This window comes from Thalia democratica, chromosome 2 (genome assembly GCF_965202585.1).
Source record: "Thalia democratica chromosome 2, ktThaDemo2.hap1.1, whole genome shotgun sequence".
Lineage (NCBI taxonomy): Eukaryota > Metazoa > Chordata > Thaliacea > Salpida > Salpidae > Thalia > Thalia democratica.
Window position 1 is genome coordinate 31,868,513 of NC_139166.1, and position 72,089 is coordinate 31,940,601.

A 72,089-nucleotide genomic window follows, 5' to 3' on the forward strand; every position below is an offset into this window, starting at 1 on the left:
AGTAGACCTTTTATAGAAATCTTTGCGCGCGATTTTAGTTTAAAAAATTATATTAAAAAAAAAACCTCTTTATTCACAAATCGGTATCGATATTATCTTTTATAATTGTTACTGTTCACAATACTGTATGTTAAAATTTTTTTATTGGAAAAATCTTTAATTTGCTTGTTTCTACATGACATTCTAAAAATAAAGTTACGTTGTGAGCCACATATTTTTAAGTAATGGCCGGATCTGGCCTGCGGATTGCAGTTTTTGATATAAACCTTCGTTCTTTCAAAAACTTTTTTTACTATTTATTATGGTCTATACTGAAGAAACTCTACTGATAAATAATAGTGATAACATACAAGTTGTACATACTTATACATACTTAAAACTAAACACCTTGGACTCGAGGTTGATATATTATCTGAAACCGATTTTAATGATCAAACTTCGTTTTATAAAAATAAAATTGAAAAGTACTTGTATTTATAAAATCAAAACTAGTGGCTGTTTAGGTCATAGAGATTTCCAACATTTTTTTTACAAAAAATAAGATTGGCTCTTATTTGAAAGCTTAGAGTTATACTGTAGAATACTTTTTATCAACAAAAACATTTCAATTAACGTTTGAGATATAACCAGTTTTGTAAAAAAATCCGATACAACCGTATGAAATCGAAAATTTTAAAAGCCAATTTTCTTGGAACTTCAAAAAATTCACTAGAAACCTATTCTCTCCTTAATTTTTTAAGTATTAACCTCAAATTTTCAGGAAATATTTATAGCATTAAAAGAAAAAATCTTATTGTATCAATTTGAAAAAATAAATCCAAAAGAAGAAAAAAAATCAATATTTTTTTACAATTTTTTAAGAAAACAAACAAGTTTACTCAAAATTAAAAAAAAAAAACTCCACAGTAGGGTTGTTTATTGTTAGGTTAAGATTTAAATGAAAGAGTTTGCGAAAGATTAATAAAAAACGGTAAGAAAAGATAAATTTTTAATGTAATAGTCTATTTTGCCTTTTTTGCTTCGCCCTTCCATAAAGATCCTATTGAACTCTCTGCCTTTGGTCCCTCATATCTCAAAAAATAATTTTCATTTTAAAAAACAGTAAAAATTAGCTGTAAGCTAAGTTAAAGACCTTAAAATCAAGATCAATATGTAATAAAAGTGCCTTACCCCTCCTATGCCCTTAGTTGCTCAGTTTACAGAGGTTCAATTTGGTTTATTAAATAATTTTAAGGACTTTGTATTTTAAGTATGTGCTCCTACTGGAGGCAGGCAGACTGTCTAGGAGGTAATTGTTTAAGGTCTAAGGCAGACAAACTTGTAGGTGTTGTACTACAGAGGGAATATAGAATTTTTATTCTTAAATATTAAGTTATTAGTTTTTAAAGATATCAAAAAAAAAAACTTTGTTGACAACCTGACAGAGCCGAAGCCTGGACTTTCGTGTGCCTGAGACATACTCAAGTTAACAAAAAGTTTTGACCACGTCAATTTAATCAACAGACCAAAAGCTATCGGTAGACTGATAATCAAAGTGGAATAAGCAAAACTTTGTGCTTGTATACAAACTTGGCAAAACAAACAATTGAACTTCTTTTTTGAGTAAAAACATCAAGTATACATCTGTTTGTTTTTATTCATATTATTTATTTTGTTTTAAAAAAACTACAATAATTTATGGTTCCTTCGACCATGTTTTTGAACTTTGATTTTTATTGTGTTTAATAGATTATAAATATGAACCACTATAACAGATAATTATTGTTTTAATGAAAAACTTGTAGTAAATACTGAAAACATTTATATAAATATAAATAGTGCAATTACAATATTCTGAAAATAAGATCTGTTTCACTGAGGCTCTGGAATGTCCACTACTCTGTAATGCAAACTGCTGTAACTACTAGTTGTTAAAACTGGATGACTCTGTATTGATGACACTCTGAATGTCTTACTTGTCCAACTGTAAGTCTACCTTGTTAGTTTAATACAAAGTACACTCTGATTAGCCCATTTTGCACAATCTGGTTAGTTACTTTTCAGCTGGTTTGTACAAGGTTACATGTAAAATTAAATACACACAAGAAGGGAACAACTTCAATGAGTGTAAACTATATTTTGGTTTTAAGATACCAGCTGTTTTGTATTATTATTAGATTTTTGCTAACACTTTGCAGCGTATTTAATTCATTATAATTTACCTTTTACCAAGTAAACAATTATTGAGTTATAATTTTTTTTTATAAATCTAACCAATGCCTTGAAAATTCAGAATTAGTTTATTAAACTTTACAAAAAAAGCATTAAAATCATATGCCAATTTTTTTGTTGAAATCGTGTCAAATATCATCGGACGAAACAAAAGAGTAAGTTACTGATCAATTTTTAATCGAGTTTGAAGCAAATAACTTGTTTATATGAAAAATATGAAAAAATGACAATCAAAGAAAACTAGCGCAACCTAACATTTAAAAGATATTAAGCATTAGTATAGTAGACAATTTCGTTTAGTGTTAGTTCAGTTTTCTAAAGTATTATAATTGTATAAATTTTTTAAAGACAACTGTTAAAAATACATAAACTAATTTTATTAAAAGAACTTACAGTTTTACATGTTTAGAGGAAACAGAAGAGTTAAACGTTTGATGCCATGGTACTAGCTTTATTACCCTTTGAACTATTAAAACGGTATATTTTAGGCTGATTAAAAAAAGTGTGTCAAACGATTTTAATTTCACAGTACATTTAAAGCACAAATTTATAATTGATAAGGCGTGTATTTTACCAAACTCTTGCTTTGGTTAGGTTCCATATTTTTTGAAAATAAGTTTTTTACTAGGTTTAAAAAATAAATCTGCTTCAAAAAAAAAAAGTCTTATTAAATATTTTTGATAGGTAAATTATTTCTTACACCTGCTTTTAAACGTGACTTATTTTTGAATTATCGACAGTATGAGATTCATTACCTAAGATTTTTTCCAAAGTAATACTACTCAAAAATTATATTTTAAATTTATTTTTGCAATTATTAACTTTTTAGTAGTGATGTAGACCCTAAAAAGTTGAGTTGCTGTTGTTATAAGTATTAAAGTTTTGTTTTTAAGTAAAATATTTTTATTACTTTTAAATTACTATTTATATTAATTTATACTTTTAAAATTGAGAATTATTGATTTTAAAAATGTTTTTTTTTTTTACTAAACTTAAGTATAAAAAAAATTCAAGTTAATTTTTTATCCACCTAACATTTCATTTATGTAAAAAGACTAATTAACTTAATGTGTCAACTAACTTATGGATATGCAACTAATTTGAAGTTACTCAGGTGAAAGTATATTTATTTGTACATTACATTTTTATAATAGTTTTGTATGAAAATTTAAATAAACTATATACAGCCACCTTCATCTCAAGTTCGCACTTTTTACCCAAAAAAAGTTGTGTTCAAAATGTAATCTTGAATTAAAAAAATTAAACTTAAAAAGTTCTAATTCTGAATAAGTGTTTATGAAAACATAATCTTTTATTTACAGTTTTTATTTTTAATGAAACCGAACATAAAAGAAAAGAAAACCATTTAAAAATGCTAATAAAAATGTAGTAAATTCTTAAATAATATTTACCAAAAAAGAACAGTCCAGTTTACATCTAAAATCTCATGATTAAATATAAGTTAAAAAATGTAAAAAACTTTATCAGATTTTACATAAAAAAGCAATGAATTTTACACTAACCACACTTTTAGTTAAAATACAAATTGTTTTGAAAGTAATATTCAAAAAAAATTTCTTAAACGGAAATGAAAAACAGTGAGATTTAATTTAAAGTAGTGCTTTGAATTACATGTCTAATAAAGTATCTTGCTTTTTTCGGTTTGGCATACGCTTTTTATTGATGATAAATTCTTTGAATTGTTTTTTATACACTTTTAAAGTTATAAAAAGCTAAATGCTACTTTCATAATTCTACCAACAGTAGCTTTCATTTCTGCTGAATGTATTTTTTCTTCGAAAACCAAAGACTCACTAAAAGTACTTCATTAAAAATACTAAGACATGAACATTTATAATTAGTATTAAAGATACATTGCTTTATCTTCATTTTGAGTGTTTATTTTCTGTTTTTAGGGATTTTAAATTGTTTTACGGCAATATTGTAACTAAATGTATTGAAGTTAACTATATTATATAAAAAGGATCGTGATTTCTTGAGTTCGCATTTCTCGTTATGTTCGCTCTTTTGGGTTTTGTTCAAAGTGCGAACTAAAGAGAAAGGTGACTGTATTTGTATGACTGTCTATAAAAATGATGAAACAAGTAATCAGTTAAACTTTTTTGTGTTATTGTTTTATTCACTCAGTTTCTACAGGTATTATTTGCCCATTTTACTTTTTACCCAGTTTTTATGTATTACTTAATCTAAATGTATTTATATATATAAACAGCTTTGAAAGTTACTGTGTTAATCAAGGTTAAATTGTTAATGACAATGTTGATAATAAATGAACGTGTTAGGACTACTGTCTACTCTTTTAATTTTTTTAGCTTGGTTTTTAGCCATTGGATTTTTTGTAATGCGTTTTATTTATTTTTTCTTGTATAACAGAAACATTAACTTTTAATGTTGTTAATAATTATTACTAGTAACAAAGGCTTTTAATTTTAACTGTTTATTATTTAATGTAAACGGTGTCATTTAAATTTTAGTTTTATTTAAGTTACAACTGTTTGAAATTAATTTATTAAAACGTTAGTTTTATGTTTAAAGTTTACTTACGCAAAGCCTTTAGAAAAATCAAACATATAGCTTGATTTAAGACTTTTAGAATCGATAAGTAGTTAAAAACTATAAAGCACTAAAGCGTTATTAACTATTTTTCTATATATTAGGTATAAACTTTTATAGTTATTATTAAATTGAACCTATAATATAACCTTTATTAAAGACTGGGAAAACAACATGTTATTTTTTTTCTAGTAACAATAGTTTACTCTAGTTTTAAAACTTGTGTTGAAGTAATTTTTAAGTTTGTTTACAAATTTTGATATTTACTTAGGTTTTAATGCAAAGCTTAAGTGTTAAAAGTTTATATCTAAAATAAAGTTAACTTTTTGGTCTCAGTCAAACAATTAAAAGTTACTGTGTTTTTTAGAGGTTTAAATGTTGTTTATAAAAAGATCAGTAAAGAATTTTTTAATTTACACCAGTAAAGATTTCTATAATTGTAATAATGTCGTGTTAAATTAATACTACATTTAATTATTTCATATAGTTTATGAAAAATTTATAGTAAATTGTCAAAGCTTTTTTATACTTTATTAATCTGTAAGTTTGTTTAGTAATATCCAAGGTTTAAGCGATATACTTATATAATTGACATGTTTCTTATTTTATATTGTGCTATAGGTACTTAAAGTTTTATTATTTTATTTAAGCTACGTTAGATTTTTTGTGGTGAAATTAAAGCTTTATTATAACTATGGTAATAAAATTAGCTTATCAGTAGTTTTAGAAACAAAATGTAAGTTATTCCTTAAACTTTTAAGGATTTTAAGGCTTAAACATCAATAATATAATTTCCTTTGTTTTTTAATTACTAAGCATTGTAAAGGATTCTACTAAAGAAACAATTTACTCGGAATAACATATTTTTGAAATGTGCTTTAGACTATGTATGATAAAAAAAGTAAAATACAAAGTTAAATCGTCTAACAAAAAGTGAGTTCATTATTTCTTTGCTAAGTAGTTTTCAGATTTGTTGGGTACAACATTTTTGGAGTGTTTTGTTTTTAATTTAGTTAGTATACTTAATCTAATTTAAATAAAATAGTTTGTGTTATTAGTTACTTTTTAATGCTTTTAACATACAAAGGAAAAAGCTTGAAATATAACAGAAAAAGTACAAAAAGTCAATAAAGCTATACAATCTTTTATTAGCAAGAAATAAAACAGTTAGCTTTTAGACAATGTCTATAAAAGTACAGAGTTTAATAGCATTTGTTAAATCCAAGCACTAATTAGTGGGTTTTTAAATATTGAATAAAATAAACAATAATTGTAAAAGCTTAATATCTTAAAACATTAAAAAATAATATATTTTAGCTTTTACAGTTTTATAGAATTTATCACAAGTTTGTACGCCTGAGCTTATTACAGTTTGCAAAATAAATATATACAAGAACTTTTTTGTTGTATGTTAATCTTAATTGAAATTCATTATACTTTTTTAAAAGTATATGTTTTTGTTTTCTTTTTTGTTCTTAATTTTGTAAAAGTCTTATTTTCTAGTGTTGTTATAACTCTTTAAAGCTTAAAAAGTGAAAGTTAATAGGTGGTGTGTAGCTCGATTACTGATATGTCTTTTTATACATTAGGTCGTTTAAACATATTTTTGAGCTTCGATTTCTTTATCGTGTTTAACAAACTAAGTTCTTATATTTCAGACTAAATACAAAATAGCCCACGATTTTAAACCTGTTTTACTTTGAAGGTTTATTTTGCTTTATATCTTAAAAACATAATGACGTAATAATAAATTTATTCATAAACTTATTTTTACTTATAAATAACGTTTAGTGTTAATTTTTACAGATTTTGTTTTTAATTAATTAAGTAGGGACCCTACGACTGTTTTATGAAGTTTTAGAGTGTTGTTTTTTGTACATATTTGAGAGCTTCTATTTGTTTTTGTGTATAAACTAAGATAAATTCAATGAGTCATAATATAAGTTTTGCATCCGCAAGCAGCGGAAATAACCAAGAAGAAAAAAAACAAGAAGATACAAAAACAGCTTTTGTACACCCTTCATGCGCTCGCTATAGCTCTTCTAGGTATCTTGAAGAGCCAAAGTAAGTAATCCATTTAGTTTAAAATGAACTAAAAATATTCATGTAGGAAATTATATAAAGTTTTTCAAATAACTTTTTCTTTTAAAATCTGATTTTGTTCTTGATAAAAAATAAGTAGCTATGAACTTACGTTTAAGTCTTAACAAATTTTTATTTCAACGATTAACATAATACTTCTAAACAATATAAAAATTATGAAGTTAGTTCTGTGTTATTTAACGTGAAAAATAAAGTCAGAATATTATTAACAAAAGGTTTGAACTTGATGGTAAATTTGACTATGGAGATTATGGAAAAGGTAAAAAAGCCCCAGGAAACCGTCATTTTATTCCCAGAAGAGCTAAATTGAAGGCTGCTGGAGGTAAACTTAAAAATATTTAGTGTCTGATTTAAGTTGAACTTTTGTTTATAATAATCAATTAAGTTATCTAAACTTCTCTTACTTATCTCTTTTATTAAACTTATATATGTTACAACTATAACCTTTATAAATAAAAAATAAGTCTTTAGTATAAGATGTAGAATTAATGGAGAAGTTGAATGAAATGCTTAAGTTATAAATAGAAAAAGCCTTTATCTTATACTATCAGTTAATACATAACCTAATAATTACAATAAAATATTTGGAGAAATTTTTTTTTTTTTTTTTCAAAACTTATTATACAAACTAAGTTTCGGTCAAAGACCTCGTCAGTGCTTCTATAAAATCTAAAATGAAATGTAACAGTCATGTAAAATAGTATTTAAACAATTAAACTTTTTTAAACTTGAGATCTTTTTATTTGTTTTCAAAAACCAAAACATATAACAAAATATTTGGAAAAACTTAATAAAAAATACACCTGTAAATAAAATATACACGTTTTACACGTTGTAGAAATGTTACTTTTAAATAATATATTTCAGAACAACTTAAACATCTGTTAATAATACGAAACATAAAAAAGATCTCAAACTTTTAGGTTTTATTTCTTTTATAAATATACCAATGAAACTCAAAAAAAAAAAATCTAGCTAAAGCACATAATACTAGACTAAACTTTTGTTAAAAAAATCTTTATTAGATAATATTTAATTTCTTTTAATCGAGCTTTATGCTCTACAGCATTATTATTAATCTCTTTTTTTTCTAGATGCTTTATTGTTTTTGCAGCTCAAAGAACACCTTGTTTTTAAATAAAGAGTATGTCTTTTTATGATAGAGACTAATTTCATGCTTATTTTGACGCAAGTTTGGTTTATCTTTTTAGCACTTTAAACTTAAATAATTAACAAAGTTTTATTTATTTTTCTTCTTTTTATTACTGGGGTTGTTTAAGGTAAGTCTATATCGTTGTACGAAAAGTGGAGATTGATGCAGTACAATTCTAATTGCATTATGAAGAAATTTCTAGATCGGCACCGCGTCAACGTCTCTGTACTTCCCCCTTGTGTCAACTATGACTTGTGGAAGTACCCAAAATGGAAAGCAATGTACGACAAGGTACGTTAAGAACTGCTTTTTTTCTCTCATGAACTTGTAAAGTAACTTAGCAATTGATCAAAAACAATCAAGTTAACTATTTTAATTTGATTAATTTATTAAAACAATTTAAGAGGAGTTACAACAATCGAATAAGATAAAGTAACAGCAGGGTTCATTTAGTTTTATACAAGTTAATCTCATTTCTATAAAAAAAAAATTACCACATAATAAAATGTAAAGAATCAAAGTTTAAAACTCAATTTAGATTCTTTAGTGTTGATGTTAGATTTGCACGAATAACCAAAACCTTAAACCTTCACCAGTTTTTCAAAGCATTAGTATCCCTATTTAAACCTATTGAACTATTAAAGATTTGAAACTGTTTAAGCCAAGTTTTTCTACCTTAATTCTTACCTAATTCTTTTACCTAATTGCTGACTAAATCTAACTCTATTGTCTCAAACTTTAAACATCACACCTAAAAACTCAAGTCTAACCCTTAAACTGTTATGTATAACATCTGACTCTTATCCCCATACCCTTAACAATTTTAATCTAACTCTTAGTTTTTATTCTAAAAAGTCTACCTTTAAATTTAAACTTAGAACCAAGTATCTATAATAATTATGATTTAAGAAAACATCCTGAACCTTTAAATCTCTCAAGAAACACTGTGCAAAAGTTACGACGCTTGCAAAAACGTCTCCCGTAAAAATGTGACGCATGCAATTCTGATTTATTCTCCCAATACAATAAATGCAAACTAAAGTTACAAAAAAAAGACTGCTTCCCAAAAAATTTATCTTCTTTGATTTAAAAAAAAAAAATTTAAATAAATTTCTTATTTCAATTATAACTTATTCTACAAAATTATGTTTATTTTCAGCTCAGACTAGTAATGTACTTTACTTAAAAGTTTGAGAATTAAGTTGTTTAAATTACTGCTTTTGTTTTCCTTTTTTCAATGAAGTTTTTTTTTATAATCATGCAAGATTACGAAGTACACATAAAGTTTTACGTATAATTTTTTTAATCTTACGAAGTTTGTTTCCAAACGTATAAAATGGATGTTAAGATCAAATGATTCAGCTAGTATCTTTTATAACTTAAAATAAAAAAAACATATGTAGGTTGACGCCTTAAACTAAATTTATTTGTTTTACAGCCATTAGACGAAGATCCGTGTCCTGATTGCGATGTTAGGTTTGTATCAACTCAAAATGGTCAATACAAACCAAAAATTGCACCAGCTAGCATCCTACAAACTAGCCGGTGGAATGTTAGAAAGTATCTGGTTTGTTTAACTTATAAAATATAAAAATACTATTTACCCTATGTCTTAACTTATTTAAAGGATAGTAGTTGCAAAAGTAAAATAAACTAAAGTATACAGGAACTTTGTTTATTGCTTACAGATAAGTTAAGTAAATTAATAAAAAAATCTAATAGCTGTTCAGGTTTGGCAAACTAGAAAATCTTTACCTAAAACCATTTTATTCCAATTAAACTATTTCTTAAAATTATTTTAAAAAATGCTTTAAATTTTCTGAAACCTTGAAACTTTGTAAATTTTACTAAATAAGTTTATAACCTAAGTAACTTTTAGAGTAAAGTATTAAACGCATACTTTAGCTTGTTGAGGTTAAAACTACTGTAATGCATGAAGTAGGTTATATTATGTAGACGTAAGCCTATAAATACTCTGAGCAAATACTAATGTGCTATATTAACAGTATGTTTAACTTCAGCGTTATCAAAAATAACAGTTAACTTTTATTATGTACCTCATTTAATAAATTTAAGTAATTTTATATACAATGATAATATGTTATAAAAATACACGTTGAAATACATGTCTAACTGAACTTTTTTCTAAAAATAGGACAGTATTATATTAATTGGATTGCCTCAGCATATTACCGTAGCTTACATAAAAGAAACATCATCTCAAGTTTTCGTGGAGTACGTTGACCCAGGTAACGTTTAAATCCAAAAATTAATACAGGTTCATGTATCAATTTGATAGCATGCCGGTTTTACTTTGTTTTATTAAATTTAAATAGCGGGACCATCAGGTGATAAGAGAGGCTGTGAAGAAGTTCAGTTGTGGATGCACACTTACATGTCCCCACTTTTGAGAAAGCCTATAAAGTTCTACCAAGCTGCAAAAGGAATCAATTTCCAGGTAAAAAGTTTAAACAGACCGATAAATTTTATATTTTTGGTATTTAAATTAAAAAAAAATCTATTACTAAGTGTATGTTTTAAAACTTACTATCATTAGGTTTTTGATAAACAAAAAGTAAAAAATATATATACCCACTTTGGTCTCATATTGTTTCAAGTCATTAAATAACTAAAATATTTGTTTAAATAAAACTAGCTAATTAGTTTAAGTTAAGTATTCACCAAAACAACACAGTTTTTAAAATATATGGTCTTTTAAAACTAAAATAAATATAACTATTTTTATAAATTAGTTATTAATACGGTTTCTTTTAATTATGTCGTGTTATATTAATCTTAAAAAATCTAGTTTAGTCTAATTCTGTTGGTGAAGTTTTAATAAATGTTATTTAATATATTTTAGTTTTCATATGCATAAACTAAAAAAAAAACTACAATTCGATATAAACTGAAACTTAGTCACTATAAAACAATTATTTGGCATCTTAAAAACTACGTTTAATGTAACCACATTTTAATCTTTACATTTAAAACTTTTAAATTATATGCAGTCAGACAAAAACGACGTGATGTGTCAAACATGGATCTGGTATTGGGTGTATTTCAGACTTGTGCGTCTTGTGTCTTGCGAAGTTGTATCACGACATATATACAGGTGTGTGTTTTATATATGTACACGTTTCAAACATCCTTAGATAAAATTAATATAGACATTTATATATTGATGCTTGTTTACTTTTGTACCATGAAATAAGAATAGGTGAATGTTAAAATCTTTTAATAGTGTTTTATCTAGTGTTTAAGCTCTAAAACAAAATTTTAATGTTTATTGGATTTAAGATAAAATTTTGATAAAATTAGTTATTTTTCTATTTAAAGAATAATAACTCCAATATTTTGAAAATTAGTAGAACTACAAAATGGTTAATAACTAAAATCGTTTAATTTTTTAACTGCAGACTTTCACATGACAAGAAAAGTTTGGAGCGCGTCCACAAGTTCAACTGCTGGCTTTCGGACCTTCACAAGCTCGGTTTCTACACCGAAGCCTCGGTTTCACAGACTCAAGTGGCCGAAGAGTCTACCCCTCGTAAGCCCAATGCCGCCATGCCTGCTGCCAGAGCTGAAAAGAAGCAAGGACGTGTCCAGGTATTAATTAAAAAAAAACAATGAGGAGTAAACATATATTCCAATTTTTAAAAACGTTTTTTTTAATAAATTACATACGAACTTTTATAAACTTATTTAGGGAGCACTTAAGAAAATAATGAAGAAAACTACGTCTGAAGCATGTTTTTCCAAGTCTCACGCCAACAGTGACTACGAAGAAAACACCGAAGACGATTCGACCACGGACACGGAGCCGATGGAGCTCGAGTCGTGCGATAGCGCCGACATGATTTCTGCTTCTAAAGGAAGCAATTTTAACGAAAATAAGCAACAACTTCGCCTGGCTGCGTCCCAGCTGAACTTTAAAATTAGCCTTGAAGACGGCAGCGATGCTATGAATGTTGAATAACCAGTCCGCGCAATAACTTCTCGTTTAGTATCCACAAATCTTTCAGTTTATTGATCGTCTAAAGGAGCCTAATGAGGGATGCGTATAATAAAAAAATTCTGTTCCATTTTTTAGCTGGTGTATGTTTGTATTTAAAGTGCTGCTAACCTGAAAGTTCCCTTTTTTTGTGTTCAGAAAACATTTAGTTAAAAAATTCAATTAGTATCAAAATGTTAAATTTTGTACTTTAATGTTTTTTTTGTTTGTGTCAAACAATTATCAGAGTACTTATTTGCAATAAAATATATTTTATGTTGCTAAAGAGAAGTTTTATAAGTAGTTTAAAGCTAAAGAACAACAAATAAAACCTAAGTTTAATTAAAGTATTATAACTTATTGAAATATACTGTAATTCAGCTCTCTAGTACTTATTTTTGTGTAAAGAATTGGAACATAAAAACGGAATATAAATAAGAAAAACTACCACAGTTAATAAAGATAAGTATCAAAAAGATTTAATGTATAGTTCTTCTTAAGTTAAAACTAATCATTTATTAATTTATTTTATGTCTTAATTTTGTTTGTTTTACTTAAAGGCGTAAATAAAGTTAATAAGTATAATGTTTAAAAATGGCTTTAGATATAACAAATAATTCAGAAAAGTATTTACATATGCAAAGTCTATACTTTTATGACGCACTTTAAGTTCAAGGTATCTAAATAGTTCATTGCGTTTTTGATAACTTTATAGTTAGTAAATAGTAACTCTTTATGTATCACCAGGTTAAATATATCCAATTTAAATTCTTACTTCAAAAACATTTGTGTATGAGTGTCATTTTTCTGGAATGAAATATATATATATATATGCTATGACTAACACTTCTAAACTATGTCTAAAATTTAAGTATAACTTTCAAGTTTCATTTTTCACAATTAAAAAGCTTCAAAGTTTTTTTTTTTAATTTTAATAAATCATTTCATTTACTCATTAAGTGTTTTAGATTTACTAAAACTAATTTTCAATAGGTCTTTAAAGCATGTTTTAGGCTTTTATGATAGATCATAAGGAATTTTTAAACAAATCTATACGAAATTGAAATAGCTCCTTTTGAATGCAGAATGTTTTATATTGCATTTGTACTAGTTCTGAAGTTATCAAAAATACTTTAATTACTGTTCTAATCGTTAGAAAAATGTCTGCTACAACTAGCTTTAATGAAACTGCTGTAATTACTGTAGTAACAGTCAACAAAAATGTGTAATGTAAAAGTCTAAAAGATATACTTAAAACGTATCAGATTTTTCGTAAATGATAATTTAAAATATATATTTTTAAAATTTCTTACACTATCAAGAAAACTTTTGTATTTATCAAAAAACAAAAAACAAATAAAACTTAATTTAAATAAGTAATCTAAACCATTCTCTGTATAATTTGCTGTAATTATTTAATTTTACAGAGCTACAGAAAATTAGTTTTTTTTTTAACCATAATTTGATTTATGTTTACAAGTAAAAATTGTTCCAAATCAAAAAAGCTAAAATACTCAACACATTAAGCACTACTTTCTTTTAGAGATTCGTATTATACTTTTTCTAAAAGTAAATATGTACTTCTATAAAAAATAACAAAACATAATTTAATAGTTCATTTTATTGGTTGGTTGAAAAACTGAAAAAGCGTCTTAAAGCAATAAAAACTGTATACTACTATTATAATAAGCTAAAAAAAGTTTAAACATACTTGGTTTTATAAAAATTAGGTTCGGATGCTTAAAAATATAGAAGTATGACCTACACATGGTTGGCTGAAAAGAGGTGTCAACAGGACTTTTTTTTTGGTAACTAGAAAATTAAATAGAATTCAAAGCTCGATAAGTATGGACTTCTTGTTTTCTAAACTGGTTTTGAGTTTATTCTGTTTCAAGTATTTTAAAAGTTATGTAAGCTTGAATGCAAACAGTTTTGGATATTTTTGTACTTAAAAATTACTCAAAATGCATTTTAGATTTTGTAAAAACTATATAATATATCTGAAATACTTATTTAAAACTCATAACTTTACTGTTTTCTCAAATATCGTATAATATCAATGGAATCAGAAATATTGTTTGGCAACAAAAAAAAAAAATATTTTTGATATGTAATTTGCTAATATTCAGCCTATAGAGCCTAAAATAAAAACCTTAGTAGGCTTCAAAGTATTGCTTGCGAAATGCTTAAAAAAATTCATTGTGTCGAATAACAGAACTCTGTGAATTTTTTTTAGGCTCTATATCATGGGTAGGTGTCAAATTTGCACGAGCGTACAAAATTCCACGAAAAAAATTTGGCACCAAGGAACAAAATTGCAAGAAGATAAAATTTCACAAAGACTTTTTTTGCACTAAGGGTCAATTTTGCACGAAGAAACTTTTGCAAGAAAAAATTTTTGCAAGGGTTTAATTTTTTTAAAATTATTTTTGTATTTTTTTTAATATTTTTTTTTTTACTTTTTCATTTATTTTATTTTTTTATTATTTTTACTATCACTGCTACCACTAAACCTTACCCTCGGTCGGTAATTTATTTTTTACTTTTAATTTTTTTATTAATTATTTTTACTTTTTTTATTCCTTATATTGATTATTTTTTGTTTTTTATTTTATTTTTACTATCACTGTTACCCCTAACCCTTACTCTCGTTCGGTAGCTTTTTATTTTTTAAAATTAATTTATTTTTGTTTATTTTTCTTGATTTTTAATAGTAGTTTTTATCTTTATTTTTACTATCACTGTTACCCCTAACCCTTACCCTCGATAAATAACTTTTTTTTTCTCCTTGTTTTTTTAATTAATTTGTCTTTTTTTTTCTGTATTTTTTTTAATAGCTCTTTCATTCTGTTTTTTTACTCTAGTGCAAAATTGATTCTCCGTGCAAAATTGTCGTCGTGAAATTTTGTGACATCGAGCAATTTTGTCCCCTCGTGCAAATTTGTCTTCGTGCAAATGTATCTTAGTGCAAAAATGACTCTTCGAGCAAATTTGTCTTCGTGCAATTTAGTCCCCTCTTTCACTTTTGACCCGTTCCCCGATATCATATGTGTTAGCCTATAAAAATCAGGTGAGGTTTACATATGGTATTTTTAGCCATATGAGTTATATTCTTAATTACCCTAAATACACCCTTGAAGCTTTAAAAATAAGATTAAACTGTTTAAAAACAAAAAACTATTGGAATTTTGATTTTTTAAACAAGTTTGAAATTTCAGCAGCCATACATGTAAATATTTTAGATACTTTTGATCAGGTTTTACTTTTGATGCAAACTTTTTTAGTATATTTTGGATACTTTTAACTTAAAAGTAAGCAAAAATTGATCGCACTTCAATTTACCTAAATCCTAAAATACTTTGATAAAAGTTTTGAAAATATTAAACTTAGTTCCTTTTAACTATATTTAACACTTTTTTAGATCTTAGTCACTACTAAATTCTATGTCCGCTAGCCTGCCAACTGTGTGCCACATCTTATAACTAAACATCATCTTTTTATTTTTAAACTCGTTTAATTTTGAAAAAGATAAGACAAGCTGTTATACAATACATGTCGGAAAATAAAACAATCAGAAAATTTACTTAAATATAAATTCAAAAAGTTAAAAACATGTTGTTATCTTTTTAATCTAAGTTTTTCCTGTTTTTCAATTAATAACTTATAAACTAAGACAAACAATTCTGATAACTAAAAATTATAATGATTAGTTGGTTTTTAATACAACATTTTACTATTTTTCCACTCTTTATCACTTAATTTAGCTGTTAATTTTTGAGAAATGAGTATCAATCAGACATTTACTGTTGTTTAAAATATTTTGTTTCCTATTTTACTAAACTACACTCAAATACTTATAAGAAAATATTCAATTCTATTTAAAGTATTTAATTTAATTTTACTAATAACTCAAAATTTAAAAACGTATGTCACAATACATATTTGTTATAACCCCTTTTTATCTGATTTAACTTAAAAAAAAGCTACTTTTTTTTTAAATATAGAATTATAGTTGAAGTTCAAGTATTTCCACGTTCATTACAAATTGATCTCTAACCTAAATACTATTTAAAATGTTTGAAAAAATAAAGGTTTAATAGCAGTGGCGTTGCTGGTATTTTTCTTAGGTGATTCAAAAATAAAAAAAAGCCGAGTTGCTCGTGCTCTAGTCGCCTCTGCTCTGCTTAGCTTTGTTCTATTTTTTGTTTACAGTAGCTTGTGGAATAATACTCAAGCCTGCACTGTTTTAGAGAACTTTCAACTTAGCTTTCTTACTGCAAGATATTGATTTTGCGGTAATTTTCAAAAAAAATTGCTTTTTTGATTTCATTTGCGGCAGGCAGCTAGGAGCTTGCGGCAGTGTAGTGAGCAAAATGGTCGTTGTCTAAATTGGAGTTTTATCAGAGATTTTAGTCTCAAAAATTAATAAAACGTTATAGATACTTAACTTTTTATTACAAAATTTTAAGGTGGTGCAATTGCGGCAGTGCAACACTCCACGCGACCCCCTGGTTAATAGTATACTATTTATTTAAAGACACAATAATATAACAAACTAAATGTAAAAGAAAAATGTGAGTTTATAGTTTAAAAAAAGTAAAGTATCAAGTATATTTGGTTTACGTATTAATGAACACATAACTAAATATCTAACGGAAGCTAAAAACTCATTAAACAAATTCTTGTCTGGTAGATTGAGAGAAACGTTTCCTTTTCGAGTTACAAATAGTATAAAATCACGCTATACATTGTTTATAGTAAACAGCAATTAGCTGCAGTAGCAGTTTAACTTTGACGAAGTTGTTTTCCATTTATATTTAGTTATTTTTTACACTTAAAAATAGATTCGCTTTAAACTTTTATTTTATTTTTAATTCAGTGTTTTTAAAGTTAGTTGTGCTTGTAAATATAAATATAGTAAAAATTGAGCACATAACTTACAGGTTGCTTTGTTACATTAAAATTAAAACTTGTCAAGTTAATTCTATATAGAAAAATATCTTTTTTAATAGTAATATTGAATTAAATAGTAAATAAACTTAATCAGAATTAAGTTTCAATTTTTTAAATATTTTTTTTCTTAGCAGAATACTCTGTTAAAAAAGCTATCTTTGTGTTTTATATCTAATTTTATAAAGACTAAATATACTCATGAATATTTTTTGTAGTAATCTATTTAAAAGTTGTTTGAAGTATGTTTGATCTAATTTATATATTGTTTAGTATATAGTTTTTGTGAAATATGCAAATCATAGAGTCAAAAACTAATGTGAATTTATATTTGATTGTTCAAGTTTTGTTGTTTTTATATAGATGAGAATATAAAGAAGCAAATATTTTAAAACTTTTGTTTCTAAATACTGACATGTAAAATAGTTAGAACTATTTTTCATTTTAAATAAGTAACAAACCCAAAAATATTAATGATTTGTTTAGAAAATGTTTAGAAACAATGAAAAATAGATGGTTGTTACAACTATATTGTAATTTAACTTATCAAGTGTAAAAAATTTGTTTGTTTAGGATCAAAAGTTTACAAGCTGTTTGTTCAAACAGAAAGTTAGTGGTAAAAGAAAACAAAGTAATGATCAAAGTTTTATTTTGAGAGTTTAGCAAAGACTTTATCTTGATATGTAATTTATTATGTTGTTTTTAATTATAATTAATGTTTTTCTTTAAAGTTATAGTCAAGATTTAGTTTTTAATTAAATGATATTGGGTTGATGTGAAATATTAACAAATTACATTATTTGTTTACATGCTACTTAAGTTGTTACTGATGGTTATTACTTTGATAATTTAGTAAAGTCCTTTTAAAGATCATTCTAGTTGTTTTTATTATTTTTTAGTAGTTCATGTTAAAAAAATTGCTATATTGATTTGTTAATATTTCAAGAATATTCATTTGTGTATTATATATAATCAACATTTTTAATTTACCAGATAGATCTAATTTCGATGTCAATTTTAAATAGTACCTCTTTTGTTTTAGTGTGGTTTTAAATAGTTTTTAAGTTGGTTTTAAAACCTACAAACAAGTATTAAATGAAATACCTCAATAAGTCTAAACTTATTATCTAATACTTTTTTCAAAAAGCATTTTGTACTAAAATTAGTTACAGCTTATTTTATTGTTAAATTTTAGATCTTTTTAACTTTAAACAACACCATTTAATGCGAAAAAATATGTAGTATATACTCTATAAATATAAATTTTGTTAAATACTACAGCATAAGATAAAACTTAATTTTATAGCGCTTAATTTAGGTTACAAAAATGTCTAACTTTCGAGTTTTTCATCATTTCCATACATGCTTTTTTGCTAAACGTGTAACCTTAATGTACTTGAACTTAGATAAAGTTTAATACAGGTGTATTGTAACTACATAATTAAACTTAACATTTATTGTAGGTATAAAACTGAAAAATGCACATACTTTCTTTTTTAAATAATTTACGTGACTGGTCTAAAATGAAATACTTTACTTAATAAAACTAGAAAAAGAAAAGAGCTTGGAAAGACTTACGCGAAATTATTATCAAAAAAAATTAATAACACGTAGGTTTGAAAAAACATTATTGGCAACAATGTTCTGCTATACATACAAGTTTGTTTTGACTAAAGTATTTAATTAACTTTTGTCAAGCAAAACTTAGCTGTTTTTCTATGCTTATAAACTAGATAACAATAAAATATTGATAATAAACTTTTTTTAATTAAGGAAATATCATACGTAGAAAGAACTATTAAACTTTAAGTGGTTGAAAAACAAATACAAGTTGTTGTTTTTTTGGTTACTAAAGTTTTCTCAGGAGCAAAACTTGGCACTGACTTTGTAAACTTTACCAATATAAGGTTCTTCTAAAGTTTATATACCTGCACTAAGAAGTTTAAAAGAAAATTTAATGCATCATTTTGTTCATTTTAATAAGTAAAATTATCATAACAGACATAAAACAAACTTTATGTCAAACAAGTTTACATCTTTATAAGAAATTATAAAATACAACAAAGTTATAATACATTTAGGTAAAATTTTGTCACAACTAAAGTATAAACGATTTCAAACTTTATACTTGATAAAAACAAAAGTAGTTAGTTTTATAAACTTTTAGCAGTTTTTTTTTTAATATATATACCATTTTAGATTTGAAGTGTGTTTTAGTTTTTTATTAATACTGCAGTTTTGTATAATACTTTTTGTAAAAGAAAGTTATAAAGTATTCGAAAACTTAACAAATACTTTTACTTGTTATATATAATTTATAGAGTGTTTCAATCAAAAGTAAGTAGTTTTTATCGTACTTACTTGAATTTAATTTTAGTATATTTTGATATAGAAATTTAATTTCGCTAAAGTCTAAGCTAAAATAATCTTAACTTTTTTTCATCTCTCATTATATATTATTCTCTCTCTCAGTCTTTCATGTTTATAATTGAGTGTTGAGGTTTTGTTTATTAACATTTGAGGTAAACACAGCTCAGAAGCAGACACATATATAAAGTTTGAATAAACATTAAAAATTTTATAAATTTAATAGATTTATTTCCCAAAACTATAGAAAATATAAAGTGTAGTATTAGAGTTTTTTTTACATGATAAAACTAAGACAAAATTTCAAAAGTATTAAATTGTAGCGTATAACTAATAAGCTGTTTTTTTATGTGAAAAAAAAACTTTATATAGTATATTTGTACTTGCAAGCGTATTTTTAAGTAAGTTAGTAAGCTAGTAAGGTACTGTTTCTTTTAAATTAAACTTTCTTACATTTATTAAGTTTTTCCATAAGTTGTTATTTAAATTAGGTAGTTCAATTTTTTTAAAACAAATAATACATATTATACGTCTTTATTAACTTAATCTTCTGGATAAAAACATAATATAATAAAAAGTTTATTTAAATCAAATTTGTTTAAAAACCAAAATAAATTGACTCCTTTTGTGTGCAAACTTTTTTTATTGTAAAAAGAATTCTTTTCTGAGTCATAATTACGATTCTTAAAGTAGAAATTTTTAGTTTTAGAAAAGCAATAAACTTTTTTTTAAGTTTACTTAGTATTTTCATCGTTTAAAAAAATTTGTTCAGCGTTTTATTAAAAATTATTCAGCGTTAATTTGAGCTCTTTTGTTCAAAGCTATTTGCACACGTGTCATGTTGTTAGCAGGTGAAAAAACATCTCTAAAGAAACATATCAGTAAGAAACATTTTGTCAAAGAAATATAATTCGAAGCAACAATATCGCACCTCGCGTTTGCATTGTTGCATATTTTGTAGTGCCTTTTGCATGGTTCGCATGTCAGCGTTTTTGTCGCTATTTTCCGTATCAGCTTTATTGCTCTAACAACCAGTAACTTGCAGTAACATTTTTCCATGAAAAATCACGTCCCAGCTTAAACTTTCTCCCAGTTTTCGATGAAGCACAATAATAATTTTTTAAGAAAAAGTTTTGCTCGAGTATGTTTTTCTTGTGGGGAGTCAATACGTACGAAAGTGTTTCCAAGACTACACAAATACGAGAATGTGCCCACGCAAACAGTTGATATATATATAAAGATAATTTTTTATTCATCTATGGAGGTTTACCAGAGTATTTTCTCTGATTAAGATAATTTATATACTAGTTTAGGAGTTAACAATGTTTAAGGTTTATTTTACTAGTTTCTAAAAACTGTTCTAGTTTTAAAGGAGGAAATACTTTTTTTTTGTAAATAGAAAGTTGATAGCGTAAATATACAAAAAAAATGTAAGGTATCTTTTTTGAATAACACTTAAGAAAGATAAAACAAAAGCTTACCATAAAACTATGTAAAACTTAAAAAGTGTTAAGCCTCTAATCTTAAAGTGTAATCGATAAGACTTCTTTATATAACTTGTGATATTAATATAGGTGATGTATTAAGGTTGTTCAATTTGTGCAAAATGAGAATAAATAAATAATATGATCGTTATAAAACTTGATTAACAAGCTCATTATTTTTTTTTTGTCGAGTGAAACTTGTTAGCTTAAATTGTGAATTACTAAGATAAATTAAATGACCAACACGAAATTTTATATAATTCAGAATGTTAACTAATACAAAAACTGTGGCTTCAAGTTGTGTTGGCCTTAAAAACCATTTTATACAACTGAAAATTTAAAATATGAAGTTAAACTCAAAGGTAATAACCAACAAAATTTATTTTGTTTACAATTTTGTTTTTACTTGAAAAATCTGATTAAGTTAGTAAACACAGGTAGGCTAATTTTTTTTTGTAGCGTACGCACCCACTTATGGCAAGTACAAATTGAAATACAAGCTGTTACAAGCTCATATTATCATCATACTCGTTATATTAACAAGTTTGCATCTCACATGTTTTCTCAATGCATCAAACACGGCGGCCACAAAAGGTTAATTTCATAAACATTCTTTCGAAGATAATGAAGGCTGGGCTTTTGGCAACAAACCTTAACATGCAGTAGAAGGACTTGGGTGAGTAAGAAGTTCAAAACAGCTTGTAGAAAATTGAATATAAAAAAAGAGACAGAGTTCCACGAACAAAAAAAAAACACTGAGTTTAAAAACTCTAAAAGTTGTATGCTCATTTTAAAATTGTATTACTAAACCAAAATTTATTAAGTTTAAAATTTTAAAGTTTGTCGTTTTTGCTTTTAAAAAGTAATAACTATGTGTTTTTAAACTGTATTGTAATGTTAGAATAATTACTTTAAGTTTAAAAAATAATTTGAAAACGAAGTACATCATAAGTTTGTTTTATAATTCAACAAAAACAAAAGAGTTTTATTCTATTTCTTCCTTTTTTGCTTGTACATAATTATAAAAATATGTGCTAGGTTAGACCAAAATCAAGACTTTGAATATAAAATGACAAGCAGCAAGTAAAGATAAAGATAGATACATAACTATCGTTTTCTAAAAAAAATCAACACCAAACTTATAGTAAACTTTAATAGGCTGCATCATATAAGATGAATTTGAAATACTAAGTTAGTATGATTTTAATCTTTTTGTAAGTATTTAAATGAGTAAAGTTTTTCAAACTTTTGTTTTAAAAAAATAAAATGTTTCCGAACATACAAAAATAATATTAATTTGTCCCATTAATTAACTTATAGTAAGAAGTTTTCCAACGACTAATAACAATTTTGTCTAAACAAAATAGGAAGTTTCAGACGTTAAAATACGAAAGAAAGTCACTCACACAGAGCTTGTCAAACATTATCAAGCGTGGTAAAACATAAATTGACATTAAACCCAGTTGCTGTGTTAGCTAAACAAACTCAAAAGTTTTAATTAAAAATTTCTGCTTTTAGTTTTATTTTTACTTTTTTAAAATTTCCTGTCTAAAAAAAGCTTGTTTTGACAATTTTTTATTTGCTTAAGTTGTACATAATTATGAAAGTTCTCACGTGAGTTTCTAGTTTGTTCTTCAAATTTACAGTATTTAGGTACTGTATTGCAATAAAAAAGTATGTTTACAAACTTCACGAAACTTTATACAATTGTACTTTGTTTTTAGTATTTAGCAGAAGAAAATGTTTTAGAAATGAGTGTTTAGCCAAGTCATTTAGAGTTTGTATACTTAAATTACAGTGATTTTTTTTTATCACGAAAAACAAAAGAAAAAAACTTTCTATTGTATTTATTCCCAATAAGTTAAACTTATCACCTTACTACTTTTAAATAACGAAATCGCTATGAGTAAAGTTGGTTATTTTTTAGATCACTATAGTTTTGTAAAACATTGACACGTAAAATTTGTAAGGCTACAAAACTATTTAAAATCTATTTTTATTATTTGTTTTTGTGTAAACTCGAATTAAAAGACATATAACATATAAAATAGAGTAATTGTTTAAATGTTTTGTTTGTTGTTAAAACTACTACTTTTATGAATGCATTTTTCTTTAATTAAATTATATCGAGGTTTTCACAATTTTCAAATTTATTTTTTACAACTTAGTAGTTAAATTTTACTAAATACACGTTTTATTTTTTTGTAAAAGAGTTATTTCTTAAAATTAAGAATTTTGTAAACCAAAACTCACTATTAAAAAATTTATTGAAATACTAGTTTAAAGTTAAGTTTAACCATTACAGCTTTTATTACAACAATGAAAACCATTTTCATCTTATTTATTCTACCAAGCATGCTTCTTGCAATCAGTTGCTTAGCAACCAATCAATCAAAACCAGGTCAGGTTGTTAAAAATCCTCCATCATGGTACGTGCCCGAAAATCACAACTTTCCTGGAATTCCCATCGACACTTCACCGACCCCTGGCCCTAACGACATCCGACCCGAAGTTTTCAAGCGTCGCCTAGCAAACCTGTTTAATCCCGAGTTCATGTCAATTTCTAGGCCGCAAAAATTTGGGGAAGTCCTGAATTTTGGTCGCGCAGGAAAATGGCGGTCGCCATACCAGCGCGCCATGAAGCTAGTTCGCAGATTAGGGAAAATACCCCAATCGATGAAAAGAAAGCGGCAGCGAGTAGTGATGGGTTGGTACGAAAAACTGGACGGTTGTCCCGTCGAATACAGCTGGTTGGACCTGGGCCGGAGATATTGGCCGCGGTACATCAAACGGGGTCACTGTAATTCCTCAAACCGCTGTCAACTTTCTCCAGACTCCCTCAAGTGCCAACCTTCAGAACACAAAGTTCTTACACTTTTAAGGTTCACTTGCAGTAAGCGGAATAGATCTTGCAGTTGGTACAACACCAGGATACCAATTATCAAAAATTGCGCGTGTCTCTGCAAGGATAAAAACTGAGACAAAAGATGTTTTTAGTGAAGTTGGTTCACGCACAAATTTTGGAGGATCTGTAAGAGAGGAGTATCTGTTTTGATAATTAGTGGTTCTTAGAAAATTGCAAAACTAGTAAACTTTCTAAAGCAGTTTTCATTTGTTTCCTGCATGCGGGACTTTTTTAAAGATTTTTGTTGAAAAACTTATCACTTATATTTAATTTTTTAATTTAGACATTATCAAAAAAATAGGTTTTTCTTATAGTTTTAATATTGAACTTTTGTTCTATAAAACTAATTAGTTAAGGATTAAGTATTCTTTTTTTTAACTTTAATTTTGACAAAAAATAAATTTTATATAACTCGATAGTAATCATTGCAATATAAAATATACTTTATTCTCTATTGAAAATAAACTTCCGTAACTGTGCTTCGAAATTGTTTGTATAAAACTACATTTTTTAGTTATGTTTAAACAGTTATTTCAAACAAAAAAAGTAAAGCAGCTCAAGTTTAATTAAGCGGTTATAAATCAAAAAGTTCAGTTGTTTTGTAAGATTTAAAATAATCCAGCACGAGGTTCCAATATGAAATTCAATTTAGATTATATATAAGAAAATTCAATTACACCTTTACTGTTTTCTTTTTGAGACTTTGCAAAAATGTTTAGTATAAAAACAGTCTTTAGCCACTATAATAACTTTGTTATCTAATTTAATAAAAATCAAAGTATTGTTACATTCAAATTTCATTCGAATTTGTGTGAACCAATAAACACCCAGCCTTATATTAAACTCTTGCTTTTTGTGCAGCCGAAAATGTTTGCTAACAAGATAAATAATGTTTTCGTATATCGGTCTTAAAAGAGAGTATATCCCCGGCTTGTTAATCATCGTTACCTTTTAATGTGGCAGAGAAGACAGACTAATAGCTTATTATCACATTAAAACCGCCAAGAATCCGACAAAGAGAGTTCACTAAGCTACAACAAAAAAAGAGTTTTTTGGTGCAGAAATTATAAATTACAGAGAGCTTAATTTACAGTAATAAATCCCCTAACCTTCTACAAATATAGCTTAAAATAATTCGAGATTTGTTATGACTGTGAAAGTTATAACATTCTACTTAAGAGCTAAGTTATTTTGATCTTTATAATTCAGATATTTACTCTATAATTGACAAAGTGAATCAATAAAATATAAAACTTCAAACAATTTCATACAAGTAAAAATAATTTGTTTTATTAAAGCTCTTGAGCTAGCAGATAACATAACTTGATGTAATTAATCCAAGTATTAACTTCGTAAAGAGCCTTTAAGTAAATTTAGTGCTAAAAGACACTTGAGTCTTTTATGGCGAATAATAGTTAATTAGTTCGTGAAACACGTTTTTACGGGTTTTTAGTTACGGTTAAACTAATATAGAACAATTTACGAATTACCTTAAGTTTTAAATGATTACATTTCAAAATTTGCTCTAAATAGCTATGTATTATTTTTAATATTATAAAAACATTCTCTAATTTTTTTAAGAGCAGTAATTTAAAAGTATTATTTATTATTAATTTCTTTTAGTTTTTAATCGTTAAAAGTTAAGACTTTTATTTTGAAAGTTGTTTCAAGAACTTTATTAAACGTATCGATTCTGGTGTTTGTTTTCAACTACATATTTTTTGTTTTTTAACATTTATTGCAGTTCACAGCTTGTTTACTTTGTTGTAAGTAATTTGCTTACACGTCTTTTGACCTAAACATTGATACTTGGAACTTGATTTATTTAAAAAAAATTCTAATAACTCTATATTCAATAAAATTACACTATCAATAATTATTAAAAATAGCCATTAAAAAACATTTTTTTTAGATTTTGTTATATTTGTCTACCCTATTTTTAAAGATGTAAAGACTTGTGTATGTTTTCTCTTTAATTTGAAAGTGCTTAAGTTTAAAGTCAAGTAAAGGAATTTTCTAGTACGACTTGTTCAATTTTAGGAATAAAGTTTAAAGTAAGTCACAATCTTCTAAATATACCTAAACGTAAGCAGGTACGAAAATTGTTTTTTAAAGGTTATCAGATATCAATAAAATAAAACTTACCAACGGCCATAAATTTAACATTTAAAATTTTATAGCAATAATCACCAATGGCTATTGTTTACTAAAATACTTTAAAAAGCTGAATATGTTTTTTAAATTGTTTTTCAAAAAATAAAAATAATAATAACTAATTTTCGAGGCATTATGCCAAAAATGTTTTCAAACAACTTTTTCTGAATTTTTTCATACTCAGAAGTTTTTAATATTCAAAAGTAAAGTAATATTTTTCAATGCTTTAGTTTTGTGATTTCAGATACATTTTTAATTGCAAACAAACTTATTTAACTTTTCTGAAATCTTAAAAACAACGATTAATATCTACATCTAATTGTGTCGTTTAAAAACAAAGTCGAACTCTACAAAAAGGGGAAAATAACGTTATGTATTGTTTTTAAGTACTTATAATCTTATACTTTAAGCCTTAAATAAAAATCAGAATTAAGATGTTTTGTAAGTCTAGACTTACACAATCTATATTTTATATTGGCTATACGAACTAATACATTTTAAGAAAGATAATTTTAAATCTATGCAAAAAGAAAAATGATAAAACAAAATTGCATATACGTTGTTATTTATTTCATTATAGCATAATTTATAGAGTACCTTCAAAATATTATAAATTTTTGATAGTGCATTATGATTTAAACGTTGGAAAATTTTAATAAATTAATTAAGTAAATTTATGCTTTGAACTACTAAGCTTGCAAGATTTTTACACTAGACCCACTAAATTAAAAATCTAATACAATACAATCATTAATAAATATCAATGTAACAGCTAAACAGAATAACTTGAAAGCAGTATTTGATTATGTACTTAAAAGCTCAATGTATGAAATATTGTATTGCTTTTCATCTACTTTTCACGGTTAAAATTACTATTTCTGTAATTCTATTTTATTCCTACTTAAAAGAAAATAATCTTGTATTTGAGTAAAACAAGTTTTGATAAAGTATTGTTAAACTTAAAACATTTTTACTTTGTCTTCCTAAAAGTTTAATGTGCTCTAAAACTAATTTTTAACTACATAAAACATACCTAGCAGTCTTTTACAAAAATAGTTGATTTGTCGACTTACTAAGGAACGCAAAGTAAACTTTACAGCCAATCATCAATATATTGTTGCAATTTATCAAGTACAAAAATACCAGCCAACCAAAACAACTTAGCAAAAATTTCTAAAATTAATTATAACAGCGCAACTTATCATTACGCTTTGCAACTACGTTGGTTTAAACACATATAAGTTACACATCGGCATATCTCGGCTGAAATATTAACAAGTTCAAGTGCCAAACGAGGTATTTATATTAAAACAAAGGCAAGTTTTCCATTAATAGGTGTGATTTACGATATCTGAGTAAAACTATTATAGTACAACACTAAGTTTTACTTAAAATAATAATGTGATATTTTTTTAAACTACATGTTATAAGTTAAACTTAAATAAAACAATACATAACCTTGTTACTATGGTTTAAATGATCTCTGCAATATTTTTTTTTTTAAGTTTACAAAATATAAACTATTCTACTTAGGATTTTAAATATGAACTATAAGTTAGTTAAGTTTAAACTTTTATTTTGATAGATAACTACTTATCTATCAAGTTTTTGTCAGCGACTATAGTAAAAACCTATTTAATGTTTTTTGTCTAGTCTACTTTATTCTCGATCAAATATGAGACAATTATAGAATTAAAAATTCATAAAAAATGTAAAGGATTCTTTTCTAAATATATAACTTACAAATAAAATTCATTTAAAGCAAGTAAAAAAATATTAATATTAATGGATGGAATAAGTTTCACACATAAAGTGAGATTAATTGATTCTTTTTTGTTTAAAGTGTATTATACAAATTATAGTTTTTTTTAATTTTTAGTTTTAAGAAAAAATATTTTCTATAGATATTGTGCTAGTAGAATAAAATTGTATTGATGTAATAAATTAAAAAAGCGTGAAAACTTTAAAAGACTTTTACTAAAATTTATGATTATGACGCAACACAAAAAGGAAATTTGAAGTATGACTTTACTTATTGAATCTGACATTAAGATTCTTCGAAGTGATCAGCACAGCGTGATCTTCGAACTTTTCGTCACACAGTGTCCATATGACATCGAATTTGATTAGGACAAGAGACTTTTTATACGCTTGTTATGACGTCATATTGTGACCTGTGACGTACGTGTGAAAGTTGACGTGCCGTCGAAAAAAGAATTGTAAACATTCGGCAGCGCCCGCTGTATAAACAGATCACTAGGCACAATAACAAAGCTTACGTGTATATTGCTGTAAACCAATCTGAAAACAACAAAATGGTGCTGTAAGCTTATCCATTTTCTAGCAGCTAACATTATGCGTATTCAAATACGAAATTATCTTTATTTAAAGTTTAAAAACTACAATAAATTAGCTTGACTTTATAGGGGGATATTAAGTTATTTAAAAAGAGTAAAATATTCAACAACTACGCATAGTTGGCATATTTGAATAAATAGTTTGTTACGAAGATTTTTGTTAGTAACTCGAACTGAGGCGTCTAAACTTGTGGTATCCGGTTGAAAAATAACTTAAAAATATAAAATGTTACCTTGTGTGGGAAATAGAACTACAGTCACGTTTCTCGCTCGAAATTTCGCACCGTAGCTCATTTTCTTGTCAAATTAGTCAGCCAGATGGATGTGAGGTAAAAAATGTTTTTTAAACAAAGAAGAAAGCGGGCCGACAGCAACATTTCGCCCTCTTCGTATTCATGACAACCCGTCATGTGGGTCAGGGGGCGGCCTTCAACACCCGTTGGTGGGTGTACGTGCCGTGGTGCCCAGTAGGGCTGACGACTAATAGAGAAGTTGTTGTTTGTTTACGTGAGTTTGGAGGAATGGTTAGAATTTCATTAGTCGTCATCAATTTTTTTTAATTTGAATTTAAATTTTATTTTAATAAACTTTAACGCACTTTACTACGTTAGTGTTAGCAACAATGAAAAAATATAAGCTGTTTTATTTAGAATATATAGTTAAAATAAAAAAGTTGTTAAATAAGTAAAAAAGTGCATTGTTAAATTATTTTATTCTATTGTGAACTACCGTTTTATAACTATTTTTTACCTTACAGAATTGTTCCGTAAAAGGTTAAAATGAAACTAAGGGCAAAGGGGGTAAGGACATATTTTTACTTGCAATTCTATTTTAACGTATTTGTTGCTTTTTACCGTTTTTTTTTTATTAGTTTTTTTAAGTATTATTGTATAAAGTCGGAGAGTTCAACAAGTTCGTAAGGAAGGGCTAAAATAGACTTTCATGAAGTAGAGTTTTTGTTATCGATATTTTATAATTTTTAAAAGAAATCTTTGTTTCAGCTTTATTCAGATCACAAATAACAAGCGACTGATCATCAAACTTTACGTATAAAATAAAAAAAATATTTTTGTCATTTTTTTATTAAATTTTGCAAAACATCAGTTATAATTGCGAAATTTGAGTAGATTTTTTTTCTCACAGATCAAAAGAAAAATCACATCATCAGCTGTTAAATGTTTGTTTAACCTTTTTCTCCGTCAGTTTTCACCCACAACTAATTGTGACGTAATTAACGCCCGCTGACTGGTGACATTTGTGCTTTTGAAGTTGTTATTGATATCTATCGTGAGAATCAGATTGTCAGTGATGCCAATCAGGGGGATAATTAAATAGAATATCAAGTTTTAGTTTGAATCAAATTAAGAGCTACGGTCAAATTTTTTAGACTATTAACAGCTTCTATGCAAACAAAGCTATTCGTAAAGTATTATAAATATTTCAATTCTTTTATTCTTATAATACTAAAACTTGGAAAATGTTATTATAACGATTTTAGTTTTTTAACAACATTTTAAACACGTTCGAATATACTAATAGTTGTAATATTACAGTTGTGTCCTAAAAGCATACAAAATTTTAATCCTACGCTTGTGACCTAATTTTTTTTATTTGTTTGGTTATATATCTTAATTTACAATAAAATTATCCTAAAAAAAAAGAATAATCTCAAAACAACTTTTCTTCATTTTAGACAAAAAAGCCTACCTTTTTAGTCTGTATTTACTTTAATTTTTTTTACAAAAAAAAAAACCAAACTATTTATTTGTTATTGATTTATATTGTATTAATTACCACATTTTATGTGTGGATTTGTAGAAAAAAAAGAATTAATACCTGAACAACTTCAAAATAACATTTTATTGTGTGAAAATTTACATTTTTGTTATTTTTTGAGTTTAAGAGTTTGACAGTAATAATTTTAATAATTTCTCACGCTAATCAAAAATATGTTCTTATCTTGGTGGTCAAAAATTATTTGTTTTTGTAGCCGAACAATTAAAAGCTGACGACACACCGGATAAAACAGAAGCTGCTTCTTAAAACAACTTAAAAGCAAATTCGTTCTTAAAATAGCAACAAGACAAATTCTTCACGCCATTCTGATTTCCGCACTTAAAAACAAAAATCTCCCTAAAAACACTGCTTAGCAACTGCTTAGGTGATCTGCTGCTTGGCAACGGTTATAACGGCTCTTCTCTGGCAATTGGGGACCACCGGGTAAACCTCGTCTCCAATTGGTTAATCATCGACACCTTTTTGTTTGCTTACAATCACTAGAGCGTGCCTACCCCTTGTTTCCTTTCCCCAAATTTGCTTTGCTAATGGCAATAACTCGAGCTCAGAGATATATTTTGATATTTACTTGTTTTTTTTTAATAAGTTTTGCAAAATCTTCCGTATTAAGACCAGTTGTTCAAGAAGACCATAGCAAAAATTTTTTGGTGTAAGAAAATAAAAATAATACTTCTCTTTAACTGCTCTTAAAGCCATAAGACGTTTGAAGATAATTTAGGTCAATATGAAACGAATCATAAACGATTTTTTAACTTAAAATGAATTTTTTCAAAAGTTTTATGTTATACCAGTATAAGTTTTTAAAATTGTTTTAAAATGCACTTAATATAAAAAATTTTACATTAAAATTCATACATAACAGTTTAGAAACTTTGAAAACTTATTTATGTGGCATTAGATAAACTTTCCTCTATTTGATTTTTTATATTTTGTAAAAACTGTAAATTTTAAGTAAAAATGTTTAGCATAAATTAGAAAATATAAATAACTACTGTTTGAAAATAGTTTTTTTAACAGTAAGCAAAACCTTAATAACAAATAAAAAATATTTAACATAACTCAACTCGATATAAATAAAAATAGTTATACTTAAAACGAAAAACTACTTTTTATCTCAAAATAATTTGAAATTTTATAAGCAGTTTTATACCTAATAAAAAATACCATAAAATGGTTTAATAGACAAGGTTTTTATTTGTTAAAGCTGAATTTTTAAAATACTTACTTATACCTCATACCATGGTGGAGTTATTCTTTAAGCTAGCTTCTACTCAGTTTTTATAGTTCAGTGTTTTTAGCAGCTAGTTGCTATGTTGTATTTTGTTAAGATAACCTTTAATTTAGAGGTCAAATACAAGTACATTCGGCGGAAGTAAAAACAAAATCAATTTAATTTTGAAGATGTTTTAAACGCAATTTTTGCTTTTTTAACTTTGATGATGTTTTTAACGTAATTCAATCAACCTTAATCTATGCCAATTTCTATAAAAATGTAGTATCAAACTGTGTATTTCTTGTTTAAGTTTTTATAATCAAACGAAATGGATATACTAAATATTTATCACAAATAATTTTATAAGGCTTTAAATAGCTTATTATGAGCTTGCTAAAAATCTAACAAAAAAAACTTTTTCTTAATTTTAATCAATTAATAATAAAATAAAAGTAAAGTCTATTAACTTTTATACTTAAATAATCACGAAGGAAATTTACTATTCATTGTAAATTTTAAATGTATTCTAAGATTAAATTCAGAATGGCAAAACATTGTGTTAAGTAAATTGTTAAAAGTATAAGAAGGTATTATAAAAATGTAATTTTTATTGTTACCACACAAATCTACATTAAAAAAAAAGAATTAATTTAATACCCTTTGTTTAAAAACACGCCATACAACAACTAGTATACAAATAAAAAAACGTGATCTTATTTTCAGATTTTTAAACTTTTTAAGAACAATGCGAATTAATATAATGCTACGACCTCGCGACGCCTTAAAATAATAATCTCCTCGAAATAAGCTTTACGTTTTAAAACAATAAGTCAAAAAAGAGAATATTTTTCTTTGCAAGAGGTTTTACTTTAATTAGCAAAAAAAATGTTGTACAAGTTTGAAGCTAAAATTCTTTGTTTCATCGTCTTTTGTTCTTAAAAATATCTGAGCTTTTATTGACTGGTAACTTTTGATAGCTTAAAGTTTATTCTAATCTTGAGTCTTGACAAAGGATTTTCGCCCTTTAAAAGCTATCAAATTTGTTTTCATTAAATTTGATGGTTGACTAAAAAACTATATGATAGAAAGTTTTTAACAGTACAAAAACTATGTCAAACAAACCTTCAATATTAAAACACGTTAAAAAAAAACATAAAGTTGAGATTTTATACGGTCAAAAAACACCTTTATTAAAACGATAAAATATTAAAACGAATAAAATATAAGAGTTATGTATTTTATTTTGAAACAAAAGTAGAATAAAAATTTTATTTCTAAGTCAATGAAATAAAAATAAAACTGCAATTTAAAACTTTATCTTTTTGTTAGTTTCCGTAGTAGTTTATAAAAATTGAAACATTTTCATCAAAATATTCATATAGAAAATATAAAATTAAACATTGAAGTTTTAAAGATTGTCGATTTTTTATACAAAACGTTATAACATTCTAAAAAGTAGTTACTTTTTAAGATTGTTTTAGATTTTTTACTATGGCAAAAGCAGTACTGAAAAAAATAAGTAGTTAACTGTTGTCATTACAAATTATAAACTTTTGTATTTATTAATTAGGTAACTTATTTCTGTAATTTTTTTAACCAAAAAGTTTTGAAAACTTTTTAACTATTGTTTTATTTTAGATGATATTTTATTTTGAACTTTTTTAAAAATATATTTTATCTATAGTCTTCTTTATAAATACTACTTCACATAAATTTTAATTTAGAAGTATTTATTCTTAAAATTGTTGAACTATGAAGTAAAGTTTAAGTTTTATACTTTAAATATTTTTTCAATTTCTTGTAAATTTTAGAATACTTTAAATCTTGTATCTTGCACTTGAGAAACATCAATAGAAAGGTACTTAGCCAAATCCAAACGTCAATATATACTTTTAAAAATATTTTGTTCCTATCAATTATGTAAAGAAATCAAAAAAATATTTGTTTGTGATACTTTTGTTTTCTTATGAATTATGCTTTAATTTCTATAAAGAAACTGTATTTGAGCAAATTTTAAAATAACATAAATTTTTTATCGAAAATAGTTGGATAAATAAAAAAATCAAAGAATTCAAAAAAAATATTTGTTTGTGATATTTTTGTTTTCTTATGAATTACGCTTTAATTTCTATAAAGAAACTGTATTTGAGAAAATTTTAAAATAACATAAATTTTTTATCGAAAATAGTCTGATAACATTTAAAACTTTTAATCACATTGGTCACAACATACAAAAACTGCAAAAAAAAACTGTTTTTTAAAAGCAATATATATTTTATAAAAGTCAGGGTGCTTTTTGAATGACAAATCTGTAAATTTAATATTAAATCACCGTTCATGGATTACATTAGATATTGTAAATTTTGTGTTTTGTTTAAATAAATAAAACTAAAATTAATGTACTAACTTTACTTATTATTTGAGCGCTTAAATGTTTTAATTATAAAAAATGTAAGTTTTATAAGCTTAAAAAAACAAAAACTAAATATAAGTACAAAAACTTGTTGAGCTACTAGTTAGTTGTTTTTATTTACAAACTAAAAAAAAATATATTGCCATATAACTTCAAGTAATGCTTTAGACATTTATATAAAGAATATAGCCATTTATTAAAATTTTATAAAAAAATCTTGACAAGTTTTTATATAACAAACATGAGTAAAATCTCATGCTTTAGATTAAAATACCTGTGACTTAAAAATCAAATTAAAAAGATTTATAAATTTTTGTTGTAGCTACTGTTTATATTTTTCATGTATTTAGTTATGTAAATTTTAAATGAAGTGTTTTATTTAAATTAAAAATGCATAGTGTTGATGCATAAACTACTCTTTTTTTATTTAAAATGGAGTTAAACTAAAGTGTAACTTACAATCTAGATTTTAGTTTTGTTATTTTTAGTTGATAAGCAAAACTTTTTGTTTGAAGACAGTTTAAGCACTACCTTATTTTTTCTTCATTGCAATTAAAGGTAAAACGTTGTCTAAGAATCTAGGTTTACAGTCGCGCTTTCAGTGCAGTGTATAATATTTTTTTGTTTATTATTAAAGTTTTTTTATCAAAGTAATCAAAAAATAACTACTGCTGTACCATTCTCATAAACAACAAGTTAGTTAAAATAATTTTAACGAGCAGAAATCTAAAACAGTTTTTTTGGCAAGTGCTTTTAATATCTTTTTGGTTTTGTTGACAAATTTAGTTATAACTTCATAAACTTTTAAGAAAAATGTATCACAACTATTGATTATATAAATTCTTCTAAACAGAAAAAAGTATTACTAAAAAGTAAAAAAGTATGTGTGTGATGTATCTATAATAAAACGTAACACATGTTTTTTATTTAATTAAAAACTAAATACTTTAAGTAGTATTAAAACCTTTTATTTTAAATAAAGGAGAGAAAATTATAACTAAAACCATATTAACATAGACTGCATTAAAGTGATATCTAGTTTTTACATAATTTTTAAACAAATCGATTGCGTTCAACCAACAAATGCCGGCACAGTGTTATAGTAAAAAAATAGGCATTGACTTTATTACTATAACTGTGTGTTATTTTAGGCTTTTTTAGTAAGTTTTGTCTAGTTGAAAAAAAATTATTGTTTAAATTATCTTTATGTATAACAATAAATTTTTTAAGTTTTGTATTAGTGAAATTTAAAATTTTTCGATTTATTTTAAAATCTTTTTAATCTAAAAACATTTTAGTTTTGATCTTTGTGCAAAATTAGTTAAAATTCATTCAAAGTAGTAGTATTCTATTGACTATAAAACTTTATTTATTATTTAAAATATTGATATTTTTTTTATATTTTTATAAAACAACTTTCATTTACGTTTAGATAATACGACCAAAACATGAATTCTGTAGTTTAGCTTTTTATAGGTAATGCTAAAAAAATCACAACCAAATGTCATCGTGTTTTGTAAAAGATTTGTTCTTGTAGTATAGTTACATTGTTGTATTACTAATACTAGTGATATCAAAAAAAGTTACCTACCGGATCCATAAAATAAATATCCGGGCGGATTCAGATCTTAAAAACTTTAAGTTTAAGTTTAAAAATATAAAAAGAACCCAAGCTTACACATAATATTTACGTACTATGTTACCACTAGTTTAATTTTAAAAGTTTGAACAACATTTTTAACGTGTTAATAAGTAAATCCATTAGTATTGTTCAAATAATTTTTTTTAAACGAACAAAGAGTGTACGTATTATCTAGCTTTAAGCACAAGATCTCAGTTTTTTTTATGACACAAGCTACTTTTTAAAAACTAGTACTTTTTTTTTTACTTTAAACAAAAATAAATGATATTGACATCGACTTTAGTAAGTGTTTAAAAAAACAAAAAAAAAACATATAAAGTTATGTTATTAAGCTCAATTTAACATTAAAACTTTAGTGTATCAAATAAAAAATAGAACGTTAATTTTGCAACTATTTAAATTATAAAACAAGTACAGCTGAAAAAACATGTACTCGTTAAAAAAAATAAACATAGTATTAACTAAGGTAAAATCATAAAACAAACAAGAAAATACAATTGTATTAAAAGCATGTTATATTCGAATCTGCATTAAACTTTTACCACTAAAAAAATGAAATAAACAGAACATTTTAGCAAATAAATAGAATTTTAGCAAAATTTTTTAAATATAAAACGATTACAATTGCAAAAATGCATCTCTATATTCTTAAACTTCAAAAAAAACTATTCTAACTTTTTTAGTTCTGGTAGAAAAACAATAAATTTTTGCCGGTTTTTAGAAGCAATCGATTACGCTTCTGATCGTACAAGTTACCAGCTTCAGACAATGACATTTCAGAATACATAGAAGGTGGTGTTGCAGAAAGATATTATTACAAACAAGTTGTTATAAATGTTCTACTTTTAAACAGTATATAAATAGCCTACTATGGTTTGTTATTAACTAAAAAGACGATAAGGAGCTGTATACAATTTTAAACTACCCAATTTTCAAAGCAATAAAATAATACCTTAGATATAAAAACTTGAAGGAGCTAAAACAAGTAAATTAAATTTAGTGATCTACAAGATCCACAATATTAGGATCCAACTTGATTCAGACTCGAACTTAAAAGGGCAATATCCGGCCAGAGCCGGATATTTGATCCGTTAGATCGCTATGAATTAAGTACAACTATTTATTATGGTTAATAAATAACTTTTTGAAAAGCTGACTACGTTGAAACAGGAATTTTACAAATTACCGTTAATATAGCTTGATTTAAAATTTAGTGCAATTAACTTTTGCGTACTATTGATAAATGTTATGTTTTCTAAAAATAGGTAAATTTTTTTGTCAAAAGTATCTTATAGTTTTATATAGTTACATCTATCATTCGTTTTATATCCCTCCTGTTTAATTGCTATTCCCCAATTAACTTTATAGCTTTCATTTGTATATCGAAGAAATAATAACACTAACTAACTAACAAAGGAGATTTAGATTAAAACGATCAAAAATCACATAAGATTAATCTCGGTTTATATATTCAGTTATACAAATAACAAACTAGCCTTATGACTACTAGTTAGAATTTTTATAAAAACTAAATTCCTTAAACAAAAACTACAAGTTAAATTATTTATAGGTTGAATGATAAGAAGTTTTAGTTAGTTTCTGTAGAATAATTACAGCTATAATACAATAACTTAAATAGAAGAAAAAATGTCTAAACCATTACATCGTTTTAAAAACAACAATAAATTTTGTAATCTAAGTAAAACTTAAGATACTGTATTTTGATACCAAATAGTTGAAAGAAAATTAATTTTTAGTTTTTATTTCGAAACTTACGAGCCAAAAACGAAGATAGAAGTCAACTATGAAGTTAAAATGTTTATACTCTATAAAGTACTTTCTTAATCAATTTTTTTACTCTAAATTTTATAAAAAATTGTCTACTGTATTTTTCTATAAAATAACAAAGCAGCGTGCTTAATTTATTTTTTATAAGTTATATAAATTTTGAGAGTACAATACATTTGTTCTAAATACAAAACTGATAAAACTAGTGAGTATAAGAATATTTAGTTATTTGTATTCCTAATGTTTTTTTTTTTTGCAGTTATGCCTCTAATTAGGTAACTAAATTTAGTAGTATGAACTTTTGCATTGGTTTTTATTGAAAGACAAAAAAAAAAGCGCTTTAAATATTCGGTCCAAGGACTTGGTGTAAGAAAAAACATTTCGGTAATCGAGTCAGACACCACAATTATCTTTTAACGTCTTGTCCAGGGCAGGTTATTCAAATAAAATGCAAATAAGTTCATAAGCAATTAAATAGTTTTAAAAAAATCAAAAACTTAATTATATTAAAAAAAAACTTTTGAAAAAGCTGCATTGTAATGGTTAAAAAAATAAGTTTTTGATATGCAAGTTCTAAAGTTACCTCTTCTGTAATGATTTGCTACCTTTTTTTATTAATTTAGTTCAAAAAATATTTTTAAGTATTTTAATTTTTTTATCGATTCACATAAAAAAATAGAATTTTTATTTTGATTCAATTAAGTTTGTTAATAAAACTATTTATTACCAAATATTCAGAAATATTAAACAAAAAATATCCTTTCAAATTTTCTAATCACTTTGCTTTTTTTCTTGTAATTATAATTAAACAAAATAAAAACCTAATCTTTTCACATACCTATTTAATGTTGTCTTTAAGCTAACTATAATGATTAGACTTATGTTTAACTTGTATATGTATTAAACTTCTATTTTTTTAATCATAAGTTAAGGGTGGGAAACGTACGGCCCACAAACAAAAATCTGTGGCTCACCAATAAAAAGTAATTTAAGAATACAAATAGAACTCATTATGATCATGACTATTTAAAGTGTTGATTCTCTTCCTCTTTTAGTCTTTTGTAGAAAGAAGATTGCAGAAATAAAAATGATGATAATAACTTGTCGCAGTCACTTGCAAGCTACTGACACCCATCATTGCTTTATTTAATTTTTTAGGTCGGGCTTGCAGATGTCTATAAACGTTAGTGTTTTACAACCTTGGTTGCATGTGAAAACGACTAATTCGTTATTCAACAGTGACTTTTGGATTCGCTCGTCGCTTATCCACAGAACAGGGCAAGCCCAGCGGATTCGACGCTAGCTGGGAGTAAAGTACATATTTTAAAGACCAGCACGTATTAACGCTTCCTCATTAGTGATCTTCTGTTGCCATCGAAATTTATGAAAATGACGGAGACATGGAAAGTCTTCATTTTTTTTCTTGGACACTCGACAAAGTCCACGTTTTGTTGCATACTTAAGAAAAATAAACGTTAGGCTTTGTTTAAGTTCTTAATTTTTGATTATCACAAACTCTAGCTATAAGTCGAGAAAACTTTCCTGCTGCCTTACCAATGCGACAACTGATTTCTGCGTCCAATGATGCATTTGATGCAACATTTAAGGTAAACATTTTTTTACATTTTCAATACCCTTGTCTTTAATCTTGATTTATGGTAGAATATATGTTTCTTGTCGTAAGACTTTATCTTTTTTAAAGCTTTTGGTAAAGCCAAAATTTAAGTATGCTGACAAAAACTTAGTGAGTAGCAGGGGCGTGTCTAGACTTTTTTCAATGGGGTTTACAACTTTTTAGTTCTTAATTTTTCGCTCAAGTACGCATTTATTAGGTATGCACTGCTAATTAAGTACGCAATATTTAGTCGAAAAACTCTGTGTTTAAAATACTTTTTTTCTGCTTAGAAATAAAAAAAATAAGTAGTAATAGATAAACATTATATTTTTATTTTATTATACTGTATTAGATTTAGATAAATTAAACTATAAGAACCAGAAAAAATTTATGAACTTACAAAATGTATATCAAAATTCAAATCTGTTATTTAAAACAAAAATATTACAGACATAACTAACTTACTTTATAGAAAATTATTTTTTTTTAAGAAAAAAATATCATAAAATAATTAAAACAAGAATAAGTTTTTAAAAAGGGAATTTCAATTTAAAATTAAATGTTAGTATAGATGAGGTTCTTACAAATATTTCTTTTAAATTTTAGACTCTTTACATTTATATATCTACTTATTATAAAAATATTTTCTCAAGTTAATCAAATATCTATAAAAATCTATAAAAACTGAAAATTTAATAAAAAGTACATTTAGACTTATAAAATTAAATTAAAATTTCTTTATAAAAGTTTATTCTACTTTTAATTATTTTATAATATTGTTTCCTGATAAAAAGTTAATTCTTTATAGAGTAAGTTAGTTATGTCTGTAATATTTTTGTTTTAATTAACAGATTTAAATTTTGATATGCAATTTGTAAGTTCAAAACATTTAAATAAAATTTAAAGAGAATTTCAATTTTGATTTAAATGTTAGTATAGATGGAGTTCTTACAAATCTTTCTTTTAAATTTTAAACACTTAACATTTTTGTATCTATTTATAATAAAAATATTTTTTTCAAGTTATTCAATCTATAAAAACTGAAATTTCATAAAATAAATGTTTAGACTACAATTAAATTAAAATATCTTTAATTTTTATTTAAATGTTTGCCTGATGGTGCAGGGATTCTAACGATTGTTTTGAAATCTATTTGAGTTGAAAATTTCAAACAATCAAGAATCAACTTTGTGGCCAACAGATATACAAAAATAAAACAACATAAATAAAAATATTAAAATAACATTAAATGATAAAAAAATAAATTGCCAGGTGGTGTAGTTGTCTAAATATGATTTTGAAAACTCCCTGAAATGAACTTTTCAAGGTTTAAACCCAGTTGGTTGACACATAAACATATAATATAAATGTTTAAGTAGAAGCACAACATTATTAAATAACAACATAAATTAAAAGCTTCACACAACATTATTATATACAGTAAACTTAGTAAAATAAAACTTTAGTGATTACATTGGACATTTTTAAAGTAAAATTGTACTTACTAGTTCAAAAACAATACTTAATCAAAAGTTATTTACACTAAATAGTAATTTATAATGGGAACTAAGAGCATCTTAGTAAAAAGTTTCCTAGAAAAAAAATGCTACTTTAAAAGTTTTACCTATTACAACGTCACAATTAAAATTTCATATAAAATCTATTTCAGCTGGGCAAAAACGATCGTTTTTTGTTACTGCAACTTTTTTATCTTTCAGTGTTATAAATTCAACATTCATTATTCAAAGTTTATTAAATAACCAAAACAAAGTCAATAAACAACGTTTTTAGTGATATTCAAGAATCTTTTTCTTTTTTTTCAGGGGGTTCACAGGAAACAGGAAACCAGTCAAAACACGTCCCTGGGAGTAGTGTATGAAGATCTTGGCTAAAATTAGCTACGAGTGCCACATCATTAGCACAGAGAAAATCTAGTATTGTAAAATATTTCTTCTTTTGTTTTTCTCTCAGACGGCTATGTTGTAAAGGCTAGTATCATCATTTTTGTATAGAGCGTAACTTCTATGATTGACAATCCAAAAGTGAGCTTTAACAGTATTTAAAAGAAAAATTCTAAAATAGTTGGAAAAATTATGCAGCCAAACTTTGCCTCAACTTTTAGTTTCGAATAAAACAGAAATGCTACCACTATATTGGATGGTTTCCCTTATGTTTGGGTGAAAAAACTTAATATAGTTGAAGAGAAGTGGTGGAAATCCAATCTTTAACAATATCGCAAACAATCCTTCCCTACTTACTAAATCGAAACATTTAATAGGATAATGAAAGCGGTTTACAAAGGCATCTTCTTTGCATTTTCTTCCAGCTTTTATACAAATAAAACCACATAAATTGTAGAACGTTTAGGTCTAAATCCACATTTCTAATCAGCTTTTGCTTCATTTATGGGTTGGAGCTAGTTTGACACCAGCTTTGTATAATCTCCAAATTATTTTAAGTTAGAACTACGCGAATAAACTCTAAGGAACATCAGACAAGCATAAGTCTTAAACCCTGGAGTAGAGGGAGCTCTTTACACTTGATTATTACATCGATCATTCTAGGAAATAGAGCAAAAAGCTGTAGTTTGGACTGCGAAGGCGATCTGACACTGTATTCATTGTCATTCCGGCAGCTCCTGCGACAATGACGAATCTTATTTGTATCAGCTTTGCCGTTCCGTTGAGCCCCATTGTCATTGTGGAAAGTGACTGAAATCTCAAATTTATACCCTTTTTTGTGTTCATAGAGGTCACTCCAGCTTCGTAGGATTTTTGCAAATGCATTTAACAGAATGCGACAGTTACCAGTTTCAAATCTGAAGCAACAATTTTTTTTAACTAATAAGAAGAATAAAGTTTAAAGCTTTAATCTTTGAATAAGCTTATAAGCTAAGAGTATAGGATCATAACAGTTATCATTTTTTAATACGTTGTTATACTAAAAGATCATTTTGTCGAAAAAAGTAAAATTATTGTATAAACTTAGTTTATCAAATTAGGTTAGTATAGGAATAAAGATCATTGCGAGATAAATTTTTGTAGTAATTTAAGTGAAGTTAAATCTATTTATACGGATTTTACCCTTTGCTATATTAATAAATTTAAAACAAATGTTTTTCGGCGGAAATACATTATTAGACTTACAGTGTTCAGTAAACGCCCGTAAAATATTAATGCTCTCCAAATGATTTTATAATGTAAACTTACTGAAGGTGTAAAACATTTTCAATGCAAGAATTAAAAGTCAAGTTATAAAACTACAAGTCATGGTATAAGACAATGTTATAAATTGTATAGTTACATCATATAGTTTACAAAGTATGCACAATTTTAATAATTAGATTATAACAAACTATACCTTAAATAAATTTAAAATTTCTGAAGTTCCTAAATTCAATATTTAATCAAAATTTGTGAGTCTAGTTTTACTTTAGATAAAATCCTATTTGTTTGTAATTATAAAAATATTTTTATAGTTTTTGAACATAGTTTTTGCATGTTTTTTTTTTAATTTACTTTAGCTATTACAGCCTCTGTACTGTAGAGCTGTTGATATTTATGGACAACAAATGTCGTCAGTTTAATAAATTGTTTAGGTATAAAACCAGTTGTTTTGATTCCCTGAAGGTCCTTGATTGTTTTGATATCTAGTTCTAAGATTTAACGCCTTATTTTGTTACATCTAGTATCTATTAGTTTAGAACTATATCACAAAAACGTCTTATTTGAAAATTCTACAAAATCTTTTATGCCTAAACGTTTATGACGTTAAACATAAATTCTAACCCAATTAAACTCGCACTATACTGAACCGTACTTTTGGCGAAGATAGCTAAAAACATGAATTACTTAAACTTAATACTTAGTTTAAAGGAAAGTTTATTTAACAAATTAAGTCTAAGTTTGTAAACGCATCTAAAATAAAGTATAAGCTTATTTAAACATTTAATAATTAAAACAAAAAAATTTAAACTTATCAAAAATAACGAAACTAAAAAATATTTAATTAATTTCTGGCTTACTAATTGTGGCGTTTATAACTCAAAAGCAGATAAAAAAAAATTCACTATTTTACTAGCACTAACCAGTAAAAATTATTAGGTAAATAAAAATCTAAAATACAGTTTATTATTTTAAAGAACCTGCGAATAAAAAAAATAACATGTAAAAAGTTTTACCTTTTAAGTTTGATAGTTTTAAACTTCTTTACTAGTTAGTTAACTGAATGTAAGTCAACGATTTTTTTACTACAATGTTAATCAAAACAGGTAATGCTAGATGAGTTAAAAAGTTTTAAAGTTATTCTAAACTAAAACTATTTAAAACTATAATTAAGTTTGGAGTCACTTAAAACAATATAAGTTGTAATACAGTTGTAAGTAGGTTAAAGTCTTCACGGTTACCACCAGTTTACAGTAGTGTGCAAAGAAACTATTTCACTCTGCGCAAAAAATTTAATAGAAAAAAAGTTCTTTTCAATCACGTTTGCTTTGTGTTTTCTGTTAGAAATAACTAGTTTAACAAAAATTAACATGTCTTAACACTTTTAACTTAAAAGTTAGGATAAATAGTGTATTTAATATGATTCAAATATTTATTAGTCTATTGCAGGGGTCGGAAAACTTTGACCCGTGGACTAAAAAGCAAAAGTTTGTGGCCCAAGATGTACTTTTCAGCTAAAAACATACTTTTTTAAAATAATAATATAAAGTTTTTGTGGTAAAAACTAACAATCGACTCGTATTTCTATAATTAATAATGCCCATTGGACTAAAAAGGGGATCAAGAGGTCATTTAAGTTTTGGACAACTATGAAATCAAGCCAAGTATTTCAGGACTTATGTAAGTTTAAATCAAATCAATTTTAGTCTTTTTTACCCTTTCTTAGTTCAAAAATACCCAAAATCTTTATAAGTTTTTTCAAAAATTGCTTTATAGAAAACTACACAAATTTACTTGTAATACTATTTATAGATATTACTTTTTTTAACCATGGTATCGCGTATAAAAAAAAAAGTTTAAAAGTCTAGGCTCAAAATTATTGATACTTTTTGTTGCTTCTCTACTATATGTGCTCTAACCCGAGAAAAAAACTAAGTGAGATTTTCATTTGGTTTTTGAATTATATGACCCTCAATATAATTTCAAATTTTCTTAAAATACCTCTGAGTTTTTGAAAAAACATCAACTTTGAAAACCAAAATTAGATTTAAAAAGTTTTGAGTTTTAAAATAGTTATGATTAATTTTATAAAAACCTTATCAAATAGAAAAATTAAAAATGTTAGATGTATATAAGTATTCCAGGTATCTTTGTGTAGTTGTTGTAATTTTTAATTTTGACATAAATTTGAACGTTTTTCTAGTAAGTTTTAAACAAAAAAACTAACGAAGGTTAGCCGCAATTAAACTGGCATAACTTAAAACAGAAAAGAAACAAAACAAGTTTTGAATATAAAACTTAGTTTTAATTTAAATAACTTTTAATTTAAATTTTAATTAAGAAATACTTGCCAGCCCACTGTGTGTTTATTTGTTGGAGAAAAAATATAGTTTTGTGAAAAAAGATTGTTTAATTTCAAATTAAGTTACCAAAAAAAAAACATCACTTAGAAAATTCGAATACTGTGTGAATATTTATTTTAGCTTATTTCATCATACTTATGATACTTTTGGTTAGAACAGTATTCTTACATAGATTACTACAACTATTTTAGATAACTGCGACCCAAGTAAGACTATTATTGTATAGTACAGCCCATTAGCAGTTTTCTGTTGGAAAGTTGGCCCGCGGCTTATAAAAGGCTACCGACCCCTAGTCTAGTGTGCAAGAATTTTTTCGTTGTTTCATGTTAATAGATCTTAAATCGTTGAAGACAACTGCGTTAAGAAATAGTTTTAATTTTACATTTTTACCAAAATTAGGAAATGTTACGTTTTTTTCAATAACATTTTAATTGGTTAGGAAAAACTAAGTTATTATAATGCAATTGCATACCTAAATTTTTATTTTTTATCAGTGGTTGAAAAACAAATAAAACAAACAAGTTTAGTAGAAAATTCTACTCAGCGATGTAACTTTATTTATTTTTTGTTTTTTAAAGTTTAATTTTAAGAAATGAAAACATAAAAATTTTAAGATGATTTTTTGGATAGTTTTCAAACATATAACTTGATCTTATTTGTATATTTTTATTTATTTTTAATATATTTTTACATATAAAGAAAGTAAAGCCATTAAACAGATATGAAAGTAAAATTTTACAGCTTTTTTTGTTTTCAAAGTACAAGAATTAAAAAAAAAGTTTTTTTATGATCATTAACTTTTTTTTAATTTGTAAGCATTGTAAACTATATAGCATATTTTTTTATTTAAATGTTCATTAAACTTTTAATTTCTTGTCAATACTGCTGATAACACTTATAAAATAAATAAAGTTTTATAGTATTTCATGACTGATAAAATAAAAAGTGCACTACTATTTTAGTGTGCACTGAAGAACTTAAAGTTCCATAGTATGTACAAACTTACTCAAAGTTTGAGATTTTTATTAAAAGTGGTAAAAATTGTAACATAAAATTTTGCGCCAATTGAATAAGTTGACAAGTTTTTTTCATGATGCAATGTTGATAAAGGTGTGATTAAAATGAAACCTTACACCGAGAAGTGCTCAAGCTACACTGATTGGGCTCAGCTGATTGGTTGATTTTTTTTAATGGTTGATTAAGCACACTTTTTCTCTAATACACATTTTTTTTTAACTCACAGTTTACAAATTACATAGAATGGTCAACATAGAAAGTAAGACTATTTCGAGTTGCTCAAGACTTTAATATTTTTATCTTACTTAAATTTCGTAAATTGATGTAACATTTTGATAATACATTTTTCACCACTTATCTTATTACCTTTTTATTGATTTGAGTTTGATACTTTTGGCTAGTAGCTTTAGCTATTATAATTTACGAAAATGTTGAGTTATTTGTGGAAATTTTATTGTAATATAAACAATAAAGTATATGAAAACTTTTTTTGAAAATACCTGAAATTAGTACATCAAAACAAGGTAATTAATTGGTCAAAGCGTTTTTAGTGCCAAGTTAACTTTCAAATCCTTTTTTATTTTATTTTAGTCATTGTAAGTTGTTTTTTTAGAATTTAAGTAACCAGGTTTTATTATATCTAAAGTTTTAATTATACTAATATAAAGTAGTTTTGAACCCGTTCCCTGATTTCATATGTTTTTTTAATAGCTGTTTTTAAGTTAAATAAATCAGTTTAAATAGCAGTTAAAGTTTCACAAATATAGTCATGTCAGTTTTTATGTTTGTGGTAAACTTAAAAAAAAAAATTAAATAATTTAGAAAAGTCTATTTTTAGAATTGTCTTATATAGTATAATTATAAGTTTTTGCAAAAAGCTAAAAGGTTCAATATTTTGTAATAAAACTTTCTCCAAAATAACAAATTAAATATTTCTTTTTTAGTATGTGGCATTCAAAATGTCAATTTTCTTAGACTGAAAAATTTATTTTAGAATTTTTTTTTATTATTATAAGTTTGACTATTTTTGTACAACGTCATTTAAATGTATTAAATAGTATCTAGCTAATATTTTTTTACATGTCTTGACTCTAATAGTTATATTAGAACTTATTCTTACAAACCTTGAAAATTTCCAGTTTTGAAAAATACCTATTTCAGTTGTATGGTTATTGGATATGAAACTACACATTTATAAATACTTTGATTTTTTTTCAGCTTCAACTCATATTTTAAAATCTAATATATGTTTGACTTGAATGTAATTAAATTCAACATTATTATTAAATTACTAAATTATATTATTATTATATAATGTTATATAATTACATTATGTCATTAAATTATAGTACAAAATAATTTCAATTTGAACATTTTTAAGGTTGATTAAGTATTTCTTGAAACTGAAGATGGTTATGATATTATTGAAAATTATTGTTTGGCAATTAGTTACACAGTAAACTTTTCACAATTAAAAGTTATTGTTTATCGTATGAGAAGTTTTTGAAATTAAAATTTTCATTGTTACTTTAATTGCCAAAATTTCACAAAGACTATTATGTGAAAAAAAAAATTAAGTACTTTTCATGTACAAAGATTTTTCATTTTTGGCTGCCCTATTTTTATACGAAAAAATAAAACATCAGCTGTTGTATACCTAGCTTATTTTAGGTTTTATTAGCAAAAATTTTAAAGCAAGTTGTAAAAGGAATTTTAGTAATTATAATACTTCTTTTAAAAAGAACTTTCTAGAATAAGCTTTTGCTTGCTTCATTTATTGTAAATAAAAATAATAACAGCTTAGCTCATATTACTTTTCGGCTGGTGTTTTATTACTTTTGTCTCTAAAAACTTAATAGCTTTTTTTTGTTTCTATTGCATTGTTGAAAAAAAGTATTCAGAGAAATATTTTTTCATGCCAATACATGTATAATCACAGTAACTTTATGGATGTTTTTTCTGTTTATACAAATGCTTCACGAAACCTAATTAAACAGCAGCTTTGAATACCAAGCTTATAGCAAACTATTTTATACTAGTTGTAATGAGAACTGTAACAAATCTAAAATTTCTTTTCAAATGTTTTTTTTTAATTTACTTTGCTTTATTACTTCTCTCTTCAAGTTTTTTGTAGCTCTACTTTTTTATACCTATTTTATATTAAATAAAGTCAAGCAAGCTAATAAACTAAAGTTGGTTAACTGGTTAAAAATAATTTTTTTCTAGCAAATCATTTTACTTTTTTAAAACTATTCTAGAGCTTAGAATTTTAGAAATTACATGAAAAATGAGATGCAAAGTTTATGAAAAAGTTGAAACTTGTTGTGAGAGCAAAGTAATTTAAAATTGATATCTATTGTTTTTGTTTATGTTTTTAGCTTATTTTCATTTATTTTTTTTGCAATAATTAGATCTATTATTTAAAACAAAGTACTAACTCTTTTAAACTTATTTATTTAACATCTAAATTAAGCTTCACAGCTTTAAATTTTTAATTTTTTTTATATGTTTTTATTTACAATAACTTTGTAATATAGATAGACATATAGATTTGATGTATATATATAGAAAAAGCTTAAATAAGTGTAACTAGATGTAACATTTGTTCTCAAAAAATTGTGAAACATATTGTTTCAAGTTAAAATAGCTTCTCAAAGTGTATCTTAATGCTTGTACATCTTTATATTTTCTTCTGTTTTTATTTTGTATATATTTAATCTTGAAGCTTTATTAGAAACTTGTTTAGATCAAAAATTTTGTAAAGCAAAAGTCAGTTATTAAGCTTAAACTTGAAAAGTATCATTTTAAGTTAAGAACTCAAGCGGTAATAAAAAGTATAGGTGTTATTTAGTTACTAAACTTCTTTTGTTTGACAGCTAGAACCTATTTTCAAAGCCGGTATTAACAATTTCTGTTATAAGTTTGATAATTTTTATTTACTTCTCAAGTAAAACTAAATATGAGTTTCGTTTAATGTGCAGTATAATTTATTACTATAAATTATGTCTTTGTAATTTTTATTTTGCAGTTTTAAATGGCTGTATAATATTAGAAACTACATAATAAACTGATTTTATTAGCAAATTGAAGAAATAACTCCCTTGAGATTATTTATGTTTTAGAAAGTTAAAAACATTTTACGTTAACTGAAACTCTATTCACTTCATTTAGATAAAGTTTTTAACAGTTTTGTAGCAAGTACATTTCAGAAAAAGTGTTTTGAAAATTACTTAGAAACAAAACTAAAAGTTCATTATCATATGATTGAAAGTCAAGTGACTTATGTGAACTTTATTATCGTTATTAATGTTATTAAATAAGCTGTAAATAAATTATTAACGTTTTATTTATTTTTTGTTAATTAAATTATACCAAAAAATTATTGGCTTTATTTAAAACTCCTCAACTGTTTTTTTGTTCAGTTTATACAAAGTTTAAAATAGAAATAAAATTAACAAAATAAAATTTTCAAATTTTATTTTAAAGATTTATTAATTTAGTTTATTATCTAGCTAATTAGATTTTCAATGTAAAAATGGCTTATTGTTCTTATATAACTAATTAATACAGCTTACATTAAACATAAGCATGAGCAACTTGATTAGCTAGTATCTAAGCTATAATTTAATTTGAAAAGAAAGCTCAAATTATGTATGACAAGTTTACGAAAGCAAGAAACTTGGAAGCACTATAGTTCTAGTTTTTGTATATTCTATATACAAAACCTAGGTTATGGTTTTGTAGCACCACAGTGAGAACTAAAGCTGTTCAAATTTTGTGATTAAATAAAAATAAAGTTTCAAATTACATTTATACTATTAAATTTTATAAAGTAAACTTAGTAAGTTTTAAATATTTAAAGTACATCGTAAATAGACAAGAAAGGTATAAATTTAGTTTTTTAAACAAAGTGTGCAATACTTTGTATTTAAATCTTTAATTATGACAAAATTAGCACCTTTTTAAACTAGATTTCTTATTTTATTGTTCTAACTTAAAACTCACAAACAAAAAATAATTTTTTACAGCATTTGTACAAAATTAAAAATGTTTGGAGTAATTGAAGCTGTCAACCAGCAGGTAACGTTCGTTATAAATTTTCCTTTTTTCTTTATAAGTTGATGCAGATAAAGTTTTCAAAATAGACATTGTTTATTAACTTTTCAGGTGTAATAAATTGTATGTTTAATATAGGTATAACTTATTATGTGCTAAATAGTTAAATAATTTATTATTTTTAAACTTAAACAAACAAAATAAATTCAATGAGGTAAAGAAGTTCAATCTAAATTGTTTAAAATAAAATACTATTTAAGAATATAGTTGTTTAATAAGTATTTAAAACAATAAGTAGTAAACAAATCTACGCTCATCTAGAAATAAAGGTTACTTGATACTAACAAAAAAATCTGATGTCAACTTAAACGAAAGTCAACTAAATTACAAGACTTCTAAACTATAAATCTTTATATATAAATTAATTGAAACAAATATTTTTCAAAGCTTCGCAAGTATGGTACACCCATGAGTACTTTGTATTATGTCATGATAGTTGTTTTCAGAGCAGCTGTTGTTTTCACCTTCGGAAAAGACGGTTAGTTACTATAGTTGAAAGTGTTTCGAATAAAGACTACAAACTTGTCAATTTTTAGCATTTTATGTATTAGTATAGTTTGTTATATACAGTGTCTAATGAATAAATAATTCTTTCATATTAGCAGTCCTGGACAAGACATAAAAGGTATCCAAGTGGTGTACGACTCGATAACCGAAAGGTTTTTTTGTGCATCAGATCCTAGGACTAAATATATAAAGCGGTTTTTTGCGTTGAATAAACAAATTAAAGTCTTGTTTCTCCTAAGTACTAATATAAAGCTTAACTTTAAATAAGTTGAATATTTTTCTATTCCGTAAAAAAATATTGATTTTAGTTATATTAAAAAAATATATCTATATGTTTTGTAAAATCTTAGTTTATGGAGATGAAAAGAGAGATTTCCAATGCAACCAGAAGTATGTTCTGTCTTGTGTAGAGGCGTGTTACAATTCGTTTAACCCAATAAGGCATATTTCGTACTGGGAGTTTCAGGTAAGTAGTTTAAAAACTAACTTGCTGAAATAGTTATCCTACAGATATCACTTAATATTCAAGTTTTTAAAAGGGAAATCATATATTTATATAAAGTTTAATAAAATTTCTTTAAGATTTCTTAGAGGGAAGTCTTATAATTTTTTTTCTAGTTAATCTGTTGTAAATGTTATGATAATGAATTAAATTAACATAAGTCATTTAGTGAAATTTAAAGTTAAATAATACTTCATTACTAATTGTATTTTTTTAGACATAAACTACTTAAAGTAGTAAAAAATTTAAAAAAGACAATAAATTTGTAGATAGTGCTCATCTCATGTTCAACAGTTTTTTTTCACCTTTACGCCACATATGAGCAATCTCAAATTGCAAAAGTGAAGGATGCTGAAGAAGAGTTGAAAAGGAGGAGTCAGGAAGATTATAAACCAAAAGTTTGATGATTATTTACGTGTATATTAAATATATATCAAATTTCTAACTTATTTTGAAATATTAGTTTCAGAATTTTCTCTTTTTTTTTAATGATAATTTTTAGTTAAACTATATATTTTTTGGTAGTTTGGCTAATTGTTTAAGACAAATAGATACATTAACAATGTTTAAATATAATTTATATGCAATTTCATTTCAATATAAAAATTTTGAAAGTTGAATTAAGTTTAATAAGTACAATAAAAAATTATTTTATTTTATTTATTTTTCAATGTTTTATTAAAAATTATTATTCCTTCTATTACATATTTAATAAAAGTATTTAGTAAACGTGCGTAAGTATATTCCAACACATTTTAAAACAAGTTGTGTTAATAGTAAAAAACTGATAACTAATTTTTAAATTTTTAACCAAAGTACGAAAAGAATAGTTCATAATAATTTTAAAAGTTCATATTTTTAGAAAGAGTGCAAAATTATGAAATAAAGAAAAAATTAAAGGGGAAAAAAGTTAACTTATTTTTGGATAAAACTAAATACATAAATCTTGTTAGAAGATTTTTTTTTCAAAAATTTGATCTTCACTGCATTGGGTTTATTTTATCACAGTAAAATAAAAAATCATAAACAATTTTTGTTTCTAATATAAAACTAATACAAGTGTATATTGTTTAGCAATTTTTAAATACAATTCTAAAACCACAAAAATTGTTTTTAACACTTTAACTATATTATTTTTTTTTAATAAACAGCATGATCCTCAAATGGACAAGCAGTTGCTAAAACTGAATAAAAAGAAGAAGGCCCGTGGTAATTTCAAAGAAAAAGCTGTCTTGAACAACAGCCACGAGCTTGATACAGTAAATTTATTATTCTATAATTCTTATTTTACTACTTGTATTGGACATGACATTAAACTTTTTCCTGGTGTATGACTCGATAACCAAAATGTTTTTTCGTACACCAGGTGCTTGTACCAAGTTTTTTAAGCGCTTTTTTCGTATAATTTTAATCATACTTGTTGCAAATTGTTTAATTTGTTAAGATTGCTATTAATGTTTTGTTGTCTAGTAAGACTATTTCAAGATTCTATTTATGGTACTTAAACTTCAATATCTTAAAGAAATAAACTATTAAATTCAGTTTATTAAAAACAAATTGGCATGTTACGACGTTGCCAAAAAACCTGGAATTTGACAATTTAAGCTAAAAAACCTGAAATTTTTACTAATTTTAACATGTTCAGTAGTAATGTTTCGATTTGACACAAAAAATCTATTATATAGATTAAGTTTTTAGTCTTCATCAAACTTTTTTTTATTAAGAAAAATTTTTAGAGTAGCTTGACAGTACCTTTTCGAAGTTTTTATACTATTTAACACAGTTTCTTACCTTAAACTTAACTTAAAACTAAAATAAACCTAAAAATGTGTACTATTAAAAACCAGAGAAAATTTTGAAAACCTGGAGAAGACTTGCCAAAAACATTTGGCAACCCTGTATGTTGAAAACGAAATATTTTAATTATTAGGACTTTAAAAATTACATATTATTACAACTTTTTTAAACTCTTACATTAATTGAACTTCTACAAAACTTGATTATTATTATATTAAAAATAACAAACTTGATATTTAGTTATACGAATTTGTTTGATGATATTTTTAAAGAAAATAATTAACAGGGTTGCTACTTTACCTGGAAACCTGGAAAAACCTTGAAAAACCTGGAATTTGAGAAATTTTGAAAAAAAAACTTAGAAAAACCTGGAATTTTGATCAAAAAACCTGGAAAAACCTCTAATTTTTAATAGTTTTAACATTTTCAGTACTAAAATTTCAATCTGACACAATAAATCTATCATATATATATAAGATATTTTTGTCATCATCAAAAAATCTTTTTATTTAAAAACACATTTAAAGTAACTTTAAAGCATCTTATAAATATTTTTGTACTATTTAACACGGTTTCTTTTATAGAAATTAACTTGAAACTAGAAATAGAGCCAAAATTTTTTACTTTTAAAAACCTGGAAGAAATTTGGAAAAACTGGAAAAAATTTGGAAAAAACGAGTGGCAACCCTGAATTAAGCCTAAAAGTCGATATTGTTTTAATAATATTTAAGATAAGTATTAAAGTAATATTTTTCAAATGTTAAATACGTCTTAAAACTTGATTGTTTCTCAAGAGAAAAGTATTTTTACCAAAGATTTGTTTTTGTTTATTAACTTCAGTTAGAATAAATATATTGACACTCTAATTGTGAGGTATCAATTTTGAAATAAAATTTTCAAGAATTTTAACAAAATTAATACTTGTTCGTAGGTAAACACGAACAGGAAAATTCGGGTTGCATTCTTTGTAAGTCTTTTAGTAAGATTCGCTGCTGAAATCTTTTTCACTTTTGTTGGAACCTATGAAATGTTCACTATAGAAGTTAGTTTGTTAAATAATTATCTTATTGTAAACTTTTTTTTTCATGTTAGTGTTTCATAAATCCTTAATTGGTTGCAATAACCTTAAGTAAATTAAAGCAAATTATAAGACAATTTTGTAATTAATTGTTCGAGTGTTAAAATAATTATTGATAAAAAGTGCTAACACAACAATCTTATAACAAGTGTTTACCTCTAACTATAGTTAAAAAAGGTTTTTATAGTTGACATAAGACCAAAAAACAATGAAAAATTTTTATACTTGAATTAATGAAATTTATAATCAATATCTTACAGTGATTAAAATTTACACGCTTAAGCATTTACCTAGTTTTATACTTCCTATTTTTAACAGTCATGACCTCTTTTTTTGTTTAACAGTTTTAGTAATTGTTTATTAAAAACTGCCTTTCTCAGATTTATCTGATAATTTTTCTAACTATAGAAATTTTTAGTATAAACTTAAATATTTAATGATTAATTAAAAAATTAGTTTAATTTCTTCATCTATTTTAAGTAGTAAATTTTATAAAAATAAAAGTGAAATGTAACTATAAGAAAATGAAGTATATCATACATGTTAATAAAATCCTTAACATAATTGTGACTGTAATTTGTACAACTAAATCAGATTTTTTTTACAACTTCCTTTGCAAGTTTAAAACAAGTTATCAATCAATGAGAGGTTTTAATTGATCTGACAAAAGTATACATCCTTTTTTTTTGAACCTTGAAACTTATTTATAATTTTTGTAAAGAATGACGGAGAAGAACTCAACAGTAGGTCATTGTCGAATTTCTTAGCGATGAAAGTCCCTGAAAAATTCGTCTGTGATGCCAACAAAGACCCAATTGTAAGATTTCATTGTCCCACAGTGTCAGTTAAAAAAACGTTGTGCTTCGTGCCTCGTGCTTATGTAGGTTTTTTCAAATGTAATTGCATTCAAACTTGTAACTCATAAGTAACGAATGTAATAAAACTAAATATTTTTTTTGGCTTTAAATTAAGTTATTGCATTTTTAATTTTTCTATATGTTAACAATGTAAAAATACTAGAAGGTTCTAGTAAAATATAAGAAGCTGAGTTTGTAAAAATTTTTATGTGGATAAAAAGTTACAATAATTTTCAATAGTTTTTCTTAACTAATGCTAGACTTTTTTAAAATTAAGCTAATTTTATGGTAGAGGTGTTTTTATATGTTCTAGAGGTAGACATAATTTAAACGCCTGCTTGTCAAAAAACTTAAATAATAAAAAAAAGCAGTCAGAAAATTTTAAATTAAGTTGATTTGAAAGTTCCTGCATTTGAATTACCAAGAGCAAAATTGTTGAGCTCGAAAAAAATATTTTTAACTTCTACTTGCAAGTAACTAATAACAAACACTTTTTTTAATATATTGAATTTTACCTAAAAAATGAACAATCAATTTTTTTTTACTAAGTATTTATACGTGTTTTACAGGAGAAGACATTTATTCTGAGATACATGAACGCTCTCAGTTGCATCTGCTTGGTCATTTCCTTTGCAGAGATTTGTCACGTATTATTCAAATACTTCTTTGGATTGAAAAACCGGTTTGAACTTAAATTTTAGTACTAAAAACATTTTTATTTGATATTTCAAAATGCTAGTATTTTCAGAGCTTTGAAAAAAGGTTTAATTCGTGATATACCTGCATTATCCAATTATGTTAATAAATAAAATAATTGATTAGTAATTAAAAGTTCAAATAATCAGCTTTGTTTGAAGAACCTTGTTTTTTTGTTTCAAAGAATTGTTTCTAGTAAACTTTAAGTACAGTATAAAAATTAATTTTGGATAAATAAAATTTTACATTTATCAATTTTAAGTTCTTAAATTAAATATTTAGTTGAGTACTCAACTTTAAATCTTAAATTCTACGTATCAAAAATACCAACTAATTAATAACGTTATCTGATCAAAAAGTTTAAAACTTTTAATTTTGTGCAGTCTTTACTTTTACAAAAGCTTAAATTCATTTTTTTATTAACAAACAAGTTGATTTACTAACAATTTTAATGAAATTTTGTTAAGTAGTTTTGTATCATTACAATACTAGATCAAAAGTTTTTAAAACTAGACTATATAATTAATTAAAGCTTTTTGCTTTTTAATTTTAAAATTTTTAAAAGTTTTATTTTGCTGTTTTATTAAAAAGACTCTTATGAAAATTTTAATTTGCTTTTAGCCATGAAATGGAGAATAACAAGAAAGAACAAGAAGAACCTGCTACCAGCAGTGAAGGCCTTCCTGTTCCTCCTTATAACAACGAGATGCACAGCCAATGGGAGCAAAGGTACAAAATAAAAATTTTGTTAAATAAAAAAAAACGAGTTAACCTTTTTATTCAAATTTACCAGATACTAATATCATTCTAAGCTAATGTTGAAATAGGTTACTAGGTTTTTATTTTTAGTATTATTTAGGTAATATTGAAAAAATATATTTAGATCACATGCATAAGTTAGGTAAGTGTTTTTATCTTGTGATTTTCATTATTCTTATAAATTATTTTCTTGAAGTTTTTAAACATTAACATTAAAAAAGAAATTCTTGAAAAACTTACTCACTTAGACTAGTTGCGGTAAAATTAAGTTTAGTAATATAATTGAGCAAATCTACCTGCGACTTATTTTTAGTAGTTAAAAATTATATTGAAAAATAGTTTAAAAGTTTGTATTTTAATAAAAAGTTGCGAGTATGATAAAACCTATCATAAAGTAAACTGTGATGCTAAATTTTACATAATGTTATTTTATTTTGATGGTTAGGCTAAATATAACTTCTGAGTGTAATTTACAAAAGTATGCTGAGCACAGAGTTTTACATAAATCTCATTCGTAATGTACAAAAGACGGAACCATCTGACCTTATGTTCACACATTTTTAATGATTGAAATTTTAATTTATCCATGAATGTATCCGGGTTTCCTGGAAAACCCTGGAATTTGACAATTAAGGCTAAAACACCTGGAATTTGATAAATTTTGAAAAAATCCTGGAAGTAACTGGAATTTTTAACAATTTTAACACATTCAGTAGTAAAATTTCGATTCGACACAAAAAATCTAATATATAAACAAAAATTTTTTGTCATTGTCAAATTTTATTTTATTAAAAGACACATTTAGAGTAGCTTTACAGCTCTCCGAACAAAAAGAGTTTTTCTACTACATTTCAAACAAAGATTTTATTTATAATTCTCATACCTTTAATTAAGTATTTTTCAGGTCAGTTCAAGAAACACCATACAAGAAAGAAATTTCGGGTAAGACATATAAATTATAACTTTGAGATATTTATAAGAACTAAAATGCTTATTTTGCAGCGATTGTCTAAATAAAATGTTAAAAAACAATACAAAAATTTAATATAAGCGTTTGAAATATTTAACAACCTTTTATAAGTAGTATTGTAACTGTTAAAGCTATACATAAATGTAATACTTTTTATTACTTTTTTAAAAGTAGATTGATGTAAGAATATTAGTACAAGAAATAAAAAGTAATATAAAAGTGTATATCTTTTTAAGAGTTGAAATTTTGAACACAAATTTTTATTATGACTTTAAAATAGAGTGGTCATTTATTTTAAGTTTCGATCCATAATGTACATGTATCCTATTTTTTTTTAGTAGTAAAGACGTTTTACAATGAAAATAAATGGTCTTTACAAATACCTCTAAAGTCAATTAAAACAATAAAAGTTTTTAAATGTGACTGTTAATTCTTAAATCTAAATCTTTTTGTAGTATGCCAATATAATATTTAAAGCTTTAATTTTTTAGAAAAAAATGTCCGAACATACTTAATTTTGAATAAGCTATTTTTGTAACTGTTAAAAAATTTAAAGCTTATTTTTTAAAGCTTGTTTATAATAAATATGTAGAAACATGAAACTATAAAGAATGTTTTAACAGAATATAAAGCGCCTGTTGCATCCAGAAGTCAGATGTCTCACCATTCAAAAGCTCCCAGTCACGTTTCAGTTCCCGTGAGTCACCATTCTCAAGCAACCAGCAGACATTCCAAAACGAGTGGTCGCCATTCCAAAAAACTGCCGAGGAACTGAGCTGTAAATAAAACAGTTATTAGCTTTAGAAGTCGATAATTCCGTTGCTCGTGTAACATTTTATAAACAATAAACTTATTTCTTTTTATCTCTTTTTAGTATTTTGTACTTAATTGAGTTAAGTTCTGTTAACTTTACATTTTGTTATAAAACTTGGTTTAATTGATAACCGCATGTTTTTATTGGTCGTTTGTCACTCTTCTTGCTACTATCTGATTTGTATTTTATTTACTGTTGTAATAAAGTTTCCATTCAACGAACATATAAAAGTCATCGAAACATAAAGCCCAATTGGAAATGGTATACATGAAATATATTATTAAGTGTAACCGAGATTCAAATACCCACTAAAGGCTTTTTAATTGCCTAAAAACCAAAGTGGTTATGAAAACTTACCAGAAGCTTAATTTAGTTCTTGTCAAACTTTTCAAAACCTATATATAAGTCTAGTTTTCAAAATAAGTTCATAATAAAAAATGAACTTCATTAAACGTCCATCAAGAACAGCATCAGAGACAACCTACGACCTAAATAAGTTTGATAACAATTTATTGTTATTAAAATAAGAAAGTAAGTAGTGTAATTTAACTACAGTTGGTTACGATAACAGTATATAATAAAGCAGCTAAAGTTCTTAACAACTTGCTATGAAAAGCATATATTGCTTTTATTTCAAGAATAATGTTAGAAAACCTGGATCAGAAAACTTATGCAAAGGTCGGGGGCCTTTTTTAGTCGAAGACTAATTTCCTTAAAAACTTTCCCGTTGAAAAAATTAAACAAAAAAGCAATTTCCGAGGACCACTTTTTTTTTGAATAATCCATACTAAATACTATTTGATAAAAGAAGCAAGCATTAAAAATTAATGGTTATCGAATTAAGATCTATATTGTAAATTTTACAGCAAAAACTTAGGTTATATATTTAAAAAGCTATGTTTTCAGCTGAAACTTTCATCACAGGCCGCATTTATGGTTTGCCGACGGATGATTTAAAATGATCAATTTGATCGTTAAATTTCTTAATAGAGCGTAGTTTGTAGGAATATAACGTTAACTGTAAATGAATTAATAGTGTTGTATGTAGTTTATTTAAACGAAATTAGTTAAAAATAGAAGATTGCAAAAAGCATCACTAGATTTAGGAGCTTTAGTTTAAAAAGCAAATGTTGCATTTAAGTGATTTTTCTTTTGTCCAATAACTAATAAGACAATTTTCATAATTAGATTAATTTATACATCATGCAAGGTGATGATCACCAAAATAAACTTACTTTTGGCAAAAGTTCAGTTCTAGATATATGGTAAAATTTTGACTTTAGTTTATTTTGACTTGCAAAACAGCTAATTTAAACTTTTAATTTTCATAAAAGTTTAAAAATATAAAACAAAATACAGAAACGGTAGCATAAGTTTGCATATAAACAATAAATATCATAACAATTATGGAAATTTATGACATAAAATTAAAATGAGAGTTAAAAAGTATGTTATAAATTTTTATTTTGTTTTATAGTAGCATTAAGAAAAAAAAAGTCCAATTTGGATGTTGAACTCAGTAGAAAGTGTCTTTAAATATGCAAAATCTATTTTCAATCTTTCTAGTTTACAGATCAAAAAAAACATTTTTCCTGATTAAATTTTCTTATTTTGTATAGAAATAATGGTTTCACAATCTTTTAAAATTAATATCATCAGTCTTTATTTTATGAAAGTGTTTACTTAATACTGTACTGAACAGTTTTTCTTAGATTTGTTTCAAAGCTTTAAATGTGCTTATGAAATCTCTTTTAAAATTGTCTTCGAGGAAACGCTATATAAAATGTTTTTGTTTTCATGCTTCACAGTAGCTTAATAAATGTATATTTCGGTAAAGCATATAACATCGAATGGACAAGATATTCATTTTTTTATCTCTAATTACATGTGCGTTTGTCAGCATTTACTTTTTTCATTGTTGCTTTTTAAAACTTTGTGTTTATAGAATTCGTTTTTAAAGTTTGGCCTGTATGACTATGATATTTTTATTGTGCTCCTGTTGAGGATTTTGCTATAAATTCCGGATATAGGAAAATTGTTTTCTTAAGGATTAAAAAAATCTTTCTCTAGATCTCTTTGCACTGTTTCATAGAAAGATAGATTGTTATAGAACTCTTTTTTTTCTTTATTTTCCTTTTTTATTTCCAGAGTTATATAGTATAAACTGGATATAGTTTAAACTGATTTTTAAAGCTTTAGTGAAAAGGATTTTTGATTTTCGTAGATGTCTTTTGTTTCAGACAGGGAAGATAATACATTTTTTATCATATTTTATTTTTTTTACAAGTTAACAAAGAAGTTTGATCATACCACTTTAATAATCAGACCACAAGCTTTAGAGAGACTTAAACCTGGGTCTCAATCTGCCGAAAGCTTGTGATCTGACGATCGAAGTGGTATGATCAAACCTTTATGTTAACTTGAGTTTGTCTTACAGCATACGAAAGTCTAGACTCTGTAGATTTTTTTAATCTAATTAAGCTAATTTTTTTTAAATTCTTTTTTACATTGAATAAATGCTTTAATTTGTTGTTAACGTAGGTCTCAATGAGTTCTCACCAACAGGAAACACAACGCCAAAGAAATTTACATGAAGAGCAAATCAAACTACCCATATTATTTATGTGTTTTTTTCATTGTTCATAGCATATATTTTAAATTTTTGTCTCGTATCTTGCTTCAAATTTGTATAACGTTTATAAAAACTGAAAGTTTAAACAACTTAATTGCAACTTAAAATGAACAAAGTTTAAATTATCAAATGATTAAATTTAACTATATAGTCATAACATAAGTAAGTTTATATTTGTTGTCATTGTCTTGCGTCTTCAAATGATTTATCAAAAAAAATACTTAAAAAATTAAAAAAAGAAAATCGAGGCTCAGAACTTAGTTAACTTGGTATGAAAAATTTCTTTCGGTCATCGGGCTACAGACAACTCAAATACTTAACTATTTTAAGACTTTACTAGGTAAAGCAATAATGTTAGAATGTCTTTTACTAAATCAAAATGAATTTTTTTTTAACATCATGCTTGTTCAAAAACTATTAGAACGGTTGTGTATTTCTTTTTATTCTATTTAATTAAAATAGAAAAGAGTTGAAAAGTATGCAGTTTCCTGGGAATATAATTGATCCCGTCTAAAATATAAGTATTACTTTTGCTACTTTTAGTTTAGAGTCATGTGTTTCAAGACTTCTAGACCAAAGGTTTTTTATAATCATCAATCATCGTCGCCACTTTGTCAGGATATTCTGGAAACTTTTTTCAAGCTTATCATATTGTAAAGAACTCATCTGTGTGATTAAAAAACTCTCGGTAATTTTTAATTACAGTTCCACGTTGAGTGGTTTTTTTAGGTAAAATAGTGGTGGCTTTTTTGTTATCTAAATTTTCTATAGCACCTATAAGATTGCTAGATAGTGAAATACCACATTCATGCTAAGAGCAAACAGTTGTCATAAATATTGAAATTCTTGCTTTAGTCAACTTTTTTTGTTTCAAGTGCAGAACTTTTTAACAAATATATCAATTTATATTTAAAAAAACGGCTAAACAGTTGAGCCTAATGAAAAAAAGTACTATAGAAAGGCGAAGAAAAAATATTTTTAAATAAAAATTATTTCACTGGTGGTTTTTAACATTTTTTTTTGTCTTAAAATTTCAGAAAAGTTGTAGGGTTGCAAATTGATGTTTCAAAAAACTATATTTTTTTTTATGAAATCTAAAGTATAAAAAAGAAGGGCAAAATTTTGAAAAAAATTACAAGACTGATTAAATCTATTTTATGAAGGTGATTAAAAGAAAAATACCTATGTATGTTATCGATCCTTTAGATAATTAGACAAAAAAAGATGTTTTGGTGTTTAAAGATAAGTTTATAGCTTATTTTACATTTATAAACATTTTTTAGTTATTTTGAATTATTTAAAATCAAGAAAACTTGTTCTTTTTGAATAACAACTCAAGAAAAAAAAGTTCTAATGTAAACAAACTCGTTGAAAACATATCTTTTTCCTCTGTTTACTTTTATTTTTACATAGTTTTATTTTATGGGTCTATCTTTTGTCTTTAACTTTAACCTTTAGTTTAACTTTCAGCCTTACCATAGCGTTTCAAATAGCTTTTTTATCTAAGTCCATTAATCATAAACGCAAAGTCTTAAGTGTTGTCTTTTTTATAACTATTTCATTTAACTAGAGAAAACCAGATATCTTAGCATTTTTAAGCCTTTTTAATTATAACTTTTAGTAAAATTTTGAATACAACTTTTAAACAGTAGAACTTGTCTTTAGTTTTGACTGTCGTAATGGTTTTTTAAATTTGTAATTATAGTTTTAATTTTTTTCTTACAAGTCTTAGAACTTATTTCAAGCGCAAGTAGAACTAAAGAATTTAAAAAAAGTTAATAAATTATTATTCTATCTGTTCTTAAATATAAATTTAACAAATATATAAGGTTAGGACTATTTTCAAATGTGTTAAACTTTTCTCAAAATTTTATTTTATTGGTTTTCTATGATGTAATTTTTGTTCGGTTGTTACTGCTTTGTTTAAGTTTGTAATTTGTTTATGTCTTTCTACGTAAAAATAATAAATAAAATAACCCATTCACTTGTTCAGTACTTGTCGTTTTTAATGCACTTAAATTCTACGTTCTTCGTTATGTTTTAATGCAATCATTAAATAACTGGTGTTCTATTGCCTAACATACCATTTGAAATTACCGTAAATACAAAGATTCACTAACTATAAAAACTATAAAATTATTAAAATCAAATTAAATGTAACTAAAACATTGTTGATACACACTTTTATTTTGTCTTTGAAAGATCGTTTATGCATAGCTCACAACAAGATCAATGTTTGGTTGTTGTGCTTTTAGTAAAATAGTAAAACAAAACTTCAAGAACTAGGGACGAGTCAAATATGCACGAGCACACTTTTTCACGAAGGGTCTCTTTTGAATGAGGGATCACTTTTGTATGAAGACACTTTTGCACGATGGGTCATTTTTGCACGAGAGTAAAAAATAAGACAAAAAAAATGCTATACAACAAATAAAATAGATAAAAATTTACCGACCAAGGGTATGGGTTAGGGGTAACAGTGATAGTAAAAAAAGAAAAAATAGTTATATATAGATAAACGAAATAATAAGAAGAAAACAAAGTTACCGACCAAAGGTACGGGTTAGGGGTAACAGTGATAATAAAAACAAAACAAAAATAACAAGAAAAAATCAACCCGTGCAAAAGTGTCTTCGTGCAAATTTGAAACTTACCTTCAAGAACTAGTTAAATGACTTAACCTAAGTTGTGTATAAACATTCAGATTTAGTATAATAGTATTTTGGAAATAATAAGAGTAAAACTGTACCAGTGTATACTTGTTTGCCTGTTTCAATTTGTCTTAATTGAAGTCTTTCATTATTTTTTTTTAAGTATTTAGTAACTATTGTGTTTAAGCGTTATAGCTCATTTTATTAACTCATGTTGGAAATTTTAAATAAAATTCATTTAGTGCAGCTTGTAACTTTTATTTTGGTTGTTATACGTTTAAAATAGTATACGATAGAAGCAAAATTTTATAAAAAAAATTATGATAAATAAAATATATACTTTTCAATGAGAAAGATCTATTTATGGTAACTATCTTTTTAAAGATTCTAAACTAAATATTGTATTTTGAAATAAACTTTAGACAATATGATATTATTATCTACATTAGTCTAACCTCTAGTTTGTTCTGAAAGCAAGTGATAAAACTTTGCTAGTAGCTTTTTTTCAGTTTTAGAATTTTTGTTGTTACATGCCAAGTGTAAATGTCTTTGATGCTAAAGTAATTATATTTTTAACATAATAAACGCTCTAAAGTATTGAGTTTTAACGCTAGTAAAAGTTATCAGTACCTATTTAAAAAAAAATCTATATCAACACCCATTTTTCGTTGGAAAAAACATATTTTTGAGTTTTCAGTCGTATAACAATTAAAAAATAAAGCATAACTTAGTTTATTTTTGATGAAGGCAACTTCAATTTATAGTTTAATTTGAATTTAAACTTTTGTTCTGTAAAAAATACTATATGTATTTATTCTAAACAAGGCATGAGATACAAAACAAATTAGTTTTATTATTACCTACTAAATGTGTTATTTGTAAAGCTATGTATAAAATTATCGTTTTTTGACATTCCTATGAAATTTTTTATAGTAGGTAAACATAAATTTATCAATTTTTAAAGACAAGCTAATGATTAGTATTTTATATGACATAGGTATATAGTGTTATGTAAGTATTTTATTGCTTTATATAGTGCTATACTTTTTTAAAATACTTAAAATAATATATATGACATAACGTAAACGGGAACTTTTTTTTTTCTTTTCTAATAAATTTATAACTTAATCAGTATCGATACATCATTTTATAGATTTTGAATAACGAAAAAAGTTAATTTTACTTAATTCATTTATTTTTACTCATCTATTGCTTTACTAATAATTTTTGTATGAGTTATTGTTTGTACCTCAATGTATTATTACAAAGCAATGTGTTATAACTTTTACAGTATTATTGATTTATGCAAAAAATGTTAATATAAAGATATTTCTGCTAAGTAGTGCATAATCACTTTAATAGTACTTAAAAAATAATCAAAAAAATAAACTTTTTCTATAAAAACCAATTAGAAGTTTTAGTCGATAAAAAAGACTTAAACAAACAAACCTTAAGTAAAAATGAAATTGTATACTATAGATTACAATTTTTCAGTAGCACTAAAATATTTTAAATTTAATTAACTATACGAAATTGAATACAATCTTTAAAGGAAAGTGTCATAAAACATATCTCAAATTTACAAAACAAAACCACTTAATAAAGGTTATGAAAAATAGTAAAGTTTGACAAGTAAAACACTTAATAAAGTACTAAAGATACCTTATTTTTCGGAAAAAACGTTAAAAGGTATCCAAGAGGTGTGCGACTCGATAATCGAAAGGTTATTCCTTCACCAGGTCTTACATCAAACATTTTGAGTGTCTTTTTTTTGTCGTTCAATAAACTATAATAACTATATTATTTAAGATCTAAAAGTAATATAGAAAACTGCATTACAAATTAACTTTACATGAAATTTATATATAAACAAAAGACCTGTTACTTATAAACGATATTTTTCTAAATTAATTTGTATTTCAGATTAAAACTAAAAAAAAAATTAATTAAAATCTAAAACAAGAGCTGCAAACGAAACTTTTAGGTATAATTGTCTAATTGAAAAACTGAAAAAGCTGAATTGTTGAGAATTATGAAAAAATAAGTTAGTTTTTATTCTTAGTAAAATTTAAAATTTTGCTTAAGCAATTAAGTACCTATATTTAGTTTTTAACACATAAATAAAGTTATTATTTCAAAACAATTAGCAAAATAAATAGTTTAACTTAAAATACTCCGTCAAGACGATCAGAATAACGATTTAAAACACTATATATAGTACTGAGAACAGATAACTGCTAACAAGTTTTAATTTATAGGTTAACAAACAAAGTTAGGTTAGTAGAATTAAAACACAAGTTTTAAACTAAAAATTCAACAACGTAAATTTTGTAAAACTCACTGTTAGAAATAACACTGAACCATTGTAGTAGAATTATTCTGTATATGAGATAATTCTTTTTGATAATTTTTATTTGTAGTTAATATTTAAAATATTGACTTTTATTAAAAGTTTAAGAAAAACTATATATAACTTAAAAAACATTGTATTTGACCTTTTATTCTTTAACCAAAAAAGTATAGGTTTTTGTGTTTGTATTTGTAATAATAGTGAAAAGGGAAATATAACTAAAACTATATCATTAATAAGAACAACGTTTACTAAGTTTACAACTGAATAATAAAAATTATAAAGTTAATACTACACAAAAACATAGTTTAGAACTTTATTTATAATAATTAATCATCATGTAGATGTGGACGAAAATTTTCACAACTATAAAATGACCAAAAATTAAAATAATTGAAAAATGTCACTGTTAAATTTTGGAGCTAAACTTACCAGTAATTCTACAATAAGGTATACAAGACATATAAATTAAATAAAACTGTATATATTTCGAGTAATTCTCATCAGTAGAGTACAAAGCTAACAAGAGATAAGATTTAACAAATTTATATAGTAACTAAGTAATCATAAAGTAGCTTAATTATAATGAAATTAAACTTAAATGATTTTAGTTGTTAGTAATTGCTTTTGTCTTTTATTATTCTTTTGACTACTTTACGATTACTTGGTTACTATATAAGTTGGTAAAGTCTTATCTCTTGTTAGCTTTCTACTCTACTGACGAGAATTGCTCTAAATATATCTAATTTATTGATTTGTATAATTTCTTTTCAAAATTTGTTTTTATTTTCCAGAGAAAAATAATACTATAATATACAGTTAAAGTTCTTTTTTTAGTGTTTATTTATTCTCCTACTTTCATAAGTTATAAGTTTTTATTAAGATATGTTTCTCTTTTTCCTTATTTTACTATTTTTTGATTTTAGCGTATGTTTTTTTAGCGGCATCTTCTTGTTTTTCTAAAAGTAAAATCTTTTATAATTTAAAAATAGTTTAATATCTTTTACTTTTATGGCTGAAATTTGTGTGAGCTGTAGCTCGATAATAGATCCTTTGACCTTTTGAACTTTTGAGCGTTAATTTCCTAATCGAGTTCAATAAACTCTCGTGTTACTTTCCTTTTTCAAGTTTTCCTTATTTCAACAAATTGAAATAATTTTAGTATTCGTATATAGTTTCAGTTTCAACAAAGACTACAACCTATACAAAAACTTGTTTACAAATTCCGCTTTGTTCATTTATTATTATATTTGCATAGAATTCGACTCTTTCTTAGAAAAAGACAATAATTTTCATGTTTAAACATAGTTTACATTTATTTTAGCATATAAGTTATCGTTGAAAAAAGTTTTTTATTAACTACAATGTTCTAAATATTAGATACTAGAAACAGTACGCTTGTAAAAATCTATAATGTGTTTTTTTACTTAAGTTAATAATTATTTTAATGATTCTCTTAATAAATAAAAATAGTTATAATGTGTTTTTATTAAAAGTATAATTTTACCACTTTCTCTTAAACTAGGTACAAACTCTTTTTTTGCCGTTTTTTTGTTAAAAGTTATGATAATGTTTACACATTTTATCACAAATTAAAATGCTGTTTAAGATATAACAAATTAGCTTGTTCAAATTTTTACACTACTTTTTTAATTTTTTTTATTCCAAGTAAACTCTTCTTATATAATATTTTATGATATTCGATCTAAATAAAAGTGGTTGAGTTAATAAAATAAGTACCCTTGCTGGATTGAAGAAATATAATTATTTTAAGTTTACAAAATACATCGGTCTACAAATTGCAAACGGTATTTACTATTCTGAACCGCGTAGCAGTTATACAATATTCATTGTAGTAATAAAACATACAGGCGTGGTTCTTGTCGAAATTTTGTTGTGCTGCAATCGAGCCTGCAAAATGCAGATGTAAAATTTTTAAATGCTATGACCGTATACAAAAATGATTTAAATCGCAACTGACGTGATTTAATCTTTGTTATTCTATCAAATGTCGGTAAAAAGCCGAAACACTACCAGGAACTATTATTTTTAAAGTAACAAGTTTAATATTTTATTTGCTTTTAGACCTGACTAATTTCTATTTAATATTTTGATTATAATATATTAAAGTTGAGTGTTTGTAGTTTTGTGGGTAATAGTTTTTTCAATTAAAAATTTTAAATCAATATTCGACAAAAAAGTACATAATGTCTATATAGTTTATTTTAATCACTTAGATTAATCACCTTCGATTTTAGAATTATCAATTTGACTACCGAGTTTGAAACATAAACATGTTAATTATGTTTGACAATTATTTTGATGTATGTTATACTATTAAAATAATTGTTTTTACATTAAATCGCTTATTTTAAAATTAACAAAAAAAAATTGAAAAGCTAAAACAACGTAGACTTGTAAAATTCACATTAAACAATAGTTTTAAAGAAATTCGTCAAATATAAATACTAGTGCGACGTGAATATCAAAAAAAAATATTTTTGCTAAACCAAAGCTTAAATTGCTATAAATTCTTATTTAAAATACTTTTGAAAAGAAAGCTTAAGAAACTTCGATTGCGAAAGCACTTTGTGTTCACGCAACGCAAAGAGAACTGGTTTGATCTGCAAACACAAAAAATTACATAAGATTTTATGCCGGTTAAGACAAATTTGCTGTCAAAATTGAAAAATTTCGACTGGTTAGTGGGTTATAAAATTTTCGTTTTAATATCAAATTTTACCGCATTTCAGTAATTCTTTAAGTTAATTACGTGTTAAAGTCTGGTTTAATTTAATTACATTTATTTGCTTGTTGTTTCTATAAACAGGTTTAAGCGAAAGGTCAGTTAGAAGTATACTTAACATGGTGTGTATTTAATATGAAAAACTCTAAGCACTTATTTATTTTTTACAAAATTTTTAAGCAAAAAACGTTTATTACTATTATTTATTACAATTTATTATCTTTTTTTATAAAGCTATTTCCATTAAATTAGTCTGTAATGTGATATTTAACAAAATATAGTTTCTATTTGAGTAAGGAAGTTTGAAATTTAACATATTATTTCGTTACACTTCATATTACTACACAACCCATGAATTATTATACATTTTCTACCCACAGGTGACTTAACCTTTTGAAATACAACATTAGAAAGTTTTAAACGCAACACGATCTATCATGTGACAATTTAATGTCACGTTTTGAAAAAAAATGCTTTAATTTACAAAGTAAAACAAAATAAAACAAAGTTAAAATCATTTTTAACTCCCTAATAAAATGTGTTAGTAAAACTGTTTATAGCGTTTTGTTTTGATTAAATTTTATTTCTGTTTTTCTTGATAAGTCAATGATATTGCCGATGTTATTATTTAACATGTTACTATACCTCATAATTTTTTATCATAAACTTCAGTACAGCATGTGTTTTATTTATTAAAAATAGAGCAGTTTTAAATGAAAATTAATAATGTTCACAACATCAAAACGGAATAATATATGCATAATTTTATTTCAAATGTAGTATATTTAATTATTGAAATTCCTTAAATCTACTTTTTAAGTTGATCATATAAGTAGATACTACTTTGTAAAATCGAATTAATTATGAAATTTATTTTATAAAAATCTTTATTTAACTTACCTATATAAACATTTAAATAAATGTTTTATTTAAAAACTAGTTAAATTAAACCGAAAATTTTTAGATGCACTATAAATTTAAACTTATAATTATTTAATGTTTTTTACAAAATCTAAGTTTAATTGAGTTCTTTAGATCAGACACTTTAAAACAGTGGTTGTAAGTTTAAAATGAAAGAGATCTTTTTTATTTAATATTAAACGATTGCAATTTTTTTAATTCAACAAGTTTTTTTAGTAATTTAAACGCGTAAAACTTTATTTTTTGACAGAATATGGTAATATATAAGTTCACATAAACATAAATTTTCTGATTTATAAAAAATAAATTTAGAAGTATAGCACTATTGTAGAAAAGAACCAGAAAAATAAACTTACTTTGAAAAAATCTATCTTTACTTTAACACGATTTAAATAGTGAACAAAGTTAAAACACAAGGGCCGTTTACAATATGGACCTTCTCCTAATGATTGTAAAGGTCTTTTACCTTAAATAAATTTACCCAAATATCAACCATTTGCACCAAAATGTGCACAAAAAGTTATTATTCTCCAGAAAAAAAAAAGTACAACAGGGGAGAAAACAGCAAAAAAAAACTCTACCACAATATTTGCGGTCCATCCACATACACATTATCATGACGTCACGACACAATGGAAGATATAACGTCACAATATTTTACAAAGAGGTCACAATCAAAACTTCTGCTGGTTGTTGTTGTTGGTGACGTTGGTAAACTGACAGTTCTTTTGAGGGTTTTCCCCTTGATGAACATTCTGACACTTGACTGTTTTCACGCCATCTTGTGCAACTCTAGTGGACAGCTTTCCAAAGTTCGCCAGGCAATCTGGAAATGCCGGAGGGGTGGCGGGCGTGTTTGCTGGGGGACGTCCCTAAAAAACATTAACAGTTAAAAATTTAAAACAACTAAAAAGCATATGAATTTAAGTAGTACAACAAAAAAACTAACAGGATTTAGTAGACCAATTAACTATTTATTTTACCTAAACTATTTTAAGCTTAAACAATACACGGTATTCAATTCTTCTCATATGGGGATCTTTTCAGCAACGATTTTCATTAAAACTTACAATATATATAAAAGTTTATTTAACCTACAGGAGGTAAAACAAAAGTATTACTTGTTTAGGTAATTATTTAAGTAATTGAATATTTATTAGATTTTTAATAGACATTTCTAACTGTACTAAAACTATTTTATAATTTATACAATAAAATTTTAAGTTTTTTTCTTAGTTTTAGTAATATTAAGGGATAAATGTTTAATTTATTTCAACTAAAGCATTACTTAGTATGTAAGCAAATCGTACTTAAAATATCCTCTTCTTTTTATTTTTCTGTATTTTATTTTACAAATCAATAAAAATATACTGACTTATAAAGAAACTTAATTTTTTTTTTGTTTATCATTATTTTATATAGCTCGCTGGAAATGATATATAAATGCTAAACAATCAGTAATCAAAAACGCAGACTTAATTACACCAAAGTTTAAAGTGCGATTTATAGCATGAAAATTAAAACTTATTTATATTTTGAAATCTATAACGTAACCTCAAAAAAAAAAGGATATTTTTTTACACTTACAAGCTTTTTAAGTTTTTTTTTTGATTCTTTAAGTAAGGAATCGACAAACTACATACGTGGGCCGTTTTAAATTGAATCAAACGTTTTTTTATATCTAAGTTTGTTAATTAAGACCATATGGGAATTCAACTTGTTTATTAGAATTTGATCTTGAAATATAAAACTATCAGTAACTTTTTACTGTTTAACAAAATTTGAAGTAACGTTTGAGATATAAGGGATCAAGACTAGTAGGTTAATTAGGTTTCTTTTAGAAGGCGCTGATTTAAAAAGCAAGATGGACTATTTTATTCAGTTTTTTTAACAAAAATTTTTAAACCTTCACAGAATATTCTAAAATATTTTTTCATTTTAGTTAGTTGCAGGAATTATTATAATTATAATAGAAAGTCTAGTTTTGTTTTATAAATAAGTAGTTTTTGGAAATTTTGGACCAATATCTCATTTTTTTAAAATTTAACATGTCCTTTCTTTAAAATTATTTAAGGAGTGTTTTCTAAAAACTTGAAAGTCACTAGCTCAAAAAAATTAGATATATTTTAAAAGAATTTTAATATTTTGGAGAAAACTTATAATGATGTTTCATACGTTTGTATCGTAATCTTTATAATTGATTTTTTTTTTCTAGAAAAATTGACTTATAATTCATACTTTAAGATTTTATAAAACATCTAATGAAACAACTTCTGTGAAAAAATGAACGAACTTAAATTAGCAGTAGCTGTGAAAATTTAATAATCAATTTATAACAATTTTGGCATTAAAACATTTTATCAAGTTTTATAAAAATTGACAAAAATAAGACTACCGGCCCTACTGTAACTTAAGAGGTTCTAACATTTTTTACATACTATCTATTTAAAAGTGAAAATTTTAGCTTCAGAAAAAAATACTTCCTCCCTCAAAAAATCTGAATCTATACATTATTATATACAATGCATAGTGTACATGATGTATAAGGACATACTTGAGTAAGTAAATTATATTTTTCACTATAAAAAACGCGAAAAGTTGTTATAAAAAAAATTAGTTAAGTTTTCTTATTTTCGTTTTGAATATTAAGATATCTTATAACCTTAGCTATTTCGATAAATAAGCAACAAAGAAAACATAATATACAAAGAAAAACATTTAAACTGTAAGATAAAAACTTACAACTAATAGTTATTTTAAAATACTAAGAACTTTGTAGTTAGTAAAATTTTTAATTTTCCTACATTATGATTTACTTAATTTAAAACAAATTTATCCTAAAAAATTCTATAAACACAATTCTAAATAGTAAATGAAATTTTTATAATACCACCAATTACACAATTGAAAGCTTGCTCGTTTTAATATATTGTAAAACTTAACTTGTAACAAAGACCTAAAAATCACTTAGTAACAAAGAACTTATTTTTATGAAACTTGTGCTAAAGCACTCAAGCTCATTGTCTTGCAAATCTAAAAATAACTTGTACAATATACTTAATTCGTGGCAAAAGTTTAACCTTTTTTATGCTTACACTACTAACTGTAAAAATTACTAAGCAAATTGATTCATAAAACTAAGTTTAGACAGTAAACTTATAAAATTATTTATATTAATTATATATATTTAAAATTTCAATGTTTTTTTCTTAAAAATGAAAACTTAAAGAAAAATATTTAGTCTAAAAGCATTAGCATTTTTTTAAGTTTACAATTAAATTTTCTAATAGGACTTTATATTAAAATATTTACTGTTAATTAAAAAAACGTTTTGGTTTATTAAAAATTGGAAGCTTAACATAAAACTATTTAACACAAAAGTTAAGTAAAATAGTGGTGCACTTGTGCACAGCGTGCCTTTGTGCACAG

General features: G+C 25.0%; 4 protein-coding genes across 4 annotated transcripts in view; 3 read left to right on the top strand and 1 right to left on the bottom strand.

Moving 5' to 3' along the window:
• Positions 1–6,712: 6,712 nt before the first annotated feature.
• On the top strand, positions 6,713–12,020 carry LOC145828546 (uncharacterized). The gene is made up of 9 exons (XM_082936302.1): positions 6,713–6,849; positions 7,104–7,210; positions 8,169–8,332; positions 9,480–9,608; positions 10,197–10,290; positions 10,378–10,499; positions 11,053–11,156; positions 11,461–11,650; positions 11,751–12,020. Exons 1-9 carry the CDS (start codon positions 6,713–6,715, stop codon positions 12,018–12,020), a joined length of 1,317 nt encoding a protein of 438 aa, XP_082792428.1.
• Positions 12,021–23,147: 11,127 nt separating this feature from the next.
• LOC145829785 (noggin-2-like) lies at positions 23,148–23,959 on the top strand. Its single transcript, XM_082937654.1, has one exon. The coding sequence runs from the start codon at positions 23,156–23,158 to the stop codon at positions 23,813–23,815; it is 660 nt and encodes a 219-aa protein (XP_082793780.1). The 5' UTR covers positions 23,148–23,155; the 3' UTR covers positions 23,816–23,959.
• A 25,337-nt stretch (positions 23,960–49,296) lies between these two features.
• On the top strand, positions 49,297–57,488 carry LOC145829863 (gap junction beta-2 protein-like). Its single transcript, XM_082937739.1, has 11 exons — positions 49,297–49,344; positions 49,768–49,858; positions 50,238–50,353; positions 50,659–50,787; positions 51,541–51,648; positions 53,118–53,228; positions 53,986–54,144; positions 54,691–54,803; positions 55,439–55,546; positions 56,481–56,518; positions 57,170–57,488. The coding sequence occupies exons 1-11, from the start codon at positions 49,312–49,314 to the stop codon at positions 57,319–57,321; spliced, it is 1,158 nt and encodes a 385-aa protein (XP_082793865.1). The 5' UTR covers positions 49,297–49,311; the 3' UTR covers positions 57,322–57,488.
• Positions 57,489–68,710: 11,222 nt separating this feature from the next.
• LOC145829696 (UBA-like domain-containing protein 2) overlaps positions 68,711–72,089 on the bottom strand; it is a 7,126-nt gene continuing 3,747 nt past the window's right edge. Inside the window, exon 3 of the mRNA XM_082937553.1 lies at positions 68,711–69,532. Within this exon, the coding sequence (XP_082793679.1) occupies positions 69,335–69,532 (198 nt within the window). The 3' untranslated portion in view covers positions 68,711–69,334. The remainder of the gene's footprint in view (positions 69,533–72,089) is intronic.

Bases quoted from the DNA above. Each gene is read 5' to 3' on its own strand.
- LOC145828546 (XM_082936302.1), top strand. From the start codon at position 6,713: ATGAGTCATAATATAAGTTTTGCATCCGCAAGCAGCGGAAATAACCAA. The intron at 10,500-11,052 runs GTAAAAAGTTTA...AATTATATGCAG, and splicing joins CAAAAGGAATCAATTTCCAG to TCAGACAAAAACGACGTGAT. The intron at 11,651-11,750 runs GTATTAATTAAA...AAACTTATTTAG, and splicing joins AGAAGCAAGGACGTGTCCAG to GGAGCACTTAAGAAAATAAT.
- LOC145829785 (XM_082937654.1), top strand. From the start codon at position 23,156: ATGAAAACCATTTTCATCTTATTTATTCTACCAAGCATGCTTCTTGCA.
- LOC145829863 (XM_082937739.1), top strand. From the start codon at position 49,312: ATGTTTGGAGTAATTGAAGCTGTCAACCAGCAG. The intron at 50,354-50,658 runs GTAAGTAGTTTA...ATAAATTTGTAG, and splicing joins TTTCGTACTGGGAGTTTCAG to ATAGTGCTCATCTCATGTTC. The intron at 54,145-54,690 runs GTAGGTTTTTTC...CGTGTTTTACAG, and splicing joins GCTTCGTGCCTCGTGCTTAT to GAGAAGACATTTATTCTGAG.